Source organism: Bidens hawaiensis, unplaced genomic scaffold, assembly GCF_021521415.1.
Source record: "Bidens hawaiensis isolate Kalapana, Puna unplaced genomic scaffold, B.hawaiensis_p1.1 tig00009959_1, whole genome shotgun sequence".
NCBI lineage: Eukaryota > Viridiplantae > Streptophyta > Magnoliopsida > Asterales > Asteraceae > Bidens > Bidens hawaiensis.
In genome coordinates, this window is record NW_027491755.1 from 539450 (window position 1) to 611538 (window position 72089).

General features: G+C 39.8%; 1 pseudogene across 1 annotated transcript; it reads left to right on the forward strand.

Annotated features, from left to right (window-relative positions):
- The first annotated feature begins 25480 nt into the window (after positions 1-25480).
- On the forward strand, positions 25481-58922 carry LOC143533963 (protein LIGHT-DEPENDENT SHORT HYPOCOTYLS 10 pseudogene; annotated as a pseudogene). The gene is made up of 2 exons (XR_013135453.1): positions 25481-26026; positions 58639-58922. The product of XR_013135453.1 is annotated as a protein LIGHT-DEPENDENT SHORT HYPOCOTYLS 10 pseudogene (transcript).
- The last annotated feature ends 13167 nt before the right edge of the window (positions 58923-72089 follow it).

Genomic DNA, 72089 nt, shown 5'->3' on the forward strand with positions numbered 1-72089 from the left:
CCCCATCCCAAGAACATGGATTGGAGCTCAATTACGCAAATGTTACATATAGATCAATTCCAAACTTATAAAGAAACGGCCTGGGGCCACTTCTAATGGAAATGATTCTCCTTTCACATTGTGACGCTTTACATTTGTACTTATGAACTTTCCGGACGGTATGCCGGTATTCACCGCATAAATATGGAGAGAAGTCGTTGCGTGTGGACATCGGCAAAACCCGCACAAACACAAATAACGGCAAACCTTCACGCAGGTCAGTTTTGGTCATCCCACTAAATGAAAGTGACGGTCCTACCCGCACAATCATGATAGAGGAAACTGAACACTAACCTATTGACAACCGCGCGTCGAACGGTTAACTTATTCAAAACACTGGGAAAATTGCTAAAATAAACTAAAATATGCATGCGCAAGTCATGTAACGTTTATAACGCAAGTCACAAAGATTCAAAAGTAAGCGGGACTATACCCCTTACCTTGGCAACCAAGTAACTATAAGACAGGTGCGGGTACAGTGTCAAGGCAAAACCCTTCACATACTTAGCACCTGCAGGGAATTGAAGCCAAGAATACCTCGGCAACCAAGTAACTATAAGACGGGTGCGGGTACAGTGTCAAGGCAAAACCCTTCACAAACTTAGCACCTGCAGGGAATTGACGCCAGGAATACCTTGGAAGTAAAGTAACTATAAGACGAGTGCGGGTACAGTGTCAAGGCAAAACCCTTCACATACTTAGCACTCCGCAGGGAATTGAAACCAAGAAGGATCTTCTGGGCCATGCTTGCGGAAACGGAAATAACATCCCCGCATAGCGGGAACGTTGAGAATTAGATTGTTTGAAGCTCCAAGATGGAATTGGTTGTTTAACATAATTGATCACTATGTTTAAAACTACCAAAACCTCATGGAGAATCTACACAAGTGGAACTCAACGCTCCTGACTTGCGAGGAGGTTACAGACCTACCCGCATCATACCCAAAGATCAAGCAGTATAGTCAGGAATTTCTGCACGTGACATTAGGACTTCCGCGGGAAGAATCCCCATGGAAAACCTTAAAACTAAACCCTTTTCAAAACCCCTTGCTTAAGTCCAAAAGTTCACCTCACTTATTAGCAATTCATGAGAAGAACATTGGACTGGGGGGACTTGAAGAGGTAGGTCCCAGCAGAGCCCAGTTGGACCCGCAAGACTCACCTTGAACAGGGACGTCTGTGCGGTTGGACCCGCAAGACTCACCTTAAACAGGGACGTCTGCGCAGTTGGACCCGCAAGACTCACCTCGAAGAGAGACGTCTGCGCGGTTGGATCCGCAAGACTCACCTTAAATAGGGACGTCTGCGCAGTTCGACCCGCAAGACTCACCTCGAAGAGACGTCTGCGCAGTTGAACTCGCAAGACTCCTGAGGGACGTCTGCGCAAAGACCAACTGGATCCGCAGGACCAACCATGCTCAGAGACGCGACGTCCTTACGCGCAGTACGCAAGCTGTTCCAGCAGGAAAAGCCTCCCAATGGTGACGTACTCCGCCTGTTCCCGCAGCTACAGATACTAGCCATCAGGGAAGGCTACCCGCGCAGTAAGGCTACACGCACAAGGCACTAACTCTCAAATAATTCAGTAATGTCACATGAAGAGGGAATGAGCAAGCCGGGAACACTCCCGCCCAAAGCCGGGAATACTCCCGCCCAAATGAGCCAGTCCGTACGATACTGGAGGATCTTTTGTACTGTACCTGCCAAGGTATGGACAAAAGATCTGACCAAAGCTGCGACAGCTCACTGACAACAGTACGACGGGCAGCACGCTCTAGTACTTAAAGTCATTATCAGCCGCTGCCTACTCACCAACCCCTGTCGGGGCACGTCCATAGCCTGCAGTTGGTGAAAAAGGAATAGTACACAGCCGGCCTGGTCACTATCAACCGCTGCCTACCCACCAACCATCAGCATGGCACGTGCGTAGCCCACAGTTGGTAGAACAGGAATACTATTCAGCCGGCTGTACCTGCTTGGAAACCTACCTTCGGCTATAAATACTCCAACACCTTGGAACGGTCATCAGAAGAACAACCATCTTTGCCGGACCTAACCCTCGTGGGAAACATCTATTTAACCCCCAGATTATCCGTAATCTGCCCCCCCCCCCTTCTCAGTGACGAGCTCACGGTCTGTTTTGCAGGTCATCAGAAGAACAACCATCTTTGCCGGACCTAACCCTCGTGGGAAACATCTATTTAACCCCCAGATTATTCGTAATCTGCCCGGGGTCAATTAGTGTCTCTTCAATGGTCTTCATCAAGCTGGGGTCCACGCAGAATCAAACAAGTAAGCTGTTCTTTCTGTTATAAATCAATAATAGAACCGACATTTTTTTTATATTTTATTGTTTCAATGTATCATTAGTAATGCACTATATCACCCTAAACTTACGCTGACTTTTAGTATAAGACCATATGTTTATTTTTTATGAGGCGTTTCTGTTCTTTTTAGGCTCTGGCGAAAAAGGGTGTCAATGATGTTGATGCTCAAAAAGCAATAAAATCGGTTTTGGAAGGCAGTGAACCCGTCGATGATGATCAAGTTTCAAGATTTGGATTATCAAAGTCCTCGTTTGACCATCTATTTACACAAGCTTCAAAGCAATGGATTCGTGCTAAAGATCTCCCAACTGAAAAACAAAAATCAAGAATCATCACGTGGCTTCAATACCGTGGTTTTAATTGGGGAGTTATTAACTTCATCCTGAAAAAGTTACAATCCGAGCATCCGCCTTAAGTCTTCGAGAGGTACCAGCCTCTGCTTACTACTGTTGTGGGCCCTACCGTGTTGACTACACAACGCTAGTTTGGGAGGGACCCACCCGCTTCACTAAATTGATAATCTGTATTTCTTTTAGTTATTTTTAATTTAAATAAATATCACAAATTATTATTGCTTAATTCCAAACTGGAAGTCTCTAAAAGTAACGCTCCAACGCTGTAGATGTCACTCTTCTCGAGTTGGTTACGTTATATGCAGTCAGCCCTTAAAACATAAGCTGAAAAAAGAGAAATCATTGTTAGCAGGAGCCATATATCCATAAGAACAAGCTAGTTGAGGTTTCTAGTTCCACTTTAAAAGACCATTTTGGTCATCGGTAACAAGTCTAGCCGGTCTGTAATAAGCAAGATAAGGTTGTTGGCTAGGACCCAATAGCACATTAGTGGCTTGCATGCAATCATGGTCATGAGCCACACTCAATAGAACGCCGAACCAGGCCTTCTCAGCTTCCAAGATCCATCAGCTGCAGCTTAGGAATCTTTGGAGCGTGCTTGATGAAAAAAAATAGTGAGAAATACAATTTGCGTTCGCGTGGTTTGTGGGTGGGACCACATTAAGTCCCTCAAACTTAAAATGAACTGGTTGAGTCTTGTGGTTTTCTTGCAAAACAAATGCATCCCTTTGTCTATTTTCTTTCCTCAAAAAATCTAAAATGACTTTTATGCCCTTTTACTACGTTCTAATTGAGTCCATGTAGATTTGAAACATGCAATTTGCGTCCCTCCATCACCTCCATCTCCACCACCACCATCACCATCACCTCTTCCTCCATCTCCACCCCTGTCAAATCCGCTATTCACTCCAACCAGCTGCCGCCACCACCACCATCGCTACCAAACACGACCTACATCTCTACGGTTTCTAGTTAACTAAGCTTATGAAATTTGTAAAATTTCCCCCTTTTTGTAATTTTACCTTTACCACCACACCATTACACGAAGTCTCCGATGTTCCTAGTAGTGTGCAACAACGGGTATGACCCGGCCTGATCTGGACCGCAACAAGACCAAGTAAACAAGAGTCGGTCTTGGTTTTAAACGGGTTTTTATGGTTTTATGGACCATCATCTGCCACTTATGCAACTTTCGTACCCGGTTTTAAAAGGGTTTGTGGAACCAGTATACAAACATAGTCACTGCTTCAATCTCAGATGGTTTAAAGTCCAAGAAGTCAATCCCTTCATTCACGTTATTGTTTGGATCATGTGTTTACTAATGGATTGAACTGCAAAAACTGTAAACAGTTAAAACACTAACAATTTAGTGTTCTTGAAATATAAATGTTACTTAATATTTAATATTTTAGAAAATTAGTACATTTCAATTTAATACAAAATTTTTAAACAATATACTAGAGGTGCTTAAACCGGTTTAAAAGTCAAAACCGGTTTGGGTTAAAACTGGTTCGGTTTGGTCAATAAAAGTCAAAACCTGTTTATGATCGATTTCGGTTCGGGTTGAAACCGGTTTCTTACCATGTTACCATCGGTTTCGGTTCGGGTTTTGATCGGTTTTGGTTCGGGTTTTGACCGGTTTTTGCTCGGTTTTTGTGGAGAAAATTACAAGTCGGTTCCCAACCTACAGTTTCAATCGGTTTTAAACCGGTTTTTACATAATCGGTTTTAAACGGTTCGGTTTCGGTTCATTTCGGGTCGGTTCGGTTAACCGGCTCATTTGCCCATCTCTTGTTAAACTTTTAGCGGGTGAATTAAGAACACAAACACGAGATTTGATCAACACACGATGGACTCTTTTATTTAAGAAAACGACACACACAAAACTTAATAAATTACTAACATATTATACCTATGGTATATATAAACCCATGGTTCTAATCCTATACTAACTCAAATACACAATTTGAATCCAAAACAAGGATTAAATAAAATATGACTAACTTATCTTATAATAATAAACCAATTAGTATATTTAAATATTCTCCGGATATTAGGAGACTTCAATCTTATTTGGTGTTGGACACGTTTAACACTCCCTCTCAACACCAAACTTCTTCTAACCATGACACACATGAAGAACCTCGACTCGAAACAACCCGCGACTCAACACAACAGGTCGCGTCTTTTGACATCGGCTCAAATGTTGAATTCCAACACTCCCTCTAGATCCAAACTTGTTCTTCTAAGTTCTTTCACAACCCACAACATATATATCTCTTTAGACTTGATTTTTGGTCTCGTCACACGCCTTCACATGAAGTTGCGTCTCAGTCGGTTATTCCTTAATCCACACAAGATCTAGGACATATTCAACTTAACTCCAAACAACCTTATCACATGCCTTGATCAACTTTGGTGGTCTCCTACGAACCCATTGTTTGTACAAACCGAAACCGAAACCATCGAGCCCGCTGTCTTCTATTTTGACATCCCCAAAACCATAACTATGTTTCCATTGTTCTACCTCCGAAACCGGACCCTGAACATATGATGTTGTTGTCCCGTTTAGACAGTCCGATATCGCTACCACTCGGACTGTTGGGTCATCGATCCAACCCACTAAACTACCTCGACATACGGAGAGTTTATCATCCTGACACGTGGAGACTTAACCATATCGACACAAGATCATGGCACAACATCACTGCTCGCCGCACAGAGATTTAACCATCCCGACACACAATCATGGCACAATATCGTTGCTCGACACACGGGGGTTTAACCATCCCGACACACGGTGATGTCACATGACCATCGAAACATTCAACTTGATGAACACCAAACAAAGTTGACACACAACCTTGTTGCACTCTCTTATATCGGCAGATACGATCCACCTTGTAACCGCTGTTAACACCCGTCGACAGCCCTCACCGTCACTGGTTCGCAACCGAACCGCTGTTAAACAACTACACATGGACCGAAAACAGCTTCAAATTGAACCAGAAACTTAGTCCGAAACACTCGAACCTACCACGATCGTCACGAAAAGTTTTAGCGCTACTACGAAATGCTTCGGTGTTTCGGATTCTTGAAAGTGATCTAACATCTCCTCTTCGACTGTTGTTTTTAACACGAACATCGCTCTCCCGATTTTTACTCGCCACTTCCCGATGGCACCTCCGGTGTCGTTTCTTGGCACCTGCGTTTCGGTTCCGTTGGTTACCTCTCAAAGGTCCTGACCTTGAAGGTATGACATTAACTAAAAGAATGGTTTCACGCAATTTATTTGAACACTCCAGATTACGGTCCCGTGTCGTCATAAGCGGCACTCCCGCACAACAATGATTGACACGAAACACCGTACCGGTCTCCGTCTACTACTCTAAAGTATTCTGGTTGCGACAGAAGCCAATCTTTTATGCGTTCCCTCCACCGATGGAAACACTCGCCGCTGGAGGTTGCCCCGATCTTCAAAGCGCTTCCCGGTACGAGCCCTAGGCACTGATACCACTTGTTAAACTTTTAGCGGGTGAATCAAGAACAAAAACACGAGATTTGATCAACACACGATCGACTCTTTTATTTAAGAAAACGACACACAAAAAACTTAATAATTTACTAACACATTATACCTATGGTATATATAAACCCATGGTTTTAATCCTATACTAACTCAAATACACAATTTGAATCTAAAACAAATAGGATTAAATGAAATATGACTAACTTCTCGTATAATAATAAACCAATTATTATATTTAAATATTCTCCGGATATTAGGAGACTTCAATCTGATTTGGTGTTGGACACGTTTAACATCTCTACAATATACAACACTAACAATTTAGGTATCTCTACAATTTTAGCCTTTTTTTGATCAAGAAACTCAATCTTGCCATGAATAAACTGTTTCTATATAACGTTTTAATCTTTTATGGTTTTACCTTTGGTCAGAGATATAATAAGTTCGGTTGACTTCAAGATTAGAGATCTTGAATCATATCAAACTACCAATCTTATAGCTTGATTTCATTAAACTGTAAAATCAGCGGGGTAACGATGCCTATAGTAGGGGATTACTTTAATCCTTTATTTCATTCTATCATGCTGTTGCTGGTAAAGGTGTGGTCGCTTTGGAAATAATCTAGGGTTGTTAGATTTGCTCCTGGAATAATCCCAATGAGGATGACCGACCAAACAAGCGCCATAAAGATATGCGTATATGTAGTTTGTTTAGTAATTATATACCTATGTTTTTAACAAAGTTTATGTATGTTTAACAAAACTTTAGGCAAGGGACTTGCGATCCCAGATGGAATCTATAAAGAGATGCATGGAAGATGAACGAATAGAAAACCGAAGATAAATGAAGGCTACGGGAAAAGATGCAAAATCAATGGGCTGAGATGTTGAGTCGATTTGGTGATTTTGTGGAATCATCCACCTCCGCCAAATGAATCATATTTTAGGTTTTTATTGCAAACATTGCTTATTGTATTATGTAAACCGACTTGTTAGTTGTATTGTTTTCCTAAACAAGATTTTGTATTAGATTATTCCTGTGTTTTAAGCCCAAATTATATGGAATATTTCCTAATTTATGTTACTTTTTTTACTTAAAAACATTATTTTGTAGGAAAAGTTGAACTCAATATTCGTAAGAAAATGGTCAGCAACAGGTTCGGTAAAAAACTGATCGCAACATTATTGGTACTAAAACGGTCGCAAAAAGCATTGGTAGGAAAATAGTCGCAAATGTCACTAGTAGGAAAAATGATATCAAAACATCTTGGTAGGAAAATTGCTGCAAACGTAGGAAATAGAAGGAAGTTTTGATCGTGAATTGCTTTGAAAAATAGTTTTCCATTGGGCTTTGTCCGAACAAAATGTCTTGGTCGAGAGTTACACCAAAACGACTATTTCCTATGATGTTCATAGGAAAATTAACGTAAGAAACTACTCAGTTTGCAAGGAGTGAATCCCTACCAAATCAACCAGGCCAAACACCCCTATTTAATTTTTTGACAATACTAGATTAAACTTACACATACATATTATTAGTTTGCTGTAAATATAAAGCCTTTTTATTTGTTACTGTTTTAATCAACGTATCTTTTTAAACTTATATGGGATCGGTTTCCCTACTGGTGCGCGGTTGAACAGATCGTTAAAGCAAATGGTTTTTCTTTGAATTTGTTTCATTTTTGTTAACTTGTTATAATTTGTTATAAGTGATTGTTTATAGTTTATCTATCTATTATAATTTCCTAGCTATATACCATTTTCGATTTACTGGCCGGTATTGTTTGCAACCCTGTATAATATTGTATATTTGTATGTATTTATTCATGTGAGATTGCCTTGTTAGTTAATTGAAGGAAATGACATGTGGTATGTGAATTAGAGTTTTCATTAACATATTTAACTAAGTTAAGTTGATACTAATATGGTTAACCTTCTTAAGTCAGATCCAAGTAGCTAGGTTAAAACCGGTAACTTGTTGAATCCGATTTTAAAACATTGATTATCAATTGTGCTAATGACAAGGTTACATTATTATAAGTTTTTAGAAATTAAAAATAACCCACAATCATTTATATGACAACCCAAACCATTAATCAATTAACCAATATAATTCTCTTAAGGATTTATTAATTAACATAGTTAGAGCATTCACATCCTATATTATATCTTCAAATCCAAAATTATACTACAAATCACTATATTTTCTCTTTCATTATCAATTAAATAATATTTTTTATACCTTATCATTACCATTTTTATTTCCTTCACTCACAACCACTTTCAAAATATATAAAAAAATTTATAGGGATGAACAATAATTTTCAAATATACAGAAAAATCACTGTATTTTTCTCTCCTCAACTAACAACACCCTAAAGCACTCATTAAATTATAAAAACTCAGCCCATATATTTTGATGGATTGAATGTGACTCTCTTACTAGTTACTAATTTATCAATCCGTGGTTATATATCGTTCAAGGGAGGCTCGAAGGGTGTGTGAGTCGTACTATCGTCGGGGGCACATAAATTTCGAGAACACAAATTTTTTATACATATTACATATATATATGTGTATTGGTGCTAAAAATAAGATTATTTACAATGGTTTATGAGATAATTGCATACTCAGAATTGTTTTTTCTTATAATAATCGGTCGATAAAAGTTTTATCCATGTACATTAGCAAATAAAAAATTTCGCTAAGGCTCACGAGCCTTTTTATTTTGGCTTAACCGAATATTTAAATTATCGGAGACGGCCCTGATATGATTGATTAGAAATATCGAGTAACAAAGAAGAAAAGGCATAATTATTAAATAAGATTGTGTGTCCTTAAAGGTGGTGATGTTTTGTCTGTTTTGTCGGCAAGCTACAATTGCATTATGTTATCAATTATATATGCGAATAATATACATCTGGTTATTTAACATATTCATAAATTCCACAATAGTGCATAATTTTAAAGGTCTGGCTTAGATCGCGTGGTTTTATAATAAGTAGGAATTGAAGCACATTATTATTTGGTTAGTATGATGTTTGCTTTCAAATGGAATTCCTATACTGACAAATGATAAGTATCTATTTTGCAAGAATCATAAATATGACTTTATCAGTTAATTTGTTGGCCCGGATTGATATCAAATACACGAAATAACACCGATATTTTGTGATTAACTCTCACGACTGTTTTCTGATTTATTAAAATGAAAATCTCAAATAAAAGTTCTACTTGATGAAACCCCTATTTATACTACAATAACTTATTTCCTATTCTAAATGTACCCATAATACATCTGAAATTGTAAATAAATAAATAAATCCTAAACTCTATATATAAACATCACATCATTTAGTTTGACCCACAAATTAAACTTTTTTTTCCTCATACTTCATAGTATACTTCTTAGTTATCTATAGGATTGTGTTAGGGACACCCCAAACACCCCTTAATAGACGGCCTATTAAGAGTGTTTATCTTATATACTGACCCGATAGGCCGCCTATAGCACTATACGCGGCTATTGGGTTGTCAGCAACAACACGCTCGACACCGTTGCGAGGAATGTCCTTAAACTGGTTAATAGTCAAATGGCAAAAATCGGTGGAACGTTTGAAGAGTCTCGTTCTAAGGTCATGGAAGAACATCAACGACACGACTTGCGGGTCCGGTGGAGACAATTAGCGATGAGCCTTTCGAGGTCCAGGGCTACGAAAGCCAAGGTCTCTGATATCAGGGACCCGCTGCACAGGTATGTTAAATATGTTATTATCAGTTATATTATATTATATTTTTTATATATTATATTATATTATGTTATATTATATTATATCATACATGTATCTTCTTCGCCTTATTACCACGTCTGTCACGGGTCGTATGCAGGGCGGGGAGCACTGCAATCTTCGTGATATGTTTTTTATGCGGTGCCTGCTGACCCACACGCATTGCAACCTCGCACGAGGTTTTGCAGATTATTTTGTCGGTTACTACAACTGACAGTAGCGTGCGTCATTGCTGGGTGGCCCGTACGTCACCTAGCTTGCAATTTCGTTGGGGGTACGCAGAGCAGCTAGCTGGTTTACGTATCCCAACAATCGATCCGCGCCCGCTGGATCGCCCCCGCTGTACAAGCATGCATATCGTGCAGTCGTTTCAAGTACCTGACTGTGACCCGGTAGACCGTATCGTGTCCAGGATGTCGGCACGCGCTCCTTACGTCCGATGCCTTTAGTCGAGCATGCCCCAATAGCAGCACCGGAGGTCCAGATTGTTAACCAGCCTGTCGACGAGGAGGAGGAGGACGGGATGCGGATGCTGATGTTGACGCACATGAGGTACGTTTTTATATTATCATATAATTTTTACTTTTAATTCGTCAATTTTATTAAATAGTTATTAATTAGTTATTGTGTTGATATTAGCCACCGCCACAACACGTCCCCCGTACTTATCACGCAGTGTGCTGGATGCCGGCACTGACGCCAGGTTACAGCATGTAACATTCGTCAAATTTAAAACCCGAAAACCCGACCCGTTTATTTTTCTTTTACCTCATTTATTATTCGAACGTTCGTTACTAAATAATTCCCGCATTTGTTTAAGCATATATATTTCGTTTATTTATTTATAACTACAACTACTTAGCATTGACACTTTTAACCCAAAATATAAAGTTCTAACCCTTCGTGTCCATCCTCAAACTTTAGGGTTCTAGCTGTAAATATTTTTATAACCCATATTATAAAGTGGATATCCGTTACCAAACCCGACCCATATTCATGTTTTCTTGTACCCGACTCAATCAATCAATCAATTAGCTGTCAAGATTCGTTTGTAATCAACTCATAATTTAGGAAATCGTTTTTGTATATTAATCGCGACCTCACCGACGATTTAATTATGCTAATTACACCATTTTGACTTGTTTTTCCTTTTTAAACCTAACCGACAACCCTAAATCATTGTTGAACATGAAATCATCGATATTATTTCAATTAATTTCATAAAATCATTCCTTGATTACTCGCCGACATTAAACCCCTATATAATTAGATTGTATTGGTCATTACATTACTCGTTCATCGCAATCTTTCGTCGACCCTGTTTCATCCTCGTTCTCCCTCTTCTGTTCACCATGCAAGGTAATTGAACATATGGTTTGGATTGCGTTTGCAAGAGGATCAAAACCCCTAAACTTGTTTTGATTAATTGTAACAGATTGAATCAAATCGGATTTAGGGTTTATATAATCAATTTTGGGATAAACATTTTATGTATATTAATTTTTGAAACTGGTTATGTTTGCACGTCGCCTTAAATGGTCTGCTGGTAACACTTGGGTGTTTGGGGGCGGAGGTCGCAGGTTCGATCCCCCCTGACCCGGTTTTTGTTTATTGTTTTTTTGTTTTGCTTAAATAATCTATTTTATTCTATGTTATTAAATAATTATGTTTAAAAAATAATATATTATTTTTCTGTTCACTTGTTTAAAGAACCGAACCCGTTAAACTTCCCAAAATAATTTATCGATTTAACAACTCCGTATATATATACAAACACACACACATACACACAACTTTACATATAGTTATAAATTTATATTTTCTTGATTTAAAAACCAAATATAATTTTTAAAGGTGACTATATTAAAAATATTTTTACCCGATTAACAAAACGTTCACCACTAATCTTTCATAACAATGGTTAGTTTATTATAAATGACTAAATATAATATATACATATTATATTGGTTTTTAAAAATTGAAACTAGTAAAAAGACAAAAATTGATTAAGTTTTCCAATTCAACTTTATAAGTTGATATATAAATATATTTAACACTTTATCGGTCCAGATCCTTTATAAACTCATTCTATCGTGCCTAGTTTGTTTATTTTGCGATTAGATATTTATTTCATTTATACTTTTAACTTAGGATAACCTGTGGAATTCACCGCGTGACACCGATCAACTCGCTTAATCCGACAACTTGTTAACAACACCTATATATTTCATTTGAGTTTACATATCCCCCTTTTTCATCTTTTAAATTTTGGGGGGTGGCATGTATACCCTATTTATATTACTCATTTTTATTATTCATCTGTTCATAACATAATTCAATATATGTTTATGTGTGATTATTGCATGCTCTATGATAATGTTCTATGTGCTTAATTGTTTATTTTATGTTTGGTGATTGGTATCTCATCCTAATCTATCCTCATCTAGTATGATCATACACTTAACCAAGCATTTTGATTTCGTATCAATAGGAACGGATCCACATCTATTTAGTTGTTTACATTTTTCATGGGACTTGTGTTGCTCAACATTAACATATAAATTGTGGTTTTTATCTATATATGTATCGCAACTAAAACTTATGTATTCTCACCAACATTCGTGTTGACAAACTCTATTTTTATACATGCTACAGGTATAAGTAATTTACATTGATCAATATTGAAGATATTAGTTTTGACCTTAGGATATTTATCCAAACAATAAATATGATGTAATTGTTTTGATTATTATAATTGTGTACTTGTTTTGATATTAATGAATTAAATAATTATTGTGACTTTAATTAGTGTCTTTTGAGCTACTGTCCAATCAATACGTTACGCCCCAACATGTTCCGTCTTTGGTCGGGGTGTGACAGATTGGTATCAGACCCGAAGGCTATAAGATAAGTGGTTAGATATAACGGCCTAGTAGCATGCTTAGGGTCCCTATACGTGATATTCCTTTACGTGTTTGCACCCTGAATTATATTATTGATTGCAGTAGCTTAAATACTATTTAATGATTTAATATTATTCTTGTACACAAAAGCACACACTTAATCCGAGGCTATGACTCACTCTCAAAATTGTTTTCAACCTTTAGGAAAAAAAATAAAAATGCAAAATTCCTTAAGAAGTCCCGCCTTTTCACTCCCCTCTCCTTGAGGAAGGTTCGTGTGACGGATATGCAGTAACTGTAAGAGGGACACACTTGTTACCGAATCCTTGACACCAAGGCTTGCGAGCCTAAGGAAGTGCAATGCGCATAAATCTCACCCAACCGCAAGACCTGGTTGCCTTCCAAAAGTGTTCGGTAAGGGTGTGGAACTTATTAGGCCAAAGCATATCACACCAAACGAAACCGAATCTGCTACCCTCATTGTATCAAACGTGGTCATGTGACGATCACACTCTTAAATCAACGATGAGATTTTTGTTTAAATTTTCTTTTTATTTTGTTAAGAATGAAATTTGTTTTTCAAATTATCAATTTCATCAATACTCTAAGTTAAGGTTATTAAAATTTTATTTTTTATTCTCATGAATTTTCACAAAACTCGAAATTTCACATAGTTATACAATTTGTCTTTTTTTTCCAAAAACATAATAAATTTTTCACGTGTCGTCATTGTAGCATGTCTTCTTCCCCCCTTATCAACCGTAACCGTCGCACCGGCAACTCTGGCCGCAGCATGTCGTCCCGCATTGTTAAAGGAATCATGGAAGCCCTCCCAACGATCATCTCTCAATTAAAAACTGTGAATGCTTCTTCATCATCCACAACTCCGAACCCAATTGCTTACCCCCTCAAACAATTCAAGAGTGCCAACCCGCCCGAATACTTCGGTATCGACGGTGCTACTATTCTCCTCCACTGGTTCGAAGAAATGGAGAGCATATTCCTCCATTGTGAATGTCCTAAGGACAAGAAAACCACTTACGCCTCGAGCAAGCTCGAGAAGAATTCCCTCAATTGGTGGAACGGTGAGAAGCGCACGCTTGGCGCTGAGGTTGCCATGGACTTGCCATGGGATGACCTCAAGAAACTCATGCTCAAGAAGTTTTGCCCGAAACATGAGCTTCGGAAGTTGGAAGAGAAGTTTTGGAATTTGAAACAAGAAAGTGGAAATGACGCCATCTACAACGATCGTTTCCATGAACTGAGCCTTCTCATCCCTCACATGGTTACTCCCCTTGAACGTTCGATCGAAAAGTACAAAATCCAAGATTCCGTCCTAAGTCGTGACCCTTAAACCCTCCATGATGCCATCACCTTAGCCGGTACCCTCACCGAAAACCACGTTAAGGCTGGGACCTTGACGCGTAAAAATTCCAAGAAGCCCAATGATAAGCCTGCATCCGAGCCCACTAAATAATTTAAGCCCGAATCTCCTAAACCTGAGTCTTCTAAGCTCGAATCTTTCAAGCACAACAACAACTCTCCCCACTACCGCAACAATAAAAGAAAGCCCAATTCCCAAAACTATGTCTTGGCCCAATCGCAAACCCAACCCACCAAGAAGCCCTACACAGGACCCCACCCATTATGTGATACGTGTAACTTTCACCATTCGCCTAACCTCAAGTGTCGACAATGCACCCATTGCAATCGGTTTGGTCATGTCTTTACCACATGTCGTGAACGCAACCAACTTTTGATGCAACCATTTACCTCACCTCTTACCCAACCCCAAACTTTACCCTATGCTCAACCATTTAATCAATCGCCCTCAACTATTAGAGCTTGCTAAAATTGTGGAGACCCTAGCCATTATTGCAATGCATGCCCAAGGCTCATACACATGAACCAAATTCAATCTTACCCAACTCAAACCACTCAATATCAAGCTTACCAAGCCCAAGTAAATAAACTTCATCAAATCCAAGCTCAACCCATCCAAGCAATTCAAGTCCAACCCATTCAACCAATTCAAGTCAACCAAAACCTGATCAACCAATCAACCTCAAGTGACCAAGCTACTCAAGGACATGTGTGTTACATCAACGGTTCCCAAGTCTAAACCTAACTCTTTAAAGACATGCTACGCAAAAGACGTTTCTTTTAATTAGTTCTTTTCATTTAAATCTAATGTATTGACTTCATTAAATCTCCAATTTTGTTATGAATGAGAATTTTGGTTATTTATAATGACATTCAATCTCTCAATTATTCCTATTATGTCGTTTAGTGCATTATTTAATGTTACACAATTTATTATCTTAATTTAAGTGGTCTATGACCGGTTATTTACCGGGACTATGTGCATGGTGATGTGCATAGTTATCTAATAGTACCGTATTTGTATCATAAACTACCTATGACCGATTTCCTACAAGCGTTTTGGAAATTGGGACTATGAACATGTGTTTACATAGTTATATAATATGAGTCACATGTACAAATTTTATTTTGATATTTTAATGCATGACTACCCAAACCCTCCAAACTCACCTCATTCTCACATCACTCTTTTCTCATTCGATTTTATAATCTTGATTTCGAGCCTCACAAGTTATTATATTTCTCTAATCATGTGATTCGTTTGTTATGTGAAACTGTCTATGTGAATACTTATTCATGAATTTTGTTGTCATCCTAAGTATTTCTATTCAATATTCTTCTCTTTATCTATATATTTAATTTAGTGATTATTACATTTGACGATTAACTTAGTAATTTCGCTTTATTTTGCAAAGTTGTTACTAGCTATTTATGCCAATCAAATTTCACTCATTTATTTATTTATTTATTTTTATTTTATTGCTCTTGCTCATATAGTTCCATTTATTTATCGACTTAAAAAGTTTTTTATTTACCTTGTTTTTCGAACCCTCACAACGGGACGAACTATGTGCATCATGGGACGACCTAAATAATTATGAGTGCACACATAATTATCAAAGTCCTCACATGGGACTAATGGTGAATACAGTTGTGTGTTATAACTCAGAACCTAGGGTAATTTTGGGTAACGGTACAAATATCGATGTGATAAGGACATCATGAATACGTCGCTGGTACATCCTATATACAAGTGTCCTTTTCATGTCTTCCGTTTGTAACGTTATTTGGGTCACCTGAAGATCTGTGTTATTATATATATAAATATATATATATATATATATACATAAATCTCTTGACAATTACCTTTTTTTCTTTATGTTATGTTTTTCTATAATTTCGGGACGAAAATTTCAAAAAGTTAGGAATACTGTAACATTCGTCAAATTTAAAACCTGAAAACCCGACCCGTTTTTTTTCTTTTACCTCATTTATTATCCGAACGTTCGTTACTAAATAATTCCCGCATTCGTTTAAGTATATATATTTCGTTTATTTATTTATAACTACAACTAATTAGCTTTGACACTTTTAACCCAAAATATAAAGTTCTAACCCTTCCGTTTCCATCCTCAAACTTTAGGGTTCTAGCTGTAAATATTTTTATAACCCATATTATAAAGTGGATATTCGTTACCAAACCCGACCCATATTCATGTTTTCTTGTACCCGACTCAATCAATCAATCACATAGCTGTCAAGATTCGTTTGCAATCAACTCATGATTTTGGAAATCGTTTTCGTATATTAATCGCGGCCTCACCGACGATTTAATTATGCTAATTACACCATTTTGACTCGTTTTTCCTTTTTAAACCTATCCGACAACCCTGAATCATTGTTGAACACGAAATCATCGATATTATTAAAATTAATTTCATAAAATCATTCCTTGATTACTCGCCGACATTAACCCCCTATATAATTAGATTGTACTGGTCGTTACATTACACATTCATCTTAATCTTTGGCCGGCCCTGTTTCATCCTCGTTCTCCTTCTTCTGTTCACCATACAAGGTAATTGAACATATGGTTTGGATTGCGTTTGCAAGAGGATCAAAACTCCTAAACTTGTTTTGATTAATTGTAACAGATTGAATCAAATTGGATTTAGGGTTTATATAATCAATTTTGGGATAAACAGTTTATGTATATTAATTTTTGAAACTGATTATGTTTGCACGTCTCCTTAAATGGTTTGCTGGTAACACTTGGGTGTTTGGGGGCGGAGGTCGCAGGTTCGATCCCCCCTGACCCTGTTTTTGTTTATTATTTTTTTGTTTTGCTTAACTAATCTATTTTATTCTATGTTATTAAATAATTATTTTTAAAAACTAATATATTATTTTTCTGTTCACTTGTTTAAAGAACCGAACCCGTCAAACTTCCCAAAATAATTTATAGATTTGACAACTCCGTATATACACACACACACACACACAACTTTACATATAGTTATAAATTTACATTTTCTTGATTTAAAAACCTAATATAATTTTAAAAGGTGACTATATTAAAAATATTTTTACCCGATTAACAAAACGTTCACCACTAATCTTTCATAACAATGGTTCGTTATAAATGACTAAATATAATATATATACATATTATATTGGCTTTTAAAAATTAAAACTAGTAAAAAGACAAAAATTGATTAAGTTTTCCAATTCAACTTTATAAGTTGATATAAAAATATATTTAACACTTTATCGATCCAATTCCTTTATAAATTCATTCTATCGTGCCTAGTTTGTTTATTTTTCGATTAGATATTTATTTCATTTATAATTTTAACTTAGGATAACCTATGGAATTCACCGCGTGACACCGATCAACTCGCTTAATCCGACAACTTGTTAACAACACCTATATATCTCATGTGAGTTTACATATCCCCCTTTTTCATCTTTTAAATTTTGGGGGGTGACATGTATACCCTATTTATATTACTCATTTTTATTTATTCATCTGTTCATAACATAATTCAATATATGTTTATGTGTGATTATTGCATGCTCTATGTGCTTAATTGTTTATTTTATGTTTGGTGGTTGGTATCTCATCCTCATCTATACTCATCTTGTATGATCATACACTTACCCAAGTACTTTGATTTCGTATCAATAGGAACGGGTCCACATCTATTTAGTTGTTTACATTTTTAATGGGAATTGTGATGCTCAACATTAACATATGAATTGTGGTTTTTATCTATATATGCATCTCAACTAAAACTTATGTATTCTCACCAACATTCGTGTTGACAAACTCTATTTTTATACATGCTACAGGTACAAGTAATTTACATTGATCAAGATTGAAGATATTAGTTTTTACCTTAGGATATTTATCCAAACAATAAATATGATGTAATTGTTTTATTATAATAATTGTGTACTTGTTTTGATATTAATGAATTAAATAATTATTGTTACTTTAATTAGTGTCTTTTGAGCTATTGTCCAATCAATACGTTACGCCCCGGCATGTTCCGCCTTTGGTCGAGGTGTGACACAGCACATGGAGCGGGGGATGCTGGAGATGCAGCGGGTGCAACTGGAGATGCAGCGTCAGATTGGCTGGATCGTCAGTTACTTCGGCGCCGCTCAGCGTGGTGATAGATACGGGGTACCACCTTCACCTACTTTTGACCACGAGGCGAGCACGTCGAGCGTTATACATGGACGGGGCGACGACGTGAACGATGATGGACAAGGATCAGGCGTCAGGCGGAGGGTCGAAGACTACGTCGATGTTTATGATGCGATGTTTACTGCCGCCGGCATAGACGACATGCCGTTTTTATAGTTTGTGTGTATTTTGAACAAACTCAATGTTTTGTATATAATAATGTTTTGGTTTGGTGTATATATGTGTTTATTGTTTTGGTAAAAAACTTTTGTTACAAAAACACATATTTTAAAAAAAAAAATATTATACAAAAACAATAAAAAAAAGGAAACAAAAAAATAAAAAACATGAAACATAAAAAGAAAAGGAAAAAACATAAAAAATTAAAATAAAAAAATAATAAGACAAAATGGTGGGGTTTTCTAAAAACACTCCTTAATAGGCGGCCTATTGAGGAATTTTTTTAGAAAAACCCATGGGGTCTCTAAAATTTTCCTATCTACACTAGTTTCTTTTCAATCAAGAATAATCCTATAGTGTCCTCTTAGAATAGATTTGTACATCTAAATCCTTGATTCCAATTTACGCCTCCATTTCTTTTACTTTTATCCTTGGACCGCTTATCTTGCCTTCTTTCTTTCAATCCGCCCCTCGGTTAACCAAGACATTATTATTATTTGGTCCACTCGATCTTGTCAACTCTAGCTAGCTCATCATCAATATGATAGCAATCATGATATGCATATCTTCTTTTCTTCTTGTATAGCTTTGTAGCATCCCATACTTCGATACTAAAATCAGGTTTTTATTATTTATATTATAGTTGCGGCCATGTGTTTTAGGGTCTATGACTTTTGCTATGGGTCAAACAAAACAAGAAGCGGTATAATTGTAAATATCAAAGGATGGAAAGAAACCCTACGCAAGACCAACAACCCTTCTTTCATTCACTTGTTCATCAAGAAACCGTAGAGAGAGAAAACTAAAGAGAGAAATAGCAAATGGATTCGTTTTTTAGGTTTCGTTTCACAATTCGAGCATACCATTCCGTAGAGGATCAAATTCTAAAGATATTGGGAGGCAGAAATCATCTACAACAACTGGAATCATCCTTAAATTGTCTGGGAAGAGTTAGTCTCGCATAGAAGTCAAAATCGTTTACAACGTGGTTTTTTTGTTAAGGGCCATGCATGGAATTTTCAGGGGTAGATAATCGGACTCGGTAGATAAATAAGGTATCAAACTTAAAACGTTACAGGCCTTGGAACGTTGATTTGACATAGTCAAGATCTAGATTAAATGAGTTTGCGAGGAACAAAGCGAGTTTTGGCTTACTTTTGATGTAAGCTCATGCTTAAGCCATAGTTCTCGACTTAGATTATAGTTTGCACATTAGATAGACAGTTTTTCGTGTAACAACCCGAAATTTTCGTGTCAATTTTGATAGATTACATAAGATTAGAACTACTAATGGAAATTCTGAATTTCAAAACCCATCAAGCTACGTGATGGATAAAAAATAAACGCATCACGATACGCGACATGTATCTCATCGCGATACAAGTATCTCATAAACCCATCACGAAATTTCGGGCGGCGTCGCGCTACGTGGTGGACCTAGTTCAGGACCATCGTGATACACGACATGTTCACCATAGTCGTGTGACACGTGGTAGGTCTAGGGTTGCCGCCTAGTGGGAGACATCGCACTATGCGACGGCTCAACATTTCATCCTTCGCGATTCGCAACAGATTAAATAATTAGAGGCGGTTATTATACCCATCACGCTACACGACATAGCTTCTTGAACTCCACCGTGATACGCAACAAAATTCAAAATTTGCCCTATAAATAGGGTGATTCGGCTCTGCATCTAACCATCCCAAACACACCTCTAAAATCACATAGTTAGTCTCAATTTGCGTGTGAAGTTCTGACGAGCCTGGTTTCTCGAAGTACGCACAAGACAGTAGGAGTTCTGAGGTTGTGTTCTTTCAAAATAGCGGACAACTAGTAGGAGTGATGCCCGCTCTAAGCTTAGGCATTTCATTCAAGTACCCGCATATGGTAGGGGTTCTGCCTAATTATATTATTATATTGGCTTAGATCCTATCGGGGTATAACTCTAACCTTGAACAAATATAAGTTACACATAACTTTCATATGCCAAGGTCATAATCAAATTTATGTTTCTTTTATAATGAAGAAACATAAAGTTTTACATACAAAGGGTATAGTCAAACCGATGAATCTTCTTGAAGAAGAAATCTTATATAGACGTTTCTTCGTGAAGAAGAAACGTATCACATAAATGATAAATAAACAAAGGGAATAAAAGTCCATTTGTTTTGTGCAAACAAATTATATATCAGGTTAAAGCTATGCAAAACAAACTAAAGGTCTAAAGCTAGATCGCTGATCTACTTATTTACACAAGGTTATTCTCGTACTATAGGTCCGAGGTAACACACAAGCAGAAATCAGTATTGTACTGGTTATCATAAACAAAGGTGAATACGCTCAAACTTTTGTAACTCTTTAAATCGAGTCATTAACAGTTTGCATGGGACTAAGTATCCATAATACTTTATAAACAAAGATAATCATTGGCCCTCATACTATGGTATACGTTTATTGGATCCTTACACATCTTGTCAATCGGTGGGCACACCACACTACACTTGGTCATTCATCCGCCACGTTGGGCCGGATCTAAGTAATATTCGATTGGGGAATGGTCTTGTGTATATTGGTAGTTGCTAAGTACTTGAAAACTGTGGTGTTTACTAAGCTGTTTCGAGTTGAGTTTGAGTTTATAATAGTTATTCATAATTTCATAACTTAGTTATTTTGTTTGCCATAACGGGTCGGGTCACAAGATACTCGTAGGGAATAATTAAGTATATAAATGTTTTACTGTCAACGTGTTCACCGGCATGTGTTGCTGACATATTTTATAAACTGTTTTACAAGTAATCAAAAATAGATGATTGGAGACGGTGATTAGTCATTAGATGATCTGATAGCTATAATGAAGTTTTATATTATAAATTATGTAAATTATGGTTTTATTAGTTAAACTCTTTGGTAATCACATGGGGTGTTTAATTCCTGACTTTTGGAATATAATAATATTTTAATTAAAGAGTTCCGCTTTATAACCTTAAACTCTGAAATATTTACAAAATAGGTACGAATAATTGGTCACACACATAGGCCCTAATGTGGGGCGTGATAGGTTGGTATTAGAGCCATCAATCTTAGCGAATTAGGAATTTAATCGTACCTAAGCTTCGATCAGAGATAAGTTTCAAATATTATTATATATATAGGGATAAGATAGGTTGGTATTATTTCCTATCTCTCCTTAATCTAACAATGACATATGTCATGTAATCAATACATTGACTACTACGGCCATATAGGAAAAAGATGGCCTCTCGTTCAAATCCTAACCCTTATCCGACATCTGATGATAGTGAAGACAACTATTTCACATATTTCTTCAAATGTGAACACATTGCTTAGAAAATGATGGATGAGCCATTATATTTTCCCAGCACGGAGCAGATGCCAATAGAGATACCCGGTGATCCCCCCAAATCAATAATATCATCTCTCAGATATCCTATGCTATCACCTATCGAAAGAGATGAAGACAGAAATTAAACCTGAACCGAATTTATCAAGTTGGATGCAGTGTCACTACGACCAAAGCCGATTGCAGTTTGGAACACCAAAGTACAACCCCACCCTATACAATACAGACTCAATTTCTGGTCCATCCAGGATGCCCAAAATGAAGGTAATGCAACCCCAAGAAAGTTTTACTTTCCAGATGGAAGTAAACGCAAATGCAATAGAAACAACCTCAAACGAAGACCCAGAGGAGGATCCGAAAGAAGAATCAAAAGGAATGTCCGTGAATCCACCCAAGTATTCCCACTTAGAAACACCGGAAGAAGATGATGATGATGATGATGACGACGACGGCGACGACGATGAATCACCATATGTGAATATTAATATATATAGTGAGTATTCTGGAGACTTTAGTCCGCATGGACCATCGTTTCATATTCCTTCACACTACATTTCCCAAGACAGTGAGATTCGAACACTAGTCAATTTTCCATCTTAGACTGATATTGTCCCCACAATATCTGAGCAAGACAATGAAATAAGGCAGCAAGAAGAAGCTATTGAAGCCTTTCATAACCTACCCTTTCAAGCAAGTCCACCTCGACCATACCCAAATAATCATTATGATATTGAAATAATGGGTTACTGAGATCTACCACCACGGTATGGATACCCCAACTTCATATCGCAATCACAAGATGAGCATCTCGACTGTGCTTTACATAAAATCAACAATCTTAGAATGGAAGTAGCTAAAGGATAAAACTAGAAGAAGTTACTACATAAATGTAATAAGATGTAAAATATAATCAAAGACTTCATGAAGGATTATGAATCAAGTTCTTTTGTGTTTGTTTGTTAAGTGTCTGTCCATGTACTACACTCTATCAGTTGTTAGTTCGTTTGTAAAATCAACTAGTTGTTTGTATGATACCCTATCAATTATAAAAGTTTATGTTTCTAAATCAAATATGCTTTAATTGCATAATGTCAAGACAAAACAATCCCTCGCAAAAGAAGAAATCTTTTGATCAAATGAGTAATTTAACCAGAACTAAACCTGCTCAAAAAATTCCTAAGCAATGGATAACTAAAATGCAAGAAATGATAACCAATGCAATAATGAACCCACTTATTTAAGCAATGAAAGAAGGATCAACACTCAAGAGTGTATCTAGACAATCTAACAAAACTGTCAAATCTCGATCTCTCTCGAATCCATCATTACATCATGACGAGAGTGTTCATAGCTCAAACCATGATGATAATTTCAACAAAAAATTAATGATCGAAGGGTGCAGTTTTAGGGACTTTAAAGCTTACAGTCCCATGGATCTTTACGGTGACAAGGGCGTCATAACAGCTTACGATGGCTCGAAGATATGGAGTCCATTGTGATCACCAAAAAGTGCATGGAAACATAAACGATTCAATATTGTTTGCAAAAGTTTAAAGGCAAAGCATCGGAGTGGTGGAACACTCTAATTATGTCATAGGACATAGAAACTTTGTACCAAATGAAATGGGAAGCTTTCAAGGATTTAGTTGTACATAAACTTTGCCCAATGCACAAGACATGCCTAATCCAAACAAAATTCTTGAACCACAAGGTTGTCAAAACCAACTTAAAAATACAACACTGGATTTCAAGAATATTGTAGATTGGTGCCACAGCCGGTGACAACTGAAACAAGCAAAGTAACCCGCTACATTTGGTGGTTACCAAGAGATATACAAGATATGGTAAGATCTCATCTATCGTAGACAACCAACTCAGCGATGGAATTGGCTGGATATTTGATGAATGACCTCATCCACTATAAAGAATAAGACAAGACAGGTGAGATGGAAGGATATAGAGAAAAAAAAGAGAGATACCTGCTTCAAGGCTAAGGAAATTGATAGAAGGAAGGGAGGCTTTACCCCTACATTTTTAGTCTGTAAAACTTGAAAAAGGCGTCATTTGGGTCGGTGTCGAGTCAAAACATCCACATCAGCAGTCTGTGATTCCTGCAAGAAACCAGGACACGATGCAACAGGTTGCTGAAAGAAGACAATGACTTGCTTTAATTGCAAAGTAATGGTACATCTCAGCTTCGAGTATCCAATGAAGAATACATTTGGTGGAGGTGTTGGTGGTAGTAGCCCCAAGAATAAAACAAAGAATGGAAATGCACGAGTGTTCATGCTGGACATTAAAAAGGTTGTTGACATACCCGAATTCATCACCGGTACGTTTTTAGTTAATAACGTTTATGCTAGGGTTTTATTTGATTGTGGTGCTAATCAAAGTATTATAAATTATAATTTATGTATTATATTAAAAGAGCCCTTAATTTATGTATTCTATTTGATTCTTTGTCTTTTTTCTTGATATTGTGTTATATTTTGTTCGGTATTATGTTATATTTTGTGGCTTATTGTGTCCTTTTTTTATTTATCATTGTGTTTGTTCATTTTCGGCATTGTGTCTTTTTTCTATGCATTGTGTCTTTTCATGTGTTTTTTTTGGATTTTTTTTGTTTTTTTAATGGGAATGATGGGGGAACATTTTGATTTTTAAAATTTTTTTCGTTTTTTATATATATTTTGAGTTATGATTTTTTTTATTATTTTTTGAATTCCTTTTTGTGATTTTTGTATGACCACAAATTCTTCTCATATTTTTTTTATCCATTTGTATTTTAACTTTTTTTCTATTAAAGTATTCAAATTTCAAACCAGTGAGTTAATTATAAAGTTTACAAATCTTTTAAATCTATAATATATATATACGAAAACATAAAAATCCTAGGTGTCGCGATGTGCTCGCTCCCCCTTTTCTTGAAGTTACCAGATTTGCTTGACTATAGTCACTACTTGATTTATTATCATTCAGTTTTTCTGAAAGTAATGATTAGATATCTAGTTGGAACATTATGATAGTTATTAGCGTTGCATTATTATTCAGCTATACAGTTTTTCAATTCCTTTATACTTAATATGTACGAGCCAATGTTTCGGTGTACAAATAGCGCGTTTGGGTAAGTTAAATAACGTGGTTAAGTCAGGTCACTGACTGATTTGATTAAATATATATAATTAGGTGGTTAAACCAATAGGAGTGCAAGGTGAACCAATGATACATATATATCTTGTCTACCTAGAAATGTAAGCCTGCTGATCAAACATGGAGAGAGAGCACTTGATGCAGATGGCCCCATTACCATCTCATCAAACCGCAAGTGTCATATTGATGTGATCGATATGTTTCACCAATACACCTCCTTTTTCATCCCCCCTGACCTCCTCTTCTTCAGATTCATCCCATATTTACCAAACTCATCAAAACAACACTCCACAATTATTATATATGTCATTTGATAGAGGAAAGGAGCCAGCAGATCATGGATCATCTGGGGATCCACCACAATCTCCCAGCCGCTACGAGTCTCAGAAACGAAGAGACTGGAATACCTTTGGACAGTACCTGAGGAACCAAAGGCCGCCTGTGCACATGTCTCGGTGCAACAGTAACCATGTGCTTGAGTTCCTCAGGTACTTGGATCAATTTGGAAAGACTAAAGTTCACTTGCAAGGCTGCATCTTTTATGGGCAGCCCGAGCCACCGGCTCCTTGTGCTTGTCCACTTAGACAAGCTTGGGGAAGCCTTGACTCCCTCATAGGTCGGCTTCGTGCCGCCTATGAAGAAAATGGAGGTTCACTCGAATCAAACCCTTTTGCTACGAGTGTGATTCGGGTTCACCTTAGGGAAGTGAAGGAATGTCAAGCAAAGGCTAGAGGAATCCCTTATAAAAAGAAGAAGAAAGCTATCAAGGGAGGAGAAGACTCGAGTTCCACATGAGTGCATCGGATCGTTTGGTTGTAAGTGTTTCATCTTTCGCTCCTACCCTTTAACTGGTTAATTTATCAATCCAGATCTCATGAAACCAGGAAAAAAAACATGGTCATAAAATCAATCATAGTAGATCTGATACATGTCATGATCAGGTATATTTTTGCAGTTGTTGTGCCCTAATGTATGACACTAGAATCCAAATATAATTATCCCGGCCAAATACTGTTGCTAGATCTTCAAATCTTACAAATTATTTGTTTAACTTCCTCACTGATTAATTTTCTTTGCTAAAATTTAACAAAAGTTATTTTTATTGTTAATTATTCAAAACGTACACTCTCATTAACAACTTGCCAATATAATATTTTCACTTAGTTAGAAACCTTAAAACTGCAAAATATGTTCATTATGTTATTATTAGAGACTCCAATAATTTGTGTGCTTTTAAACTTTTAATAAAGTATACCTACAAGTGGAAATAAAATATGAAACATGAAGTGATAATATACACTAAATTATGAGAATAGGTACGTTGGAAATGTTAGTTAATTAATCTCTCTATAAAACCGACAAAAAGATTTGAGTAAACGATTAAGGTAATTAAAATGCGAAGACAAATTTCATTTCAATGATTTTACTTAGCAGATCATCTATGTGAAACTGATCATGTGTTAAAAGGTTTAAGATCATCCGCATGAATCACTTTTTTGATATTCATTATACACATTAGTGTAATTTAAGGTTAAGATATGTGAAAAGAACTAAAAGTATAGTTCAATGCTGATCAAGTAAAAAATTTAAATATTTTTTATATAAGTACGTTCTAGATACACACTAGTTTTATGTACTATTAGAAGTTAGAACCGTATAAAAGTTTAACTTTGATTTTCTATAAGATCAATTTGGATTAAGGTAAAATGGTACAACTGTAAGAATGGTTATTTCCCTCTTCCCTCTCACGTCTCTTTGATCCTCTATCTATAAGTTTAAGAAGAGAAATTGAAATTAAAATAAAAGACACAACAATATGCATGTAGACAAAAGATAAAAGTATAACATTTTCTACAGAGAATCTCAAGCATATCGATATACATTTGTCAATTAAATATAAATCCAAAGCTCACACGTACAGTTATATATATACACAAATATGCACTTATGTATTAAAACCTTGTGATAAAATTCAAGCATATAATATGCATGGGAAATACGACTAATCTATTCTGCATATCAACTCCACATACACAAAAATTTTTTTACCTCTTTTATACACACATGTGCATGCAGAGCAACCAACGCGCAAGGGAATTCCACTGATTTATTAGCTATGTACGTACATTTTCATTTTTAGAAGGTACTCAGTCGAGTTTCCGGCCAGTTTCATGTTCATAATCATTGCTTATGATCATCACTTAAATCCGAAAAGGAGTCAATATGGTGCTTGTTAACATTTGATTCGTGTAGAGCAATTATTAAATCTAGACTTTTTTTAGTAACAATAATAATAATAATAATATAAAAAATGAGTTTTATAGAAGTTTAAACAAGAAAAGGGTGCAACATACTATATTTATCGATGAAGTACATGAATTTATACGCACTCATTGCCCATTTTATAGAGATATATACGTAAGCTTAATTAATTTAACAGTGTGTATATGATTGAGTTTATGTGGGTGGTTATAGCAAGAAGTGAATTGGTTTTTTTATTTTGTAACGAATATTAATGCAACGGGTAAATTAGTGAAAAATTATTTTATTTATTAACTAGGGTAGTGTCGTGTATAACACACGGGTGAAAAATATAAAAAACATAAAATATATATAATGAACATAATAATTTTATAAATTATAAGGTAATATATAATAAATATTAATGATAATTACATATGTCCTAAAATACATAAATTAATAAGAATAATTTTTATATGTGTTTTAAAATAAATCAAAATGAAAGGTTGTAAATATATATTTATTAAGGAATAGAGAATGTTAGCATATAATCGTAGTTAAACTGGTAAGTTATAAACATTATAAAATCAAGGTAATTAATTCGATTTCTATCAATAACATATTTTTTATATTACTAACTTTTATTAAACTAAAATAGATGATGAAGTGTTATTTGTTAATTGAAAACTTGTACACAGAGTAGTATATTTAGATTAGATTTATGGTAATTATTAATAATAATTGAAAAGTTACATAATTATACTATTATTACTTTTTTTTTAATTTAGACTCCATTTATTTGTGTTAAAGTAATAAGAAAAAAAAATCATTATAAAAAATTCAATAGTTTTCAAACGTCTGGAGATTATTGACCCATATTTTTAAACGTATTACGTCCTACACAATATATATATATATATAGAAAAGAGTTCAAATAAAAAACAAGTGTTTTTGTGAGAAGTGTGAGAAGAGTTTTAAAATAAAACAAACCACCTAAATATGACACTATACAATGTAAATATGAAACAATACAATTATTTAGAAACTACTAATCTCAAACACTAAATCATAGATCCAATGGCCTAGATCTATTCTTATTCTTCTCACAAAAATATTGTTTTTTACATTAACCCTACCCTATATATATATATATAAATGTATATATTTACTCAACATTCAACCCTACGTACCATATTATCTCATACGCAACATATTCACACACTAGATTCACATAACATTTAATTTTATACAGCCTACACATCATATTTACACAACATTCGATCTTACGTCACACAATATATTTAATCTTACCCGACATATTAACACTTTATGTAATTATATACATAAACCAGAAATGCATTTTTGATGCATTTACATACAATAAAATAAATCATATTAATGTTGTGTTGGATGATATCTATATTGTATATAATGTAAATATATTGGATAGGGTTGAAATGTTGAATGTATTTAATTATCTATATAATTGTCTATCATGAAAATTTACATGTCGTTTTCAGATTGTTCCTCTTATTCTCTAGAGTTACCAGATTGCTTGATTTCTAATTGTAGGTTACTCATGCATTTGACCCGAATTCGCGGGTATGGGTCTCACCAAACCCATAGAGTCTTTAAATGAGTTATAACATCTCATTTATTTGTGAAACTATTTTATAATCAAACAATAATATCCGCGAGTCATGGGTCTCAACAAACCCGGATAAACCTTAATGGGTTAACATCTTATTTATTTGTGAAATAACCCCTTTATCATCAAAAAATAATTTTCACGGGTTATGAGTCTTTACAAAACCTAATAGCCCTCAAATGGTTTATAAGATCTCATTTATTGGTAAACACTTTCATCATTTCATCATCATACCCTAATTTAATTTATCTTCTTTACATGTTCTTCGTTGCTGGTCTATCATCTCCATCGCTAATTAACTCTGATACTACCCACCATCGTCAATTACATCAACTTCTTATTTTTCATTAGACAAATATTTTTGTTCATTTAGTAAAATCAACATGCTCATGTTCATTTATATTTGTTCGTTAAAAATCTAACAAACATACACATCTCAGTTGAAAAAACCAAAACACTAAAAAATATAATAACAAACTAATATATATGTATTAAATTAAAACAAAACCACGTTAAAAATAAAATAAATCATCATAAGATAATAAAATGATTAAAAAAAACTTGAAAAATATAACACGAAAGGATCAAACTTGTAGTGTATATTGTTCTGACAATCCTTACGATATTTGAAAAGTTATTGAATTTTATATAATAAAAAATAATTTTTTCTTATTTTCTTAAATTAGAATAAATGTAGTTTAATTGTTTGAATTAAAAAGAAAGTTAAAGAAAAACATAATTATGAAACCAACCGATCAAGATTAAATATTACCATAAATAAATTTAACAAAACACCCTTTTTCTATTAAATTGTACTATAAATATAACCACATCTTTGCAGTAATGTCACTTTCATCAAAAAACATTGATGAAACCTAATCAAAGATCATGATATATATATATATATATATATATATATATATAATACTTTATGTCATTCCTACTTTTCTTATCAAACTATTTCTTTTTATTTTAACCCTTTTATATATATATATATATATATATATATATATATAGGTAAGGTTAACGTAAAAAAACAAGAGTTTTGTGAGAAGCATAAGAATAGATGTAGACCCTTGGATCTAAGATCTAGTGGTTGAGATTGATAGTTTATAAAAGTTGTATAGTTTTCTATTTATATGGTATAGTGTCCTATTTATCTGTTGTAGTTTATTTTAAAGCCTTCACACAATTCTAACAAAATAATTGTTTTTTATTTGAACCATTTTCTATATATATATATATATATATATATATATCATGTAAATACTCATGTAAAACTAGGAGGGTCGCGATGCAGGTTGTTGTCCGTTCATCTACTACTATATATTATTATTCGTAGCAATTTATTATAGTTTTTTTGGAACGACAACTTTTTAATTTGTTAGGCCATCGCATGCCCTCCCTAATATTGGATAGCTCTGTTGTCCCACTCAACATGACTATGTTGTCTTAACCGGCCTCACGCCAGCTTCAGAGTTTGGCTTGGGCGTTCCTCTGAGAAATCATGCCGCTGACTGCTAATTGACAGTCATTGGTCTACCAAAATAACAAAACTCTCGGGTTTAATACAAGTGGGACAAAAATTCGGGTGAACTTAGGATTTAAACTAATAACCTCGTAAGATCTAGCTTAAATATTCATTGCCTTTGTCTATCAAAAATGACACAAGTGAAGATAAAACTTGAATCTCCACTAAAGAACACATACCTCCTTCTACTAGCCCACAAATCGAAGATAACAATTTAATAGCTTGTTTGTTACTTTAGTTAAGACGGCCAATTTTAAATAGAATCCATAATTGATAACATAGATAGATTATCTATTGAAACCAGCGCCCATAATGGGAGTCCAACTAACAAATAATTCTTTAGTAGACTCTAGAAGACATCTGATTCCTCAAAATATACAAGCTTGTATGTTGGACTATATGTAATGGGAACTATAAATTAAATGAGTAATTTTATTTTAAAATGTAATAGTGTTGTAGGAGTGATTTCACACGTGGAGGGTTACCAATGGTCACATTATTGTTTTATTATTATTCCAGTTTATCACCAGACGACATATATTTGTCCTCCCCTGTCCCCCCCCCCCCCCTCTTATCGTCGGGGCGGTGTACCTTGCTAAAATCGCCTTTGTCGCCTAAAATTACCGCACCACTACTCATACATTTATCTCATCCCTCAAAATATGTTGGTATATATGTTAATTGATGGTGGTGTTCCTTCTAATTTTTTTAAATTACTTTAAACCCAGAAAATCTGCATTGTCATCTAAGTTTTACAAGGTTATATGTGTAAATATTTTCTTAAACAAGAGTATCAAAATCGAACACTGATACATAAAACATGAAAATTAACTAAGTTAATCCCTGTATGTATGTTTAGATACACATGTGTGTGTGATTGCATATTTGTCACCCAGAATGTGCTCTCCTCTTTTGTACAATGAGAGGGCCATATTTTCAGAAATATGGAATAGGTAGACATTTGTCCCTATAATTTATTTTGTCGTTTTACATTGTTTAGTCAAATATATCTTGCACTTATAGTTTAATATATCCCTCTTTCATATTTTATGTAAAAAGCCGACAGTACACGATTTAAGACTACAATCATATATTCTTGTCTTCCTCTACAAACTGGCATTACATCTTACCCAAAATTTTAAAATAAAGGCTAGCTTTTTGAATATCAAAGTTAAATATAACATCCTTGTTAATCATAGACAATTGAATTGAACAATAATATCTTTATTAAAGAATGTGATAAGTTGATAACACGTGTAAATTTCATTGTTTCGCTACATATGCAAACTGAACCGATGCCTCCAATTGATACGTTTGATTGGCTAAAAGCCTAAAACACCGATTAAACTAATTACATCCTACCCCCCCCCCCCCCCTCTTACATAATACACTATATAAGTTAGACCTTAAAATACTTTCACAACAACGAGACTTTTTTTTTTTTGAAAGGCAAGCTTGGAATAAAAACCATACCCGGAGACTTCTACCCCTATATACTAATACAACTAACGAGTTAGTTTAAACTATCCATACTCATCCTAATATTTAACTTACTTTAAGCGAGGTCTTCATCATTCTTTGAGATATGGTTTGCCTTCACACTACCAGATCATCTTGTCCCGTTGTACTTGACCATCGCTACAAGGTGAACATAAGTTTAATTAGTATACACATATTTTACCTTAGTTTGCTTCTTATTACGGTGCTCATAAGCTTTTAATTATCTTCCAACAGCTACTTGGAATGATCGACATTATTAAGATTAAAAATCCGCTTGATAGCTGCAACAATTGGAATGGATTTTTCTAGTACAAAGCTGAAGAAACACTAATCGACCCCGGGCAGATTACGGATAATCTGGGGGTTAAATAGATGTTTCCCACGAGGGGTTAGGTCCGGCAAAGATGGTTCTTCTGATGACCTGCAAAACAGACACCGTGAGCTCGTCACTGAGAAGGGGGGGGTACCTCCTTGTGACCACCCTCCGGCGTGAGAATCAGACTAGATTGCTCTTGAATATAAGTGTATATTAAGAGATTGCTAGAGAAGATAAGATAATGAGATGATATAAGATAATGTGTCCATACCATTCCAAGGTGTTAGAGTATTTATAGCCGAAGGTAAGTTTCCAAGAAGGTACAGCCGGCTGAATAGTATTCCTGTTCTGCCAACTGTGGGCTACGCAAATGCCATGCTGGTGGTTGGTGGGTAGGCAGCGGCTGATAGTGACCAGGCCGGCTGTGTACTATTTCTTTTCCACCAACTGCAGGCTATGCACGTGCTACGACAGGTTGGTGAGTAGGCAACGGCTGATAGTGACATTAAGTAATAGAGCATGCTGCTCGTTGTACTGTTGTCAGTGAGCTGTCGCAGCTTTGGTCAGATCTTTTGTCCATACCTCGTCAGGTACAGTACAAAAGATCCTCCAGTAGCGTACGGACTGGCTCATTTGGGCGGGAGTTTTCCCGGCTTTGGGCGGGAGTATTCCCGGCTTGCTCACTCCTTCTTCAGGTGACATTACTGAATTATTTAAGAGTTAAGTGCCTTGTGCGTGTAGCCTTGCTGCGCGGGTACCCTTCCCGGATGGCTAGTATCCGTTGCTGCGGGAACAGGCGGAGTACGTCGACCATTGGGAGGCTTTTCCTGCGGGAACAGCTTGCGTACTGCGCGTAAGGACGTCACGTCTTTGAGCATGGTGGGTCCTGCGGATCCAGTTGGTTTCTGCGCAGACGTCTCTCTTCAAGGTGTCTTGCGAGTTTAGCCTTTGCGCAGACGTCCCTGTTGAAGGTGAGTCTTGCGGGTTCAACTGCGCAGACGTTCCTCTTTGAGGTGAGTCTTGCGGGTCCAACTGGGCTCTGCTGGGACCTACCTCTTCAAGTCCCCCCAGTCCAATGTTCTTCTCATGAATTGTTAATAAGTGAGGTGAACTTTTGGACTTATGCAAAGGGTTTTGAAAAGGGTTTAGTTTTAAGGTTTTCCATGGGGATTCTTCCCGCGGAAGTCCTAATGTCACGTGCAGAAATTCCCGACTTTTCTGCTTGATCTTTGGGTATGATGCAGGTAGGTCTGTAACCTCCTCGCAAGTCAGGAGCGTTGAGTTCCACTTGTGTAGATTCTCCATGAGGTTTTGGTAGTTTTGAACATAGTGATCAATTATGTTAAACAACCAATTCCATCTTGGAGCTTCAAACAATCTAGTTCTCGACGTTCCCGCTATGCGGGGATGTTATTCCCGTTTCCGCAAGCATGGCCCAGAAGATCCTTCTTGGTTTCAATTCTCTGCGGAGTGCTAGGTATGTGAAGGGTTTCGCCTTGACACTGTACCCGCACTCGTCTTATAGTTACTTTACTTCCAAGGTATTCCTGGCTTCAATTCCCTGCGGGTGCTAAGTATGTGAAGGGTTTTGCCTTGACACTGTACCCGCACCCGTCTTATAGTTACTTGGTTGCCGAGGTATTCTTGGCTTCAATTCCTTGCAGGTGCTAAGTATGTGAAGAGTTTTGCCTTAACACTGTACTCGCACCTGTCTTATAGTTACTTGGTTGCCAAGGTAAGGGGTATAGTCCCGCTTACTTTTGAATCTTTTTGAATCTTTTTGAAATTCGAAGAGTTGGTGAAAGGATAAGAACAGTCCAAACTGTTGAAACGTCGTCCGACGGTTTCTTCTGACAGTGTCAGGATGTGCAGGAAGTTATGGCGACGTGACAGTATATGGTCATTCCAGACGCTTTTTCAGGCGCGTGGGCGCAAGTTTTCGGGCGCGTGGCCGCGAAGTTTACGGCACGCGTCCTGTCAACAGTTGTTGCCAGCTTGCATATTCCACGTGTCATAGTTTCATTGCACCTGCGCTTTCCTCTCTCTTCCGCATTAAATTCATCGCATTCATTGCGATGAGTATATAAAGGGAGGAGAGGATGCATCTCAACTCACAGTTTCACCTCTCTTCTTCTTCTAAACGATTTCCGGCGAATACTCTAACTTTTCTGTCGAGCATTCTCCTGAAATCGTTCTTCTTTACATTCAAAACATGTCTTCCGTTCATGATCTTGAGGCTACCGCCGAGGAGTCTGACGTGTATGCTGAGAATCCGTCGTCTACTTCTGATAAGGACGATAAGAGTACTGCTGGTGAGTGCCAGTGTGCTCTTACCGTCGACCTGTACCAGTACATTGTTAGGAAGTTCATGCTCAAGCCTTTCGAGCCTGAGTTTCCTAAGCCTCATCAGACGGTGTACGATGCCCCCAAGGGCAAGATAGGGGTGTATGTCGCTTTCTTCGTTTATGGGAATCTCAGGTTCCCATTGACGAAGTTTGTGTACCGTGTTTTGGAGAGACACGGTGTACATCTGACGGAGGTACACCCAATGGCGATCGCCAAGATTCGCCATTTTGAATGGGTGTGCCTCATTCTGGGCGTGGAGCCCTATGTCGACCGCCTGATGACCTTCTATTCCTGGAGGTGCATCCAGGGGTGGTATACCTTGGTCACTCGGATCAAGGGTTTGAAGATCTGCGCTACCGAGCGCAGTCTTCGATCCTGGAAGCGGGAGTTCTTCTATATCTCTGCTCGCGTCGTCCCCATAGCGATGACGTTCAAGAACGGGAGAGCTCTCCCGAACCTTCACGCCTCCAACTACCAAGAGGCGGAATGGTTCTCCAAGATTTCCCGGGTTCAGTCTCCGGTTTACCGCTTTGCGGAGTCCGGGATGGTGATGCTCGGGATGAGCCGGGTGTGGAAGGATGCTGGGGCGGAGGCGCCACAGATTCCCATCGTCCTCGAATACGGTTTGAACTCTATCCCTTACGGTATGCTCCGTCTTCTTTGCTGATTTAGAGTTTTTCTTCTAACTGTTTCTCTTTTTGTTTCAGAGGGGAATGACTTACAATCGCTCCTGCATCCGCGGGAGGCTGGTGGTCCCGCTCGGATGGGTACCCGTGCTCTTGATGAGAACGAGTTGCCCATCTTGGAGCAAACGGCGGATCGGTTTGTGGAGGTCTACCCGCCGGGCCACCCGATTCTGAGCGCCACGCGGCCAGGTAAGGAGTTATTTAACCCTCGCCCTGTCAATGCTCAAACCTCTGCTGGAATTCCTCTAATTTTGTCTTTCTGATGAGGAATCCGCCGATGGTCCTTTCTTCACGCGGAAGAAGAAGGCTGCTGGCGGGAAGGGTAAGGCGAAGGTTTCCTCCACTGCCGATCAGGGGAATCGGTCAGAGTCAGAGACCGAGAGTGAAGAGGTGGCGGGGAACCCTGGTGGTGATGAGACCACTGTTCCGGAGGTTGAGACAGCTGTCACCTCCGGGCAGCCTAGTACGACGGTGACCGGTGTGAAGAGGCCGGCTCCATCGGGTTCGTCCCCGCCTATTCGCACCTTCAAGCTCAAGAGGACTCGTAAGTGTAAACTTTAACTTCATATCTTTCTGCCATTATATTTAAATATGTTTTCATGCAGGCGTGGATGCAACCGCATTCCAGGGTGGAGCGGGGAGGAGCACCTCTGGACCCATGACGGTAGGTTTGGTCAACCTACCCGAGGCGATAACCCAGGCGACTGCGCCTGCTTCAAGTGTTGGTTCAGTTTCTCACTCGGTTGAGGCAACTGTTCCAACTGTGACGTCGTCTCCGCCGGCTGTCAGTGCCATATTCACTGATTCCTTCACTGAGCCGGCGGTGATATTTTCTGCGGGTTCTTCCGCAGCGGCGGCCACGGTTGTGAGTTCACCTCCAGTGAGTTCACCTCCGGTGGTCTCTACCGCAGTGTCTTCGACCGTGCCTCCGGCGCCGGCGACTACCTCGTCCCCGGCCGGTTCAGCAGGTATGTTTGGGGCTTCTAGCCAATCTCTGCCTCCTTCCCATCTGCCTGACCTCTTGGATGGATATCCGTTAGGTTCGGGTGATGGGTTCGGCGGCTACCGGCCTGTTGTCGACCCTACAGGTGCGTAGGGTTATTTTGGCATATTCTCTTTTTTTTTATATATCATCTTTTCCTAACTGTTTTTTGTTTTTACAGTGTCGGATTCCAATGAAGTGTATGTTCCACGTTGGAACATCCGCCGAGGAACAACCCTTCGGACGGCTGTGGACTGCGTCGAGTGGGCGCGCCACGCCGCCCCAAGTGGGGCGCTGGGGGAAGCTATGTCAAGCTACCAGGAGGGTAGGCTGACAAACGAGCTTCGAATTCTCCTTGCCCGGATGCAGCCGCGCGTCGAGCTGCTTTGTCGTGAAAACGACAAGTTAAAGGCGGCTCGTATCCAAGAAGTAGCTCAGGCGCGGGCTATCCCGGAGGAGAACAGGAGACTCTCCGCCGTTGCTGCGGAGAAGGAGAAGGCCTTCAAGGCCCTTGAGGTTGAAGTTCAGGCCCGTCTCGAGGCCCGTTCCAAGGCTACCCAAGCTGTTAACGAACAGCTTCGGTTGGCTAAGGAAACTGCGCGGAACGCAACCGAGAGGGCCACCAAGGCTGAAGCTGTTGCGGAGCCTCTGCGCGCCGAGAATGAGGAGCTCAAAGCCAAACTTGAGAGGCTCCAGCAGGCTCATGACGCCTTGGCCATGGAAGACGCCAAGAAGCTTCAAGAGATCTTGGACCAGAGGGGTATGCTTGACCATACTGAGCGTAAGCTAAAGGGCGTTGAAGAGGCTGCTGCTAAGGAAGTGTTGCTTGCCAACCTTAACAAAAGTGAAGCCGAACGCGCCCGTAACCAAGCTCAAGCTGCCCTCCAGGAGGCTCTGGTTACCAAGGAATGGCTTCTACGAGAAGCGTTGTTGCAGGTAAGCTTAGCTTCATAACGTCTTTACGCTTTTCTTTGTACTTAGAAAAGGTTTTGATACTTGGTATTTTTGTTTTGTAGGTTGTGCATCGGGTCTTCACAGACACATCATATGACGATGCCATGAGCGCAGCCCTCAACGCTTCTCATGAGGATGGGGAAAAGGCTGGCTTCCTGCTTGGTGTAGGGTTCGTTGAGAAGGGCATCCCGCCTTCCAACTTCCCTTTATATGATGTGGATACTGAAGCTGTATATGACCAAGCAGTGAACCAGTATGCCACCTTCCACCTTCCCGCACCCGGTGGTGGAGAAGGTGAACGAAGTTGCTGCTGTTGATGATGTGCTAACCATTCTCAAGACCTTCCTTGGACCGCCACAGCCAACTGATGGTGCGGGTACAAGTGGGTTTGGAGGTAGTGGTCCTGAAGTTTGAACCTTGAGATCCCTTCCCACTGTTAGGATAGGTTTATGTTTTTGTATAGATTTATATTTTTGTAGGCGGGTAGATACCCGGCCATTCTTGTAATACTTTGAATTTTGATGGAATATAAATCTTTGTGCGAGTAGGACCGCCACTTTCACTGGATGACTTGCTTTATAAACGTTATATGACTTGCTCATGCATATTATAGCTTAATTTGACACTTGTTTTGCCGCATAAACAATATATGATTCGCTCGTGCATATTTTAGTTTAACTTAGCAATTTTCCAAGTGTTTTGAACAAGTTAACCGTTCGACGCGCGGTTGTCAATAGGTTAGTGTTCAGTTTCTTCTATCATGATTGTGCGGGTAGGACCGTCACTTTCATTTAGTGGGATGACCGATCTTCACCTATAACTGACCTGCGTGAAGTTTTGCCGTTTTTTGTGTTTATGCGGGTTTTGCCGCCGTCCACACGCAACGACTTTCCACACTTATTTATGCGGTGAATACCGGCATATCAGTGTTGAATAAGTTAACCGTTCGACGCGCGGTTGTCAATAGGTTAGTTCGGTTTCCTCTATCATGATTTGTGCGGTTAGGACCGGCACTTTCATTTAGTGGGATGACCCAACTTTACCTATAACTGACCTACGTAAAGGTTGTCCTCATCTGTTTTTTGTGCTTACGCGGGTTTTGCCGCAGTCCACACGCAACGATTTCTTCACACTTATTTATGCGGTGAAAACCGGCATATCAGTGTTTTGAATAAATTAACCGTTCGACGCGCGGTTGTCAATAGGTTAGTTCGGTTTCCTCTATCATGATTTGTGCGGGTAGGACCGGCACTTTCATTTAGTGGGATGACCCAACTTTACCTATAACTGACCTGCGTGAAGGTTGGCCGTTTTTTGTGTTTATGCGGGTTTTGCCGCCTTCCACCCGCAACGACTTACTTCCCCACTTATGTATGCGGTGAAAACCGGCATATCAGTGTGGAAAGTTCATAAGTATAAATGTAAGATTATCAGCGTCAATGTGATAAGGAGAATCATTTCCATTAGAAGTGGCTCTGGGCCTTTTCTTTTACAAGTTTGGAATTGATCTACATGCAACCTGTGTAATTGAGCTCCCTTCCATGTTCTTGGGATGGGAGTGTCATCGAGCCTTTCGAGCCGATATGCGCTTGGTTCGAAATCTCGTTGTTTACGCAGTATGTAGTCTCCAACATTGAAGCTGCAGTTTCGTGTTTTTCCCAACTGGGGTTCAACACGCATTAGCCTGCTCAGCGTTCATTACGCCACGAGATGCCTGAGCGTCCCATCTCTGACAAATGCTTCGACGATGTCCTTCAAGTCTACGCATTCCTCGGTGTTGTGGCCTCTTGTCCTGTGGAAGTCACAGAATTTGCTTTGATCAGCGTTTGGACGCTGTCGGATAATTGGAGCCTCTGGCCATGGGAGCCTCTCAGTGGCGAATATCTCGGTGACGCTTTTGGTGAGTGGCGTCCATCTGGAGTTCCGGTTCGACGACTGCATGTTGTCCTTTCCGCCTAACCGAGGATGCGAGCCGGATGAGGTGTCAAAGTTTACCCTTGACTGCCAAATACCTAGCTTCCTCTTTTTGTTTAGTCGGGCGGTAAGGACGTTGTTTTCTCTTGTTTTCTGGGTGTAGAGGTTTGTGCTTTGGGGAAGATCTCTACCCAGTTGCTTTTCCGTTTTCGCAAAGCGTTTAGCTGCTGTCATGATGGCATCCCATGTGGATGGCATGCCGTCTTTACCCGTTAAGGTGCGGATGAGCTCTGGATCTTTCGCGCCCTGGATGAAAGCAGCGCGAACAAGATCTTCGCTAATAGCGCCCAGACTCAGCTTCTTTGAGTTGAAGCGAGTGATGAAGTCTAGCAAAGATTCATCTTCTTCTCGGATGCAGTTGAGGATTGTCCATTGCTCTTCAGTGTACTTTCTTTGTTGACTGAAGTGTTGGCTGAACTTCTGTTGGAAGTCTGCCAATCGTAGATGTGGTGGACCGGTAGACGGTCGAACCACGCTCTGGCTGCTCCAACCAGCGTCATCTGGAACATATAACACCACGTGGGTTCCGTCCAGTTGCTGACGGTTGCCCCCGCTATGAATCTGTTCAAATGATCGTCTGGGTCGGATATACCATCATAATGCCGATGTTGGACATCTGTTTGGCACTTCTTGGGGCGATTGCTTTCGCAATGTCCCTTGCAAACTTGGAGGTTCCCACATTTGCAGCGGTTGGTCTGAAGGTTTTAGAGAAGTCACGTGGGTTTCCACCCGCGTTTTTTGGTTTGAAGGTTTCTCCAAAATTCCTTCTTGGTTGGAAGTCCGTTTCCTTACGCTTCCCTTTCGCCCTATGGCGAGGGTTTACGTCGGTGTCGGATTCCTCCGAATCATCGTCCAAGTACTCGCACTCATTGCTCATGTTGAGTTGTTGTCGAGTGCTTCCGAATTCGTCAGCCTGTTGGAGTGAACGTAAGCGTTCGTCCAACTCAGCTTGGAATTCTCTCTGACGTGCTTCCGCCCACGCTTTAACTTGATCAAGTGTTTGGTGGGGGAACCTCGTCTGTCGTCTTTCCGCCTGGATATTAATGAATCCCAGGGGATGATTGTTTACTGCACTTGCCCCGGCTTGGGTAGCCGGGGTAGTGTTCGTAAAATTTACTGCACTTGCTCCGGCTTGAGTAACCGGGGTAGTGTTCGTAAAATTTGTGTGATCGGCGGTGTTCCTCCCAGTAGCTGGGGTTGTGATTACCGGGATTTCTTGGTCACTCGCTGGCTTTGGCAACGGAGTAACCTTAACCATCTTTCCAGAAGTTTGAAAAAACTGAAAATTAGTTCTAGCTTTTATGCACGGATGGCGCCAATGAAGAAACACTAATCGACCCCGGGCAGATTACGGATAATCTGGGGGTTAAATAGATGTTTCCCACGAGGGGTTAGGTCCGGCAAAGATGGTTCTTCTGATGACCTGCAAAACAGACACCGTGAGCTCGTCACTGAGAAGGGGGGGTACCTCCTTGTGACCACCCTCCGGCGTGAGAATCAGACTAGATTGCTCTTGAATATAAGTGTATATTAAGAGATTGCTAGAGAAGATAAGATAATGAGATGATATAAGATAATGTGTCCATACCATTCCAAGGTGTTGGAGTATTTATAGCCGAAGGTAGGTTTCCAAGAAGGTATAGCCGGCTGAATAGTATTCCTGTTCTGCCAACTGTGGGCTACGCACATGCCATGCTGGTGGTTGGTGGGTAGGCAGCGGCTGATAGTGACCAGGCCGGCTGTGTACTATTCCTTTTCCACCAACTGCAGGCTATGCACGTGCTACGACAGGTTGGTGAGTAGGCAACGGCTGATAGTGACATTAAGTAATAGAGCATGCTGCTCGTTGTACTGTTGTCAGTGAGCTGTCGCAGCTTTGGTCAGATCTTTTGTCCATACCTCGTCAGGTACAGTACAAAAGATCCTCCAGTAGCGTACGGACTGGCTCATTTGGGCGGGAGTTTTCCCGGCTTTGGGCGGGAGTATTCCCGGCTTGCTCACTCCTTCTTCAGGTGACATTACTGAATTATTTAAGAGTTAAGTGCCTTGTGCGTGTAGCCTTGCTGAGCCGGTAGCCTTCCCTGATGGCTAGTATCCGTTGCTGCGGGAACAGGCGGAGTACGTCGACCATTGGGAGGCTTTTCTTGCGGGAACAGCTTGCGTACTGCGCGTAAGGACGTCACGTCTCTGAGCATGGTGGGTCCTGCGGATCCAGTTGGTTTCTGCGCAGACGTCTCTCTTCAAGGTGTCTTGCGAGTTTAGCCTTTGCGCAGACGTCCCTGTTGAAGGTGAGTCTTGCGGGTTCAACTGCGCAGACGTCCCTCTTTGAGGTGAGTCTTGCGGGTCCAACTGGGCTCTACTGGGACCTACCTCTTCAAAAGCCGAGTAGCTTCCAAACCAATCTTTCGTCATTCATTGTATGCTCGAACTGTTTACTTGTGATACAATTCCACTAATTTTCTAGGCATATGCATCTTGTTAACACTCATCCTTAAGCCTATCAACTCTTAGGTGTCGAACCTTTAATGCGTCCAATGATGGTTAGCAATTTGCAATACCATGTTTTCTGAATTTGCTAATGCAATTGCCATATTATTTGTCTTTTAGTCGACTACTATTCCCGCTATTGGTTCCAGTGGTGCCCGAATTCCATGGACACACTAAAGAGTACTCTGATCTTTACAACCCAAATAGTGTGATTTGTAGAATTTAGAATCGAGCACTAAAAAGTCATTGATGTCCCTCCTTCCTTTACCATTATATTTTCTTTATTCCTTAAAAATGTCTAAGTCATTTTTGGTGTGTTTCTTCTCCCATTTTTAACACATTGCTTTCTACTACACTGGTTTTATATTGAATTAGATTTCGACTTTACCAGTACCAGATCAAATCAATATCAACCTTACCTATGATTAATTTGATATGAGTTTGGATAGTTTCAAATTAAATAATCTACCTACTTACAATAATAATACACGGTTTTTTACTTCGCAAAACGAATAAAAACCAATCGCTTCAAATGACAATGGTACATGTTTTTTCAGTCACTGAGTGATAAAAACCAATCTTTACCAATGACAAAGGTAAATGATCTTTCCGGACGCTAGGCAAATAAAAAACCAATTGTTTCTAATTAATGAAAATTGTACACATGTTTTTCGTTCAAAAACAAATTAAAACCAACCGTTTCTACCGAAAACAATAAGCGATTTTTTTTTGGTTGCTTAACAAATTATATCAAACTGTTCTAAAACTCTCCTACTTGTTGCGTATTTTTTTTTACTATAATATATGCTTTTTATACTTAATAAAACTTACAAAACAGTGTTCTAATTTTTATTTCCTACTTCCCAAATCGATTTTGGGTTTTAAAATGTTTCTTCTTTGAATCTCCACTTCTGGAATCAATCTTGAATTTTCTTTCTTAAGTCCTAAATGATCTTGATTATTTTGATATGGTATTGAAACTAGGTTTCTACGTTTGTTGCGGAATACAAACATCATGATTTATTATTATTATTATTATGGTTGTAAAAATCGCACTTAGGCTATTATTATTATTAGGGACAATTTCCAAAATAGTCCAATACAAGAGGGATTCCTTTAATAGTCCAAAAATTTTTAAAATTCCCAAACTAGTCCATGGAAACCTATCTACAGCGTGACATTAGTATTCGTGACGTGAGATTTTGAGTAGCCAATCACAATCTGACACGTGTAAAGGAACGTGAAATTTTCAACGAATTATGTCTTCGTCGAGAGGATTCAACCCAAAATTGTTTTCTCATAAATTCATTTCATTCGACGCATTTCAGGTGAATTTCATCTTTTTTTGCATAAAAAGAAGAGTTGTCAGAAAAGATGGTTTTTAGATGAAAATTATCTCTTTTTGCATAAAAAGAATAGTTTTCTATAAAACTTTTTTGAAAATCATATCCACCCACCCCCCCCCCCCCCCACCGCCATCATCAACCACCACCACCACCCACCGCCATCATCCACCACCACCACCCACCGCCATCATCCACCACCACCACCACCTTCCACCGCCACCATCCACCACCACCCACCACCATCATCAACCACCACCACCCACCGCCATCATTGGGAAATTATTTTTTTTAAAAAAATTTTTGAAAATCATCTAACAAAACTAAATTCATTGGAAAAGTATCGTTTTTTCGTAACTTTCACGTTCCTTTACACGTGTCAGATTGTGATTGGTCACTCAAATCTCACGTCACGAATACCAATGTCACGCTGCAGATAGGTTTCCAGGGACTAGTTTGGGAATTTTAAAAAGTTTTGGACTATTAAGGAAATCTCTCTCTTGTATTATCATGGTTGTAAAAATCGCGCCTACGAGTACTCAACGACACTACTAGAAAATGATTCATTTTTCTATGACGGATTTCGTGGGAAAATTGTTGGAAAGCCACTATCTAACGACTTTCCAACAAAAAAGGTCCGTTAAAAAAACACATGCTTGAAAATTGATTTCAACCGTTTTCCAACAACATTTTTTACAAAACTGTAAAAAAAGTATTTTGTTGCAAACTTCCTACAACTTTCCTACAACAATTATTTTTTACACTTTTCTGATTTGCAAAAACTTTCCAACAAAGTTCCAACGAAAAAATAAAATTAAACAAAAAAATAAAAAAAAATCATAAATATGCAGAAAAACTAAAAAAAAATGAAATATGCAGAAAATTTTTTAAAAAAGATTGAAAAAACCAGAAAATATTCAAAATAATATGAAATGTGTAGAAAAAAACCAATATAATCGGGTTTTACAAATTAAACTGACTACGATAACATGAACTCAAGTTTTAACATGCACTAAACAAATACAATAACATAAACTACTTTTAAGTACCTCGACTATTTAAATTTCTCATAATGTCAAAACTGTCTTTGCATTCGTTGCTCCCTTTCATCAAGCACGACCCGCTCACATTACTTCTTCTCTAGTGGTTCTCATGGTGATCCGTTCCCTGTTCTGCAACATTTTTATCTATCGATTGAATGACAGATTCAAGCTTTCAAGATTCACTAATCCTAAACAATCAAAACAGAGTTTTAATTTAAGTTTGACCGGTTAATAAGTTGATATATGAATGATCTAGACAAGAAAATGCTTAATAACCAGAAAAATGATGAAGACCACTGATTCCAACTTCTGTATGAACTCCAAATATTTTAAATGAGACCTGAAAACCAAGAATTATTGCTTGAAGTTAATAATTTATTAACTTCTCCAACATAAAAAAAAGAAAGAAATAAAGAAAGCTAATAGAAGAACAACCTGCTGAATGAACCAATTCTTTATCTCCAATTCTACATGAATCAAGATTCAAGCTCTCGAAATCTTTTAAAACTACATACATGCAAAATAAATATATATATTATGTGTATGTGTATATGCATATGCATGTATACATATATATTTTCGTACGTGTGTATGCATGTGCAAATGTAATGTATGTATCAATATTTTCGTACGTGGTACTAATATTTTACCTTTCAAGTGTGCAAAATAGCATCTGATCATTGAATCCCAAAGTAAGTACTTTTAAAGACATGAGTTCTGCGTAGTATATTTATTTATTAGATTATTTGTAAGTTTGTAACTAAATAACTCAGATATTCTAAAAACACAAAAATAATAAAGCTCAGCTGAAATTTTTTTCGCAACCGTCATCAATATGACTAGATCTGCTTACATTCAGATAAAGCAGAGCAACAAAATCTGGGATTTTTTTAATAACTAAATAAAGTAAACCAGAATTCCAACTATCGAATAATTTATGAATTGAAAACAAACATAACTATTTATAATTAACCTCGAAGTGAATCCAAGCATTATATGGTTATAGGGCGGCATTCCATATTCAACAATGAAATCTTGTGTAAGACTGGAAAAAACAAACACATAATTTAGATTCATTATTATATAATGAAAAGTAGAAGAAATCTCTAAACAACATGATAATTAAAACGAATACAAATTAGAAGAGAAGTTACCGTGTTTCCGCCGAACGTTGATGGCGGAGATCGATGAGTCCTGCAGTTTCAACATATAAAATTCAACGAAACCTATATATGAAAAGGAATAAGAATTAGGGACTTAACTTTTTTCATGAAACGCGTAAAATACCTTGAATGGATAATTGATTTAAGGAATAAGAATCAGAGAAGGTCTTCATTTGAAGAGTGTTCAGAATAGACCATTTCATCATCATCATCAGATGTATCCTCTTCATTTTTAAATTCTTCCTCTTCAAATTGCCCGTCTCCAACTTCATCCTCCTGCTCATTAGTAATTTACTGAGTTGTATTGGTATTTGTAACTAGGCACAAACCGTTAATCAATCTGAAGAAACCCCTGTGCTTTCGTGCTCCCATCGTTCACGACTTCAATTTCAGGTGTGACTAGCTTATATATGTTTCGGGCTTTTGTCTTCACAGCCGCCCGTCGATCTTTTGTATAATTTGTCACAGCAAGATATGACGTGTAAAAACTTGTTCCGCCTTTGATGCCAAGATAAACAGGTCATTACTTGGAAGTTAGGACTTGTGTTTGACATCAACCAGCTTGTTTTTGTTAACTACTACTTCGCCTTTGTTATCAAACCATGTACATCTAAACAATACAACGGTTTGAGGCTCGTACTCAAAATATTGGAGCTCTAGTATATCGTCCAATAACCTGTAGTAGTCTGACTCTTAGGTGGTATACGTCTCCCCTCTCACGTACACCACAGTTTGAGGTCACAAGTCCCTTAACATACTTCTGCATGTGAAACTTGTAACCATTTACATAGTACCCGTCATGAGTTGAGCAAACTTCGATGGTATAGTTGCTAAAATTTCCAAATGCCGAGTGCTTTCATCAATTAATCCAACCCTCACCTACATTGAAAAACATCTTGTTGGTTAATGATGCATTAATATTAATCACTATGATTCAATTAGCTTTACTTACGCGGTTTTTAAACCACTGTGCAAACTGGTCATCTCTAATAAATGCACTTAGCGTGTCAGGATAAAGTTGTGGCGCCACTTTATCGAACTCGTCGATGTAAGGGTAAACTTCTTCACAATTTAGAAGAACATAAGTGTGCGCCTTTTTAAGATCTTCAATATCCATTCGTATCCGCACTCCACCCTTTTGATATAATCTTCTCGATGGAACAGCAAACATACTTAGTTGAGAGCCTCCACTAGAAAAGCTAGAATGCTGAAGTGCGAAATTACATGGATCCCGATTATGGCGTGCCTCCGCGCGAGTAATCCCCGAGTAATCCCTCCCGAGTACTCACTGACTAAGGTCGAGTACTCCCCAACTCCCCAGTTAACCGCGTAGGGCTCGCCTAGATTTTTGCAACCTTGATTATTATTATTACTATTACTTTTACTATTATGGTTTGAGTTGATTTTGCTTTGTTTGTTTTGTTTTGGTAAATAAGATTATTTGATTAAAAGGTTTTTTTGTATGAAAAAGTAACTTGAAGTTTACTAGTCTTTTGCTTTTAATTATTAACTAGGGATTTTCTCAGGGTTGGTGTTGTTTAGCTGTAATATGTGGCAAATGCAGTTTGCGGGTTGCGGCGGTGAACCGACATGATTTCGGTTGGTATTGGTTTATGGTACCGAAACAAAGAAAAAGGTAAATGTGCCAATACCCAAATATAACAAATTAACATATTAAAACAAAAGAATGCATTGCAATGAAAAACCGTCAACAAAAAATACGCATTTACAAAAAAATACCCCGTGCGTTGCACCGTAGCTGTGTATTCAGTCGGTATCAGGTTACGACATCAGAACAAAAAAAAACCGTCAACACCCATATACAATAAATACGTATTTAAAAAAAATTGTGTGTTATAAAACAAACCAACACGACCTGGTTGGTATCAACGGTAACAAAAAAACTAACACTTTACAACGGCGAAACTATTGGGTTTCAACGGTGGTTCGGAACGGAACGGTCAAAACAATTTTAACCCGTTTTAAAATATTAGATCCGTTTAAAAAAATATTAATCATATTAATATATAAAACGAACCAAAAACGCAGCGGAAAATAATGATTAAAATGAACCCGAAACCCGAACTCGGATCCAGTTACAACTAATACGAGTACGAATAATAAATCAAACCATAGATCTAGTTTAATTATGTATACCTCGGTTATCGAAACCGGGAAGAACACCAAGGTTTAACGAACCGCACTAGATTTGGACACAATCAAGACCCTACACGGATTTTGGAGACACGGTGGCAGCGGCTGACGGCGGCGCTGGCTGCGGGTGGTGTCGAACGGCTGTGGACAGCCACGGACAGCAGCAACAAGCTGCGGACAGCAGCTGATGGCTGCGCACAGCAGCTCAAACGGCAGCAAACGGCCGGATAAATACCGGCGGTTGGTGGGAGGTGGCACCGAGGCGGCGATGGCCGGAGGGTGGTGGCGACGGCTGGTGTGGTGGTGGCGGCTGGAATAAGTTGTTTGGAGGCTAGGGTTTTGTGTTAGTGTTTTTGTGGTTAATTAAATTATAAACAATAATTTGTTTATATATTATAAGATTAGGGTTAAACCCAATCTTAAACCCATTGGGCTTTAAGACCAGTCACCAACTAAAAGCCTAGATCACCGATCTATCATTGTTAATTAATTGTGTCGGGCCCAGTTAACGATTAAGTGAGCATAAGGTTCGTTATCCTCGGTGTAACTCATACCGGGTCACAATCGGGTCGGCCCGCGTTGACTTGACCCGAACCGACCATTTTTCCAACAGTCTCCCACTTGGACGGATTTGGATCAAGTAGCACAACGCTGACAGCTAGAGGCGTTCTAGCTACACATAGCTGTCCCCAACTAATTATGACATTTTTAAATCCATAACCAAAATATCTTGGAATACCTTATTGCATGATAATGAATTTATAGCAATCGTTGTCATCTATCCTTTCTGTAAACGATATCAATTGAACAATGAGACATGGATCATGTCAATCTCATATAGTGTTCAATTATTGTAGTTCTAAATATAGAGTCAAAGTGGTCCAATCAAACACACAGTAAGTTTGGGTGAGGCCTCACACTTTACCAGTTTGAATCAACGAGGGCGCCAAGATGTCTAACTGTTACATTTCATGTAAGAGTACAGAATCCCATCTTGACTACATACAACTCCCACTGAACTTTAGAACATTCCCAATCAATGCCTTTATGGCTGGCAGTTACGCAACAACGGTTAACATGATCAAAGAATATTCCTCAGTAAACGAAAGTTCCTGTATGTATCTCAGGTCTAAGGATATTAAATGAGCATACTATTATCAAAACATCTTATGATCAACATCCATGAAGATGATTTGATGAGAGTTACATCCAACGTTATTCATAATGATGTATGTGAGTTTGGAAATTAACTGTTTGAGTCCAAAGTCAGAATAGTCTTAATTCGGAATCGTTCCCACGAGTCTGACCGACAACGGATAATTTTGAATACAATATTCACGGATTAAACGTATTAAAAAGAACACAATTGTATTATTCAACATTTGCATTTAACCATTAAATCAAAAGTGAACTGAAAAGTACAACCGTTAAATTTTCATACATCCAAATACTAAATCATAATAAATCACTAGCAAGTCTAAGCCCGATAGCATCTCTATGATGATCATGCTTGTCCTGAGTCATCAGCTTAGTGAACGGGTCAGCTAGATTTTGATCTGTGTCAACTTTGCTTATCACGATGTCACCTCGTTCCAATATTTCCCGAATAAGATGGAACTTCCTCATAATGTGCTTGGTTCTGTGATGAGACCTTGGCTCTTTGGCTTGAGCAATAGCACATGTGTTATCACAGAACACCTCGATTGGTTTGCGAATACTTGGAACCACGTCGAGATAGTTGATGAACTTCTTCATCCAAGCAGCCTCCTTAGCAGCATCTGATGCAGCTATATATTCGGATTCGGTGGTAGAATCCGCCACTACACTCTTCTTGGAGCTCTTCCAATAAATAGCTCCTCCATTGAGAGTGAAAACGAAACCCGACTGTGAGCGAGAATCATCTCGGACAGTCTGGAGGCTAGCATCAGTGTAACACCTTACAGTGAGCTCCTCTTCCACTCCCCCAGACACCAAGAACATATCTTTAGACCTATTCAAGTACCTTAGAATGTTCTTCACAACAGTCCAATGGGCAATGCCAGGACTCTTTTGAAAACAACTGGTCATGCTCAGGGCATACGAGACATAAGGTCTAGTACATAACATAACATACATGATAGAGCCAACCGCAGAAGCATATGGAATTTCTTGCATACGTTTAGATTCAATGTTTGTTGTCGGAGATTGCGATTTGCTCAACACGGTTCCTTTAGTTATTGGAACAGCTCATTTCTTGGAGTTTTCTATTGAGAAGCGTGCCATTACTTTGTCAATGTAAGTACTTTGACTTAGCCCTAGAATCCTCTTAGATCTATCTCTATAGATTTTTATTCCCATAATATAAGCGGCTTCTCCAAGATCTTTCATTGCAAAACAAGATTCCAACCGGTGCTTAACTTCCTTAAGCATAGGAATGGTGTTTCCAAAGATCAGTATATCATCCACATACAAGATGAGGAATGATATAGTGCTCCCACTAGCCTTTCTGTAAACACAAGGCTCATCTTCATTTTTGATTAAACCAAACTCTTTAATTTTCTCATCAAAGTGAAGATTCCAGCTTCGAGATGCTTTCTTAAGTCCATAAATGGACTTATTTAATTTGCAAACCCTATTAGGATATTTTGGATCGACAAAACCTTCAGGCTGAACCATATAGACATCTTCAGAGAGATGTCCATTAAGGAAAGCAGTTTTGACATCCATTTGCCATATCTCATAGTCATAATATGCAGTAATGGCAAGTAATATCCTTATTGACTTAGTCATAGCAACGGGCGAGAATGTTTCATCATAGTCAACACCTAGAGTTTGAGTAAAACCTTTCGCGACTAGCTGTGCCTTATAGGTTTGTACATTTCCATGCATGTCGGTTTTTCTCTTGAAAATCCATTTTCTCCATACTGACCGGCTATCGGGGGGTAGCTCAACCAAGTTTCAAACTTGGTTCTCCTGCATGGATTGCATCTCGGCGTTCAGGGCATCTTGCCATTTCTCGGATTCCGGATCCAAGTTAGCAGATTTGTAGTTAGTAGGCTCGTTGCCAGACTCGGCTACTAATAAGACTTCGGGACCATCTAGATGCCATAAGTATCTAGAATTTGGTACGGGAGTCCTATTACTTCTGCGAACGCTCGTGTTCACGTCTGATGTATCAGCAACAACAACTTGTTGATCAGATACTCCAACTTCCTCAGCGGTTGTATGTGGTTCTTGAATTTCTTCAAGATCGAAAATGTTATCTCCAATTCCTCGATTGAGAAATTTCTTCTAGAGGAAGTGGCATTTCCTCTTGATAGAAATCGTATTTGTATCAGGATGAAAGAAGTAATAACCGCTTTGGTTACAGTATCCGACGAAAAGAACTTTTACGCCGCGGGGATCAAGTTTGTCATCAGACTCACTTGAGATGTAAGCATCACATCCCCATACTCTAAGGTAAGACAATTTGGGCTTCTTTCCCTTATGTCATATCTCATATGGGGTTTTGTCTTTCTTCTTAGTTGGAGATAGATTGACAATGCGGGCGGCAGTCATAAGGGCGTAACTCCAAAAGGAGTCAGGCAAGTTAGTTTTACACATCATTGATCGAACCATGTTTAGCAAATTTCGATTTCTCCTCTCGCTCACGCCATTATGTTGGGGTGTGCCAGGTGGAGTGAGCTGTGAAACAATTCCACGCTCTTTTAGATGAGTGATGAACTCTGAGCTGAGATACTCTCCACCTTGATCTGATCGAAGCATTTTAATGGTTTTACCAAGTTGTTTTTCCACTTCGTTTTGAAACTCTTCGAACTTTTCAAAAGTTTCGTGCTTGTGTTTCATAAGATACACATAAGCGTATCGACTATAATCGTCGATAAAAGAAACGAAGTATCTTTCATGGTTTCTAGTCATGGTTCTGAAAGGTCCACATACATCAGTATGTATGAGTCCTAACAGATCACTTGCTCGTTCACTTTTATGAGTGAAGGAGTCTTTGGCGAGTATGCCAGCTAAGCAAGATTCGCAATCACCAAACGAGTCCGGTCCTGTGGATTCAATAATCCCTTCGGATTGGAGTCTTTTAACTCTTGCCTTGCTTATGTGGCCAAGTCGGCAATGCCATAGAAAAGTATCATTGATGTTAGTCTTGATACGTTTTGAAAGATGATATACGTTATTATCAGTTTGAACATCAATCTCATAAATACCATTTCGAGGTTTAGCCTCAAAATAAAAGATATCATTTAAGTAAGTAGAAATAGCCATGCCATTAAAAACATACTTAAAACCTTGTTCAAGAAACAATGAAAATGAAATGATGTTTATGGTCAAACCAGGAGCATACAAACAATTATTCAAAGGAAAAACTAGGCCAGATGGACAAGTAAAATGAAAAACTCCAGTTGCCAGAACTGGTACTCTCTTCCCATCTCCAACGATGAGTTCCATTCTGCCTTTATTCATTTTCTTCCACTTCTCAGGGTCCTGCAAGACATTAACAATGTGGAAACCACATCCGATATCAAATACCCATGTGTTGCTAGAAACAGTGAAAAGTTCAATAATGTACATGGAAATACCTCGAGAAGAGCCTTCACCATTGGCCTTCCTCTTTGCTAGCTTAGCTAGATGCTCGGGGCAGTTACGCATCCAGTGCCCCATCTTGTTGCACTTGTAGCACTGGCGCTCCTCAGGAGGCGGCGGTGGTGCCTTTGCAACTTTTTTGTTAGTGTTGGTGGCAAATTTGGCAGCAATAGTAACTTTCTTCTTGTCTTTTCCCTTATAACCCTGATTCTTTGGTTTTGGCTTCTTTACACCAGTAGATCGGATCATCAGAACTTGATTGGTCCTAGAAGGAATGTTCATCTCAGCCGTTTTGAGCATGTTGTGCAGTTCCGGCACTGTCTTTACCCAGCCGTTCATGTTGAAATTCATTACGAACTGGTCGTAAGAGATGGGGAGAGAGTTGAGGATGAAATCCGCTGCCATTTCATCAGGCAGGGGATAGTTAAGTTTCTTAAGCTGATCGATGTGCCCCTTCATCTTAAGAACATGCGCACTGATGGGAGACCCTTCTGCCATCTTGCAACTAATGAATTGTTTCATGGTATCGAACCGTTCCTGACGGGCTTGTTCTGGAACATGCCATTGAGTTGTTCCAGCATCTCATAGGCACCAAAGTCTTCTAAGCCCTTAACAAGCTTAGAAGTCATGGTGGCTAGCATAATACAAGAGACCTCAGCCGAGTCATCCCTATGCTTGTCAAGAACTTTTCAAGAAGCGGCTGTGTTGTTTTCAGGCTCGTTTGGAACAGGTCCATCGAGAACATACAGGCGCTTTGCCATTATATGAACTAGTCTTAAGTTGCGGTGTCATTCGATGAAGTTTATTGCGTTTAGTTTATCCTTCTCAAGGATAGACTTAAGGGCGTAGGGTGAGATTTCGTTTGATGACATCTGATTAAAAAGCAAAACTAAATTTAAGTAGTATTTTCGATGTAGTAGTCCTATTATTAATGACCCAATAACATTAATGAAATAGGAGTATGAGAATCTGGCTTCCAGTTATTAAAGGCAGCTGTAGCACACAACATTAATAAGTGGTTAGGCAGACTGACAACGATTGCCAATTGTGAATAGAGCACAACTCTCGGTTATGAGACCTATAGAGACAACGATTGTCAGTATCGATACGTTTAGCCTCATATTTGCCCACTTTAAGTCTCCAGACAGCTGTAGCATGTAACAAGAGAGTAAAGTAATAGTTGTCCTAGTACAGTGACGTGTGAAAGGGCCGGATGTGTCAACGAAACGCTTTCATATTGATGGGATAGGCTAGAAAACAAGTGCGGTGCTTTAGCTCCAAACACTCGAAATTTCGCAGTATGCCTCAAGCTTGACTTGTAGTAGGATTGGCATAAACTATTGGTTTTAAATTGAGATTAATTTTATAATTACCAAATAGAGTAAAAGTCAAATTTTACTGTATTTATTATCGGAACAAAAATGATGAACCCTTTCATCTCTCAGGACACTTGGTTTTAAATAATCTATTAAAAACTAAGTTTGTCGTGATATGGCTAACCAATTTTAAGTTAATAGAAAACTATTAAGTTATTAGTTTTGGAAATCAAAACGTTTTTAATTTGCAAAACATAATTGTTTAATAAAAATGTTTATTTTTCCAAATTTATTTGGTATTAAGTTGGTGATATTATAATCCTATTACAAACAATTCAAGCAACCAAAATAGCAAATAATAATATGTAAATCCTTATGGCCAAAAGGTGATCGGTCTCGCTAGAGCCAATTAGGGAGACCGATCGGGTCAAGGGGTTCACAACACAAAACAACCACAAGGATGGACTTCTTCGTGCATCCCGTCATCTTGTCTGAACTCCCACTAACTCCAAGAAATCCTTGAGCTCGTCCTCGGTTATCATCGCGTCTTCTTTATTATAAATTTATAAACTAACAACAATTTGCCCTATTACAAATTTGAACCATCCAATTTGGCTAAAAGAAAACCGAAAAATAAAATAATAACCGATTACAATTTTGAACCATCCATATGGCCAAATAACAAACTCAACAACCAAACACAACCAAGCAAACATAGGTCATGGCCGGATTTACATGTTCAAAAAAAAAAATTTCGGGTCGTTTTGACTTGGTCAAATAAAATAAACAAAACTTTGATCAAATCTAAAATTACCCGAAAACAAATCTAGATCTATAAACTTTAAACGATTTAAAGTTTGAGATGTAGATCCGGTTTAAACGAACCGGGATCGACTCGTACGTTGTAACCGCGGCTCTGATACCACTGTTGGGTTTCAACGGTGGTTCGGAACGAAACGGTCAAAACAATTTTAGCCCGTTTTAAAATATTAGATCCATTTAAAAAAATATTAATCATATTAATATATAAAACGAACCAAAAACGCAGCGGAAAATAAATGATTAAAACGACCCCGAACTCGGATCCGGTTACAACTAATACAAGTACGAATAATAAATCAAACCATAGATCTAGTTTAGTTATATATACCTCGGTTATCGAAACCGGGAAGAACACCAAGGTTTAACGAACCGCACTAGATTTGGACACAATCAAGACCCTACACGGATTCCGGTGACACGGTGGCAGCGGCTGACGGCGGCATTGGCTGCGGGTGGTGTCGGACGGCTGTGGACAACCACGAACTCAGCAACAAGCTGTGGACAACAGCTGATGGCTGCGCACAGCAGCTCAAACGGCAGCAAACGGCCGGATAAATACTAGCGGTTGGTGGAAGGCAGCACCGGAGGCGGCGGGGGCCGGACGGCGGTGGCGACGGGTGGTGTGGTGGTGGCGGCTGGAATAAGTTGTATGGAGGCTAGGGTTTTGTGTTAGTGTTTTTTTGGTTAATTAAATTATAAACAATAATTTGTTTATATATTATAAGATTAGGGTTAAACCTAATCTTAAACCCATTCGGCTTTAAGCCCAATCACCAACTAAAAGCCTAGATCACCAATCTATCATTTTTAATTAATTGTGTCGGGTCCAGTTAACGATTAAGTGAGCATAAGGTTCGTTATCCTCGGTGTAACTCATACAGGGTCACAATCGGGTCGGCCCGAGTTGACTTGACCCGAACCGACCATTTTTCCAACAGAAACCGCAGGAATTCGGCACTAAATCATAAACATGTGATTCAAATAAGAAATAAAAAAGAAAAACTTATATTATGCAAGTGAACCCGCAGTGTTGCGGCGAAACACCAACGCAAATTCGATTAGGGATCATTATTGGTAAAAACCCTTCATTTTGGGTACAAATCGACTTCGCTTGATAAGGATTAGGCTCATGACAGTTCAATCTATATTTGTTAGGTTCATGATAATACGGAAATTGAATCATATATCAAATAAAAAGAAAAAATAATTAAAAAAACTTCAAAAGATATAAACTATATACAGAAATCAAAAAATAAAAATGTCAAACTTAAGTGCTTAAAACCAAATAAAATATAATAAAAAAGAAATACGTTTGTGAGATATTGAACCATAAATTGCCAAGAAAAAGAAAGAAAGAAAGGACCCAACAAAAGGGTCGAACCTGGGCATGTAAGAAAAGAAACAAAAAGAAAACTTGGAAATTAAAGGTTAGCCAACCAACCACCTGACATGATACATCCTAAAAATGTTAAAAGCGTTAAAAAGGGGTTATAAAAAACTTACTTGTTAAGTAAGCGGGTCGAGAGCGAAAAATGCATTTAAGCGAGTGAACCGACAAAGTGTGGTTCAACGAACAACCATAGATAAATAAATAGCTAGGCTTAAAAAGAAGTTGCATAAAGAAAACAATTTGGCGAGGACGTTCGGTTTATGACAAAACAATTTATAAAGTAAAAGTGTTTTGGTTATATTAAAAATGTTTTGGTTATTTGATTTATTAAGTTAATTTATTTTAGTTTTAGAAAAATAAATGGGTTATAACAATATTAGTTAATTTAGGTGAGTTCGGTTTCTTCCAACCGAACAATTAATTAAGAAAACTAGTTTAACGAGTGGTTTGTTTTTTCGGACACAAACCCATTTTGAGTCGGTGTGTGCTGAACATTATTTGAAAAAGATAAAGGAGTATATAAAAAAAGTTTGTTCTTGTTTATTAGTTTGTAAAAATAAAAGTTGACTTTTAAACATAAAATTCATAAACCGAACATAAGCGAGCCAATTACGAAGAATGATACGTCTCCATGAATGTCGTTTGTATTGTAACCATGGAAACAATCATTATGCGTAACGAAAAGAAACAAACATTACCCGGATACCGATTCACGAAAGAAGAAAAAAAAATTCTTGAGTAGTTGACTTTTGAAAGCCAAACTTGAGACTTGAGAGAAATTGACAAGGTTGGATGATTTGAGTGTAAATTGGTTGTGCAAAAAAAATTATATAGAATAAGTAAGCTTTATATAGGCTCAAAATCATTAATAATAAGGTCAAATTGAGTTAATTGATGGCTAGTCAAGAGGCTAGTCATAAGGCTAAGGGTAGTAGGGCTTGATCAAGCCCCAAGTGATCCAATACATTTACGACACGTAGGCGCTAACGTGTTACGTGATCAAGTCCCTGGATCAAGCCTCATAGGTTGTAGTGGGGCTTGATTGATTCACCCCCAAGTTTTTATTCAACCCATGCCCAGCCAGTCGTTCAAGCCCCGTGGACCGGTCCACTTGGGCCGTCCGCGCCCCCATCCACAGCAGGGGAGCAGTGGTGTGCGCGGCGGCCACATCATCGATGACCAGCAGTCCACCCCCCACTACCCTTAGTCTAAGGCCTGAAATCATAGATTTTGATTAACTAATCAATTATTATGACTAATTAACTGTATTTGACTCAATTGATATAGAAAGATGATATAGTACTTAGGATTAAATTTACAACATTATAAATAATAAAACATTATTAACATAAACGTTAATATCATGAAAATAAAAAAAAACAATTCACTATTTTATTTATAAATGGAGATACGATAGGTGTCGAAATTTTAAAATGAGTCAGATTTTGGGTTTTTAAAAATGACGAATGTCATATTATTCGGATTGTTTTTGGCAATTTTCTTGAAAAGAATTGAAAAGGTATATAGATGATTGGATATACATATATTTCATGAAGGGAGATATATGTAGCGGAGATTGAGCAATCAATGGGGGTAAAAATCTAACTTTTGTTTTTCTTTTCGCCTATTTGGAAACAATAATATAATTTCAAAAGATATATATATATATATATATATATATATATATATATATATATATATACGGAGTAATGTTTTTGATTGTTTTTAAAACCTTGGGGTATTCAAAAGGATGAATATCTTTTTTATTTGGTTCCACCACTGACATCCGAAGGGGGTTTGAAAACCGGGACCTCAACAAGACTAACGTTGTGAGTGCTCTGAAAATTAACATGTGAGGCAGCCTTGTCATTTTACGGTTAAACAAGAATATGACAATCATAGATACAACAATTTACTTGATGTTTCTTAAGTAGTCTTAAAAATTGACATGGCAGATTTAATATTCGTTAAAATGTGTAGAGTAAATGTGCAATAACCAGAAGCTTCATAAAATTTGCCCTTAAAATGTGAAGTAATGTTTAATATATGTTTATCATTATTAAAAAAAAAAGTTCAAATGTGAAGTAATGTTAGAAGGCTTGCTAAATTTCCACACCTTAATTTTTTATTATGTTTGTATTGTTTCACACACTGAAAACTTGAAATATTTTCACATGTTTCTGAAAATGAGTGAAATATATTCTTCTTGTGTTACATCGACTGAATCTGTTGTAGTATATTCATTTGGGTGATATTTTTCAATATGTATTAAGGTCCAGTTGGATAATTAATAGGGCAACTTAAAGAATAGTGTAGTTTGCCTCTATGCCCTTATATCCTTGTAGTTATGTAAACATAGATTATGATTGTTTCTACTTTGTATGTTCAATTTGCTATATAACAAAAGGTTTCAGAATATATTACCTGGGATTGATCATAATTTCCTCTAGCCTTGGGTACCAGGCAACAATTTAGATATGTCACCAGTGGCTGGCGGAACTTGAACACATAATACGCGGGGGTCAAAAAAAGAGTATAGGGGTTCTGAAACTTGCACATTTAAATAGGGGATATGAACTTGAACATTTAAAGTATCATGTAATTGTTTTTCGTAGATATACAAATATTTAAAGTAAAAATGAGCTATATTTATATTTCTAACGGAAAAAAAAAGGAAAAAAGAAGAAGGGGCTGAAGCCCCCTCCCGCCCCTTAAAAGGTCGGCCCATGATTATAACATACAAACAATTGCTGTTTTATACGTATAATGCTATCCGACTTTCACTCATTATATAATGCTATCCAACTTTCACTTATTAATGGGTTCTCCAAACATATGTATCAAGAGAATACACATGGATTGTAATTCCATAAGTCGAGAATATTTATTATATAGGCTAAATTAACATGTGTACTTGTCCTAATTCAAACTTTTTTTTTGTTTTTGTTTTTGGACATATAGGAGTGAGAGTTACTTTTAATCTAAGGACACCAAGAGAAGATATGTCTGGTGACGACATGACTACGCCTCTTTCATTCTTGTTGATTTCGAAACGAAAAAAAATTGTAAATTAGAATGGTTGGATTTGTCATTAAAGTTTATATCCATTCGTCATTTTGTAATATTTTCCTTATACCTGGTTTCATGCTAGTTAGTAATGATAATTTTTGTTTGAAGGAAAAGATGTGTGCATGTACATGTACAGAATTTCAACATTGAGTTCACATTTGAACACTCACTTGGACCATGAGGTATGCTTTCATGCTCACGGTGTTAATGGGTTGTTAGACCACTCCTCATAGGCGTTTGTTTTCCAGAATACTGAAGCAAAACCGCAAGGGGCTCTTTTATTTAAAACTGAAACATTTAGCATATTGCCAAATTTATCCTTCTCTCTATTATTAACTAATAATAACTAGTCCCTATAGCCCCTTCATTTTTTCCCCTCTCATCTACCTTATTTCTTACAATCCCATTGAATATCTCTCAGACCTAATTAATTAACTAACACAAATTAAAAATAGTCAAAGTCAATAAGAGATTTAAGGAATACAACGAAAAAGCCATGAAAGGCATATGAGGCTAAAAGACTTTTCTATCACAACCTTCACAATGCATCAGAACTCTCAAAACAAGAATCAATATTTTTCTTTCACTACGAGACTTTTCACTCTCAAATCAACACTTTTCAGTAATTAAGAGATCGAATTTTCATGCAAATTCGTCTTCACATCCGCCATCTTCTCATTAGGTTATTATTTGGTTTCCTTTGATTAATTTCTTCTCCTTACACAGCTTCTATTAGATGAAAATCAAGAAACAAACAAAACCCTCATCGAAACTGAAGAGGTATGTACCCGCCTCAACACCGAGCAAGGCGGGTCAACCCACAAGATAAAGACAAGAAGCTTGAAATCAAGACATTATGAAGGCACAAAGCCAAAACCTATGCGCATGGCGCATATCACATATGCCCAGGCATCATATGCCCAGGCACCACACATGCTCAGGCATCATATGCCCAGGCACACATATGCTCGCGCATCACATATGCGCGCGGCGCATCAGCGCGCGGCGCATATCACATGCTCGTGCATATCACATCTGCGCATGAAACATCTGCGCGTGAGAATAAAGAGAAGACCTCGCGCTTCCTCAGGATTGGCGCATATCACACATGCACATAATCAACCTCGTCCTTATCCAAATCAGGATTAGGGCAACCTTGATTGTGCACGTCAGACAACCTTCCAGAAGGTATCTTTTTAAGGAATAAGAATATGCTGATGTTGACAGCTGCCAAATGAAAGGTGGACAACTCAGCATAACCCATGTGCTACCACGTAATTATAACCAATGAGAAAGCACCAGGTGTCCCAGAGGACACGTGGCGCAGAGCAATTGGAAGAGGCCAACAAGGCTGAGCCCAATCAGTGGAAACCCTGGCACTATAAATACAGCATCAACTCCACAAGGAGAGACACTGAATCATCGACAGTTACAGCCAGTAACACACATTCATTCACATTCAATCATATTCAATTATATTCACTCACAGACAGTTACAACAAGTAACACAATCATACAGAGTATTCAGCTACTAAGCAATACTCTCCAGATTTCCTTATTGGGATATTATTATCTTCTCCACAAATACTTATTCTCACACCGGAGGGTTACCCCAAAGAGGACCCTTCTGTCCCTTTCTGAGGGGTAAGTTGACGGTGCTGTTCATTTTGTAGGTAGAAGAACCCAGATCCAAGAGAAACCATCGGTGAGATAGCATAATCATACCCGAGGAAAGTAGATCGTCTACCACTGAGTCGATCCACGATTCTTCATTGGCGCCATCCACTGTTACAACGGCAATCAGATCTTATCAGATCTAGATATAAAAAAAAAAAAAAATCACCATGGTTTCTGGCGTTCGTAACGTTGATCAAGCTCTGGAGGATATTGAGCGTGAGGATGTTAATGAGGGACAACAGTTTCTGAGGGCGCAGCGTGATTCTACGCGCGCCACCAGTAACCGTCCTTTCATCACAACTCCTCATGGCCAGACTGAAACTCCTCCAGACGATCTTACGTTACAAAATCTTGCCGGCGCGAAACAAAAAGGACCAATGGGTCCAGAAGATGAAACAAATGATCCAAACGAATGGCTCATAAACGAGCAGCGGCGTCTAATGGACAAGTACAATGAGATGGTCAAACAGAAAAAGCTAGCCGACTTAACACAAAGGCAAGCGTTTGATAAGCAAACTGTTCATGGAACAAAAAGGCCGCGCGCGCCGGAAGAAGGACATTCTGTTCACACTGCACACACTGAGTTCAGTGATGAAGAAGTGCACAGCATGAGGAAGACGCGAGATACTCATGCAGGAGGCTCACAGCTCCGCGCGCCTGTGAACATGGCGCCTGGAGCCAGAGCCGATCTGGATCTGCAAATACCGTACAGCCCACCAGTTAGAGGGCAAGTGGACGTAACCACACCATACAGACCAGCCATCTTGGTGAAACATTCAAAGTTCACTGAGCGCATCGCGAAGGCTCCTATCCAGCACAAAACCAAGATGCCAAGTGGGTTAGGCAAATATGACGGCACTACAGATCCAGACGATTTCTTGCAAGGTTTTTACAACACGGGAAACCTAGAGAGCTGGACGATGCCAACATGGTGTCACATGTTTGCTCGCTGCCTCACGGGCGCGGCGCGTGTCTGGTTTGAAAGCTTGCCGACTGGGCAAATCGATGGGTTCGAGGAACTGTTGGAAAAGTTCCAAGCCCACTTCGTACAGCAGCGCAGACACACGCGCGACCCTGATGACATCATGCACTGCGTGCGCAGGAATGATGAAACGATTGAGGACTACATCACTCGTTTCAATCAGGAGTCTCTGGCAATCGGAGGTATCACTGAGCAACTATTGCGCGTGGCCTTTATACAAGGCGCGCGCAGTGATCAACTCCGCCGAGCTCTTGTGAGCAGAGATGGCATGCCCACCACGTGGGCCAAGTTAATGGAAGCATCGCGAGTTTTCGCGAGAAATGAAAAACAAATTGCCCAAGATAGGGCAAGAGAAAGAGCGCATCAAGCTGAGTCGCCGCGCAGCAAAGAAAAAAGGGGCAAACAGAACTCTGTATGGTCCAGGTTGCAACCAACCAGTTTTTCTCCCGCAGAAAAACAGGCGCAACCAAGCTCACCTCAGCCCCAAAAAGACATTCGTAATCGCGGGGAAGGTGATAAGAAAGAAGGCGGCAGAGATCCTAGCAGACCTCTGCCAAGAATATGGACTCCCCTCACTAAAACGCCTTCACAGGTGTTAAGCAGTGAGAATGTCCAATTCAAAAGCCCTAAGCCACTACACTACAAGGGACCATCAGACAGTGGCAAGTACTGTGAATTTCACAAGTCCACAGGGCACAACACTGATGCATGCCACCACTTGAAGGATGCAATTGAAAAGGACGTGAAATCAGGCAAGCTGGCTCACCTGGTGAAAGACTCAAGACCAGAAAACGAACAACCAGGAGCCTCAGCCAGCAAAAAGTACAAAAGAATTTGTGTAGCCGAGGGAGGAAGGCAAGGGCAAGTATCAAGAAAGAGAAGCGCGCAAATCCAAGGAGATTGGCGCGAGCAACAAGTCATATTCCCAAGAATCAGGGGAGGCCCTTCAATTAGCAGTCCTCTGGTCATCACTACACACATTGCTCATTACGAAGTGTCAAAAGTCCTGGTGGACACCGGCAGCGAGTCAGACATCATGTATGAGCAATGTTTCAGGAAACTGGATCCGGCAGACCAGGCAAGGCTTGAAATTGTGAATGCCCCGATCTCGGGTGTTTCAAATGAAATCATTCATCCCCTAGGTCAAATACAATTTGAACTAACCATGGGGGATGAAAAACACAAGCGAGCCGAAGTTGTCAACTTCTTGGTCTTGCCCACCACTTCATGCCACAATATGATCTTGGGTAGGGAAACGATTGCCCAATTCAACGCCATACCGTCGCCAGCGCACGGCGCATTGGGGTTCCCAACACCAACAGGTGTAACTTTTGTATACCGAGATCATTTGTGCGCAGTGACAAGTGCTCCGCGGGAGGGGAGAATGAAACTTCCAATGGCAGACAATGCGCCAGAGGAATGGATTCTAAACCCAAAATTCCCGGAGCAGAAAATCACAATTGGCGCAACAATATCAGACGACACGAGGTTGAGAATGAAAAGGTTGCTCACAGCATACATGTCGGTCTTCGCGTGGCAACACTCTGATATGACTGGGGTTCCGCGAGACCTGGCACAACATTCTCTCAACACGTTCAAGTCTGTTGAGCCAATTGCTCAAAAGAAGAGAGTCACGGGGGATGAGAAAGCGAAGGCCATGAATGAGCAGGTTGAGGATTTACTGCGCGCAAACATCATCCGCCCGATACGATACCAGACGTGGGTAGCCAATCCTGTGATGGTAAAGAAAAGTAACGGGTCGTGGAGGATGTGCATTGACTTCAAGGACCTCAACAAAGCGTGCCCAAAAGATTGTTACCCTCTCCCAAACATCGATGCAAAGGTGGACTCCGTGGCGCCATTCAAACACAAATGTTTCCTGGATGCCTACAAAGGCTATCACCAGATTCAAATGGCGCCACAAGATGAGGACAAGACCGCATTTAGAACCGACAAGGGTGTTTTTTGCTACACAAAAATGCCCTTTGGTTTGAAGAATGCGGGCGCCACCTACCAAAGACTTATGGATGCCGTTTTCAGCGAGCAAATCGGAAGAAACCTAGAAGTCTATGTGGATGATTTGGTGATCAAAAGTAGGGAGGAAAAACAAATGCTGAAAGACATCGAAGAAACCCTTGGGCGCCTAACGGAAGTTAACATGAAGCTCAATCCGAGCAAATGCGCTTTCGGCGTGCAAGAGGGAAAATTTCTAGGTGTAATGGTCACCAAGGATGGTTTTAAGGTGAACCCTGAGAAGGTGGAGGCCATCCTTGACATGCCCTCGCCATCCACCATGAAAGAAGTTCAGAAGCTTAATGGTAGATTGGTTTCAATCAACAGGTTCCTAGCGAACCATGCAAGCAAATCTACCCCATTTGTCAATACATTGAGAAACTGCTTAAAGAAAAGTCAGTTCAAATGGACTCCTGAGGCCGAGCAAGCTTTCAGTGAGATTAAAGAATGTTTGATAAATCTGCCCGCGCTCACAGCTCCACTTCCTGGTGAAACTTTGACATTATATCTATCAGCAGGAGAGCGCGCCATCGGCGCAGTATTATTGGTGGATCGCAAGGGAATCCAAACGCCAATATACTATGTGAGTCGGGTGCTGACAGATCCTGAGACGCGCTACTCTATCATGGAAAAGTTAGTTTTGTCACTAACACACGCGTCGCGCAAGCTTCATAGATATTTCAATGGTCATCCCATTGAAGTTCTGACTGGATACAACATCCAGCAAGTCTTGCGGCGTCCCGCGCTCTCAGGAAGGCTGACAAAGTGGGCGCTGGAATTAGGTGAGCACACGATCGCCTATAAGCCCCGTCCAGCAATAAAGGGACAAGTCTTGGCTGATTTCATCGCAGAAGTCCCCGAAGGAAGAGCTGAAGAGGCTCAGCGCGAGGTAGACCCTCCGCGAGCCAATGATGAAGAAAATGTTTGGAGATTGTTCACTGACGGAGCTTCAAACAATGAAGGGTCCGGCGCAGGCCTCAAACTGGTGGATCCAGAGAATCATGAATATACTTACGCCATCAGGTTGGACTTCAAGAGCACCAACAATGAGGCTGAGTATGAAGCCCTGCTGGCTGGCCTGCGCATCGCGCACAAATTTGGAGTCAAAAAGCTAGAGGCCCATGTTGATTCATACTTGGTAGCAGCACAGGTCAATGGCCTTTATGATGCCAAGGAGAACACCATGCCTCTGTATCTAGAGCAGGCGAAAAAGCTCATCGAGCAATTTGACTGCTTCAGAATCATTCATATTCCGCGCAGTGAAAACAAATCTGCAGACGCGCTGAGTAAGATGGCATCAACCAGTTTTGATCACTTTGGCAAAGATGTCAGGGTAGAAGTAATGAGCAACCCGTCGGTGGTAGCGAAGTCTGTCCTGGTAACTCATACAACACCTTCATCATGGATAACTCCAATAATGGAATTCTTGAAGGAGGGAAAGGTACCAGATGATCGCGCGCAAGCGAGGAAGATAAGACACAAGGCGCAGAACTATGAACTGCTTGATGGTACATTATATCGACGCTCTTATCTTGGGCCGCTCATGAAATGCCTAGATGCTGAGGAAGCAAGCTATGTGATCAGAGAGATACATGAAGGAATCTGTGGAATACATGCTGGCCCGCGCATGGTGGTTGCCAAGGCAATGAGCGCAGGTTACTATTGGCCTGGCATGTACTTGGACGCTCTAAAAGAGATCCAAAAATGCAAAGCATGTCAGAGCTATGCGCCAAACACCATGCGGCCAAAGAACAACTTGATTCCGGTGACCTCCGCATGGCCTTTCCACAAATGGGCAATCGACATTGTGGGTCCCCTACCGCAAGCACCTGGGCGAGTAAAATTTTTGGTAGTGGCAGTAGACTATTTCACAAAATGGGTTGAAGCCAAGCCGCTAGCAAAAATAACAGCCGAAGCGATGAAGCAGTTTATCTGGAGCCACATCATATGCCGTTTTGGCTTGCCCATGGAAATTGTGAGCGATAATGGCAAACAATTCACTGACAAGAAGTTATCAAACTGGCTCAAGGAATTGCGCGTCAACCAAATTTTCACTTCAGTTTATCACCCTCAGGGGAATGGACAAGTGGAACGCGCGAACCAAAGCTTGTTAAATGGGCTGAAGAAAAGGTTGGAGGGAGAATCCCATTCTTGGGTCGAAGACCTACCTAATGTCCTGTGGGCACACAGGACATTAAGCAAAACCAGCAATGGCGAATCCCCGTTCAGCCTAACCTATGGAACAGAGGCAATGATTCCAGCAGAAATTGGATGCCCATCCCATAGATTGCTCATGATGAGCAAGATTGATAACGAGCGCGAAAGACGGTTGGATCTCAACTTACTTGAAGGGCGCAGAGAGGCGGCTATCATCAGTGAAGCCAAGTACAAGAAAAAGCTGGAAAAATATTACAACCAGCGCGTGAAAGAATGCCACTTCAAGAAAAATGATTTTGTCCTTCGCAACAATGAAGCTAGCCGCGCGATACCCCCGGGAAAAATGTCCCCCAATTGGGAGGGACCTTATCAAATCTCAGAAGAATTGGGGAAAGGCGCATATGCTTTAAAAGATTTGAATGGAAAGAAGATCCCGCGCGCGTGGAACGCGGCACAGCTTAGAAAATGTTTCATGTAAAAAATATCAAGTTTGTAATCAAGGCTTTTTAAGCCATTATGAATAATGATACGCGCTATCTTCTCTTAATATGGATTCTATTACCTTTTGCATACATGTTTCACACTTCCCTTTATTAGTTTTGAGCAATATGACAACATTGTATTGACATCAAAATGAAATAAAACGAAGTAAAACATACATGCGCGAGCTTCAAGCTCAAACGCGTTAACGAGTCCTAACTCTAAAACGCCAGGGCCTTAGCCCAATTCTATTACCTTTTGCATACATGTTTAACACTTCCCTTTATTAATTTTGAGCAATATGACAACAGTGTATTGACATCAAAATGAAATAAAACGAAGTAAAACATACATGCGCGAGCTTCAAGCTCAAACGCGTTAACGAGTCTTAACTCTAAAACGTCAGGGCCTTAGCCCAATAATGTGAGCCTTAGCTCAAATCACTTACAACATCCATCCTACATACTGCGCACCCTGACCATAAAACTACCTAAACACAACTAAGGCAAAGCAAATGCCAAAACATAGTTATCAGGTCGAGGTCGCGCATGCAAATGTAATGGATATCTGAGCAACACATATCGATACGTAAAGGCTAAAAAAAACTCATAATTCAACGCGCGATAACGTCGCGCAAAAGAGGAATAATGAAAGCGCCAAGACACGTGTCAACACAATCAAGATATGGCAAAATCACTTACAATATGACAAGGGTTAAGTATAATAAATTCCTTACAACCTTGTTCTTATTCCAACATGCAAGCATATCTTATATTCGACAAGCACATATGCGATATAAAGAGATGAATGGGGAATGCGCAAGATGCGAAGAAGGGAAAAACAGAATTTCATTCAGAAGCATTGAAATTTACAAGTTTACAAGATGAGATACAAATTACAAATAAAAATAAAAACATGAAGGGCTTCTCAAGTCTCCACGTTGACATTAGCCTCTTCATCATCCTCATCATCGCCCTCGGCATCTGGCGCAGCCTGCTCCTCTTCATCTCCAAACTGACCATAGTCAAGTTCTTCATCTTGAATGGAGTCTTCTACCATGACAGTGTCAGGAGCAGATCCTTTGGCCACGCCAGAGCCGCTAGCAACGCCAGCATTCTCCGCGCCACCATCGCCGCCACCAGCCCCTTCGCACTCGTCAAGTAATTTCTTTAGCGCGGCGAGATCGGGCTGGTCAGCAAGCGCGGATATCTGCAAATCATAAGCAAAAAAAAAATGAGTACAAAAAGACTTAGAAAATAAGTCAAGGCACTCTTATTAAGGTTAAAATACCTGCGCAAGGATGGGAATGGGAGTGTTCATGTACTTCTCCCCCATCGCGGTCATTTCCGCGCAGGCAGCGTTGCTCTGATAAGGGTACTCGGATGGGTTCTTCTTCAACATGCCATATTCATAACCATCCGTGAACCCTTCAGCTCGGCCCACCACGCGCGCGGCAGCATTGCAATCCATCACCAGGGCCTGAAACTCGTTTGAGTATTTCATCGCGTAAGCGCAACGAGTCATGCCCTGTGAGATCAGCCATTGGCGATCCTGCGCGAGGCCAGCAACAGACGTCTCGAGGGCAGGAACCTGAGAGTTTAAAAACTCAACAGTTTCTTTGGTCTTGGTTAGCTCCTCTTTATCGGACGCTGCTGCCGCCAAGATTTCTTCTTTTTCTACCCGCGCAGCATCAAGTGCTTCCTGGCTAGACGCTGCCGTCGCCTGGGCTTCATCTTTGTCGGCCTGCGCGGCCGCCAGCTCCCTCTTCAGGCGCGCAACCTCACTCTCCAGTGATGATTTTTCAGTTATGGACTGGACAAGAGCTTCGTCACGCGCCTCCGCCTCAAGCTCCAACTCGCGCGCTCGGCACGAGTACTTGGTCGCGTCCGCCTCCCCCGCCTGCAGCTTCTCCCGCGCAGCCTGAAGCTCATGACCGCGCTTCACGAAGGCGCTGTTGGCACTGGCTCTGTTCTCGCTGAGCTCGGCTTGGAGCTTCTCAGCTCTCTCGCGAGCATCAGAAAGATGCCAAGCAGACACCTTAGCCTCTTGCTTGGCTTCCGCAAGAGCATCACGTACTTTTACGTAATCAGAGCGAAGCTCTTGGGAGGCAGCAAAGAAGGCCGACCCAGCAAACATGTGGTCGTTGAGCAGGTCGTCGCGAGCGCGGTCCTCCTGGAACCTCCTTTCAGTTGGAGGCACAGCATGAGCCCAGAATTCCGCACACACACCCATGGACTGAAAGGTGCTGTCTTCAGTTATATTCCATCTCGGGCGGTAAATGTGATCGGATTCCTGCAAAAGCAAAGTAATTATCTAAGTTATCAAAACACTAAGATGGACGTCCGCGCAGCGGAACAAAAAATAACCTATACCTGCGGGGATGAAGCAGAAAAGTCATTGCCAGCCCTACGAGAAGGTTCCGCCGCGAAACCTCGTGGCGCAGCAGGGCTGGCGCGGGCGCCCGCGGAGTCTTCAACTTCAAACTCCTCACCCTCCTCTGAAATAGGCCTCTTCTCCTGCGACCTAGAATCAAAATCGGTCTCGCGGGGAGGGCTGTGCGCAGGAGGAGGTGAGGGAGGTCTCGACGCCGCCAAGTCAGCGCGCAAAACGGCCTCCTGCTCCTTAGTAATGCCGATGAGGGGAGATTCATCACTTGCAGGAGCAGGAGCAGAGCCAACGGCGCTGGGAACGGCGCCAGGAGTGCCGCCAGAAGCTTGTGCACCAGCTACGGCTTCTGTGAAAATATCAACGAAAAGAAATGGTTAAGGACTTGATCTAAAAGAAAGTCAGAAAACAAGAGCGCAATACGTACCTTGGCGCAACTCCGTTCGTGCAGCAAACATCGCCATGAAGTCCATTCTACCCTTCTTTGAGGGTAAAACGGGAGACTTCGAAGCGACCTCCGGCGCAGCCTCGGCAACTTGTTGCGCTGTCGCCGGCTCTACAAACATTTGAGTAAGACAAGATTCATTAGTAATCCTATAAGGATCGCGCTCGTAGAAACATAAAGGATAAGCAAAGTTTACCTGTCGCGGGCGTTTCAGCCGCGCGAACGGAGGAGGCAGTGGCACCATGCCTCAGGTGGACAGGAGGTCTGCCCACTTTTTTAGGCAGGGAGGACAAGGAAACCTTGGTGGTAAACTCCTGGGTTTTCCCAAACCCTCCCGCCCGAGTAGGAGGATCCTGAACAACAGTGGCAACATCTTTCTTCTGTTTCTTACTGGCCCCTGCGCCAGTTTTCCCCTTAGCTTTACGCTTTAGTTGGGGCGCCTCCTCCTCCTCCTCCTCTTCAGCGAGCTCCAGCTCGTAGTTCTCCAGCGCATCTACAATACATGCAACAGAAGTGTTAGCAAAATTTGGTATTATAAAGGAAAATGCATAAGTACAAAGGCTTACCAGGCGCATCGCTGTCGAAGACAAATCCCAGATCAACAGGGATGAACATGTCATCAAAGCGATCGGGGAAGCCAACCTCCCCAGCGCCCAGCGCGACGGATCCACCCTCCATGTGCTCATCATAGGCGGCATGGATATACTCCTTGGTGACTGCACAAAACAAGTCAAATGAGTTCAGCAAAAAGAATTAGATTCGCGCAGAAGTAAAGCAATGAGATAAAACTTACATAACCCGTCGACTTGGATAACGGGCTCAAGCGCGCTGTCCGCCCACCTCTTGCTCATACCAACCCCCACCAGCGCCTCCTCACAAATGTTCTTGGCGGGGGATGGTTCAGCGGTCAGCTTATTAACCCAGGCGCCAGTTGGGTTCTTGAGGACACCCACATCCGCAGGCGCAGAAGAAATCGCGCGCATGGTCATGCGGATGGGGATCACACCAGCCCTTATGTAAAAGAACCTCTCAGACCAGTCATGAAGGCTCTTAAATGAAACAGTGGAGCACTTCACCTTCTGACTGCGAGGAATAAAAGAGAACCAATTGTCTTGGATCTTGGGCTTGTAAAAATACTGAAAGCGCCGAGGGGTGGGCTCCTCGCGCTGGGATTTGCACATGAACTCAAAGTGAGTCATGCGCACAAGTCCAAACGGATGGACTTGGGATATATGAATCCCATAAAACTGAAGCAGTGCACCCACAAACCTTGTCATCGGGAGACGAAGGTTGCAGTGGGTGAAAAAATGGCTATATAGGGATATATAGCCGGTAGGCGGGTCCGCCGCCGTTTGCCCGGCCAAAGGCAACATGCAGCCAAACAGGGTGGGAAAACCCTGAGAGGCGATAAGGCTGTCAAGATCAGCCTGCCTCAATTTGCAGGGGATTTCATTCCACCTCTTCACCGCCTTGGTCCTCCTTACCTCCTCCGATGAGCCCTCAGCAGCCTTCTTCCCCTAGCCGGTCTTCTTCAATGTAGACATTACTAACGATTTTCTACGGCAATGGATGGAGGAGATTGTATTGTCTGAACTATCAGACATACAACTCTAAAATCGAACAAGGGAAACTTCTGAAGAACAGATAGCTGGAAGCAGAACAAGGGTAATCGGAATACAAGGAAAGAAAGAAAAGAGCTATGATTATTAAACAACAAGATGAAGGATAAAAAAAATCTAAGGGCTGGCTTTTATAGGCCCAGGAGAGAGAAATTTTGGTGCTGAACGGATTAACGCGCCCCCACTCGCAGGTTTAAGCCACTACGAGCGCGACACGTGTCCCTGACACTGTGTGAGGGGACATGAAAGGAAACAATACGGCTGCTGCCAGAGTTCACGCGCCACCACTCGCAGGAACGGACCAACACGAGCGCGACACGTGTCCCTGACAGCATGTGAGGGGACACGAAAGGCAACTGTAGCACCTCGAGCACACGAAAGGCCTGACACGTCTCCATCACTGGCCCACGTCAGCAACAACCAACCACGTTCAGGGACGATTCGTTTGCACCCAAGAGGATAAAATTTCGCGCAATGACGAGTAATAAGAAGAAAAGACAAAACCCCTACCAAAAGAGCAAACTATTGAGTCTAACATCTATCTTACCTCGCTCGCGCGAGACAAGACACACATTAGACTGGGGGGGCTTGAAGAGGTATGTACCCGCCTCAACACCGAGCAAGGCGGGTCAACCCACAAGATAAAGACAAGAAGCTTGAAATCAAGACATTATGAAGGCACAAAGCCAAAACCTATGCGCATGGCGCATATCACATATGCCCAGGCATCATATGCCCAGGGACCACACATGCTCAGGCATCATATGCCCAGGCACACATATGCTCGCGCATCACATATGCGCGCGGCGCATCAGCGCGCGGCGCATATCACATGCTCGTGCATATCACATCTGCGCATGAAACATCTGCGCGTGAGAATAAAGAGAAGACCTCGCGCATCCTCAGGATTGGCGCATATCACACATGCACATAATCAACCTCGTCCTTATCCAAATCAGGATTAGGGCAACCTTGATTGTGCACGTCAGACAACCTTCCAGAAGGTATCTTTTTAAGGAATAAGAATATGCTGATGTTGACAGCTGCCAAATGAAAGGTGGACAACTCAGCATAACCCATGTGCTACCACGTAATTATAACCAATGAGAAAGCACCAGGTGTCCTAGAGGACACGTGGCGCAGAGCAATTGGAAGAGGCCAACAAGGCTGAGCCCAATCAGTGGAAACCCTGGCACTATAAATACAGCATCAACTCCACAAGGAGAGACACTGAATCATCGACAGTTACAGCCAGTAACACGCATTCATTCACATTCAATCATATTCAATTATATTCACTCACAGACAGTTACAACAAGTAACACAATCATACAGAGTATTCAGCTACTAAGCAATACTCTCCAGATTTCCTTATTGGGATATTATTATCTTCTCCACAAATACTTATTCTCACACCGGAGGGTTACCCCAAAGAGGACCCCTCTGTCCCTTTCTGAGGGGTAAGTTGACGGTGCTGTTCATTTTGTAGGTGGAAGAACCCAGATCCAAGAGAAACCATCGGTGAGATAGCATAATCATACCCGAGGAAAGTAGATCGTCTACCAGTGAGTCGATCCACGATTCTTCAGAAA